The sequence below is a fragment of the Vitis vinifera genome, chromosome 13, assembly GCF_030704535.1.
Source record: "Vitis vinifera cultivar Pinot Noir 40024 chromosome 13, ASM3070453v1".
In the NCBI taxonomy this organism is placed as follows: domain Eukaryota; kingdom Viridiplantae; phylum Streptophyta; class Magnoliopsida; order Vitales; family Vitaceae; genus Vitis; species Vitis vinifera.
The window spans coordinates 29670471-29736258 of record NC_081817.1 but is presented as its reverse complement, the minus strand read 5'-3'; the positions used below and the strand labels follow the sequence as shown (position 1 = coordinate 29736258).

The 65788-nt window shown below is 34.7% G+C and overlaps 1 protein-coding gene across 4 annotated transcripts; it reads left to right on the top strand.

Annotated features, from left to right (window-relative positions):
* The first annotated feature begins 22960 nt into the window (after nucleotides 1-22960).
* Nucleotides 22961-50463, top strand: LOC100259677 (serine/arginine-rich SC35-like splicing factor SCL33). Of its 4 annotated transcripts, none has more exons than XM_002267194.5 (6): nucleotides 22961-23200; nucleotides 25069-25230; nucleotides 38867-38944; nucleotides 39626-39790; nucleotides 49861-49983; nucleotides 50059-50463. In XM_002267194.5, the coding sequence occupies exons 2-6, from the start codon at nucleotides 25088-25090 to the stop codon at nucleotides 50225-50227; spliced, it is 678 nt and encodes a 225-aa protein (XP_002267230.2). In that variant the 5' UTR covers nucleotides 22961-23200; nucleotides 25069-25087; the 3' UTR covers nucleotides 50228-50463. The 4 variants fall into 4 exon arrangements, with proteins under 4 accessions (XP_002267230.2, XP_059597518.1, XP_010659541.1 ...); XM_010661239.3 differs by having other exon boundaries at nucleotides 22962-23200; nucleotides 49849-49983; XM_059741535.1 differs by having other exon boundaries at nucleotides 49861-50463.
* The last annotated feature ends 15325 nt before the right edge of the window (nucleotides 50464-65788 follow it).

Here is a 65788-nt window from a genome sequence, read left to right as displayed (position 1 = left end):
TTAGGAAAACCCTTGGGCTAACGCTATCATTTTTTTTCCATTGTATATTATTATTTTCAAAGATCAATTCATTTTGTCTTATCGTAGACATCTAAATAAAAAATTATTATTATTATTTTTAAAAATAATTAAGTTGTTAGAGTTAATATTTATAATGTAGATCATCTTCTCCATCATTTTGTCTCGCATGTAATCTCATGCACATATGTGAAGAGATGCATAACACACTGCATATGCATTTGTGGTAAATAAACATGTGATGTTGGCAAAAGCTCTCAAATAAACTGTTGGAATATGTGCCCATAAACAAATGAGATGTTTTTTATTTTGCTGATTATGAATATTTTTTTAAGGAATTATTTCAATATTATTGTTGCATGCATGTTATAGATGCTTTATAAATATCGAAAACCCTAGATTATTTAATTGTAACTTTAAATATTGTATATAAGTGTTATATACAGGAGGATAATATTTAAAGTAAAATAATCTAATATGTTCATAATTAAAAATTAAAGTTGGGATCTTTAATTTAAAATTACTAGCGCGGTTCATTACATTCTGAATGAAATGATCTTATCCGGATTGTTAATAATGAGATTATTGGAATGAAAGCGCTTTATATAATTTGATTATATAGGACTGGAACACGATTAATTATGAATCTTTGATAAATTCCGTTATAATATAGAGCATTCAATATTAATCAATGATGGTCATATAGGCATTGATCTTAATTCTGAGTGATTAATAGACTCCTATTTATTGTATTGTATTTTTTGACATACCGGGTAATGACACAAATACATAGTGTCAAATTCTTGGTGTATTGGAAGTATAATAAAATAAATAGCCGGGAATATTAATATACAAGATGAAATCCATTCCTTCGTTAAGAAGTCAGATGGACGGTTCCCATAAGTATTGGTTCGGGCCTTGAATGATAAGAGCGCTCAATTTGTGATTAGACCATAAATATATTATTCATTAGAGAACCAATGGCACTTAAGGAGAAAGATATAATTAAAGAGGTTAACGGAAAAACCTAGCTTTAATTATGAACCGTTTATGGAGGATTGACTCATATGTAGTGACTATATCAATGGGCAATTCAAATCCTTTGAATATATTTAATTTTATAATTTTAAGAGTGCAATTCCAAATTTTTAGTGGAGTAATTTTGGAATTAATAATTTTGATTTTTTAATTAAGTTGTTAATTAATTGTCAAAATTATTGGAGCTTAAAATTATAATGTCCATAGTTCCTCTCAACGGCTCCATTAAAATTATATGAACATTTTTTTTATGTTGGGTTGATTTTATTAGTTTGGAATTTTGAATTCTAAATTAATTTCACACAATCTTGATTTGATTTATTTTATAATTTGATTATTTAAAATATTTTTTGATACAATGTGGTGAAGACCACACTTACTTGTATTCCGTAAGAAACATTTTTTAAGTGGGGATCATGGGGAGATATATTCTCTCCCATGTTTTTCAAAATTCAAAGAAACACTTTTTAAGTGGGGATCATGGGGAGAGATATTCTCTCCCATGTTTTTCAAAATTCAAAATATGTCAGTTATTTTATTCTTCGTGGTATTAAAAAGTTTTTTTTCTCAATGTTTTTCGGATGATGGGATGAGAATACAAGTTTTTCAATAAATTAAGATGTGTGATATAAAAACCCACAGAAGATAAAAAAAAAAAAAAGAACGCCCACTCGTTTTGAGTTCATCATAATTTGGAGAACGTTAGAGAAAGATCCATGGTGCTTTAGAGGATTTGGAATTCTAAGATCTTTTTGGTGGAGTTCAAATTTATCAGCCTAATCACAAGGTACAATTCTAATTTACCTATATTTGTTATTTCATTAAATTAATACAAGTATTGATCATTGAGAAAAAATTTTGAGAAAATTTTTCCGTCTTCCGTTTTTCTTTTATTTATCTGGTTTCAAAACCAACATAAACATCTCGTGCTCTCCAATAATACTAATCGGTTGTAATGATGTTAGGATATGGTGTTGTAATGTTTTTTTTTTTTTTCTAAGCAACTTTTATCAATCTCTAACTTTAATTAATTCTATCTTATCAGGATCCTATTCCACATTTATGTCAATGAACCCATGCCAAAGTTGTAAGTTGAGTCTTAAAATTTAAGAGGGAAAATATTCGGTAAAGAAATTAAAGAGGAAAAAAATAAAAAATAAATTATTTTTATAGATCGTTGAAACTTATTTTATTTATTTTAACTATTCTATATGTATGTAATAATTTTAAAATAAATAAGTTTTTAACTAATTTTAATTATATTTAATTTTCTTTCATAATAAATAAAATATAACAAATTATATTCTTTAATATTTTTTTTATTTCTTTGATATTTTCATAAAACTAAAATAGCATTCATTAAATAGGAGGATGCTATTGATTTTGTCACAGGTAGCTATGTTTGTGGGAAGACACCTTTTCACAAAATTTGAAAATAACGTCTAAACTTGATGAGATTTTTGTTTTAGTTTTAGGTCGATGGTTGGGATACTAAAGTTAACTTCAATCAAAATTTGAAAGTCCTTAGAAGCTTAGAATAGAAGCCTTAAGTCATCAACAGTACAAAAGGTGCAAGGATGAATAGGTCCATAATACGTGTCACATATCTTATTTATTTGATTGTTATTTAGTTGTGAACAATTAAATTAATTTTATTGAAATTCGAAGTTGTGTTAATAATACTTGGGATATCATTAAAGCATGACAAATAATTAATAAGAAAGGGCAAAAAGAATTATGCAATTTTCGTATGATTTCACATGCACGTTTGAAAATGTTTTTATGCAAAGCAATTTTTTTGAAAATTTATTTTGAGCATTGTTTTTTTTAGAGATGTTTTCCTGTACATTATTTTAAGGAATAATTGATAATGTGAATATTTGAAGTTGTAAATAAAAATTATTTTAAAAAGCTGATATTAAAAATTAGATTTTAAAAAGATCACCCGTAAATTCTCGATCTCTCACTATTGAGAAATTAAAAGGAAAAAATCTTTTCTAACTCCAAAGGTATCAAGAATTTAACTTTATGAGGAAAACTCATGCAACAGGTAAATGATTGCCCAGCTCATTCAGGAGGAATTAGTGGGATTTTTTTTATAAGAGTATGGTAATTTTAAAAAATAATTCTTAAATTACCATAATGAGAAAAATAATTACAAATCTACAGTAGTTTTTGTAAGGAAGGATATTTGTTTTTTTAAATCTTATGATTTATGAAGTTGGAAATCGTCTCTCCAAAATACGATTTCCACAAAAAATATATATACAATTAACCAATCAAAAATCGTTTCTTGAAGAGACGATTTCCACAAAAAATAAAAAAAAAAATTAAGTAATTGGAAATCGTCTCTTCACAAAAAAATATATATATAAAATTAAGCAATTGGAAATCATCTCTTCACCAAAAATTAAAAAAAAAATTAGTATATATTATAATACAATTTAATATAAAAATATATTATAAATCCAATTTTGAATTAAAAAATTAATTATACTCATACCATTATTATAAATATATATTATAAAATTAATTAATTTTATTTGCTAAATTTAATATAAGATAAATAATATTTATTTATTATTTTTTTCTTTCACTTTGCAATTAAAAAAAAACTATTATCAAGTGAAAAATGAGTTTAAAAAACCAAATTTGTTATTAATTTATTACATAATTATTTACAAAATAATTAATTTTGTTTTGTTTTAATTTTTAAATTAATTTTATTATATAAATTTTAAGATTAAAAATATTCATTTTTAAGTTAAAATTTCATTGGAGGAGAATTTAACTTTTGTATGGCCTCCACTACACGCTTCATATCCCCAATTCCAATGCATTAGACTCATAAGCCATATAAGAGAATCTTACCTATTAACCTATTACACTTCATTACTTACATTCAACCAACTTGAAGATTGTTTCCTATAGTCATAGCTAACCCATAAGAGAATCTTACCTATTGCATTTAACCAAGTTGAAGACGTGTTGTCATTTTGTGGACCCCGCATTTCAGCTCATAACCCATAGGAGAATCTTACCTATGGCGAGCTCGATTTTTATTTGAAAATGATTTTATTTATTAAAAAAAAAAAGACTTGAAGTCACCACTTATTTTTGTTTTATTTTTAAAAGTGTAAAGAAAATAAGAAAGAAAATCGTGTGACTCTTTATTTTGGAAAAGGTGATCTGTGAAAAACCGGATCGTGCTCGGGGGTCAGGTTGCTTGTCGGGAAGGTACGGTAAAAACCGTAGAACCCCTCTAAGTCCCTAAAGTCGGGTCTCTACTAATAAAATGAAGCTGACATGGCGATCAATAGGAAAATCAATGGATACTCAAATCGATGATGCACATATGAGAATCAAAATATGCATAGAGAATGACCAAAATGGGAGTGGGTGCGTACCTGGGCCACGAACGAGCAATGCGCTATCATAAAAGATGGGGTCAGTGTACAATAAAGAGCACGAAACATATCACATGCATCACCAAACAGAAATTAAAACAGTTTGAGAGAAAACTGGATTTTTGAAATTATTTGAAAATCGGATTTTTAGAAATTAAATGTAAGAATGAGAATTTTAGAAATTAAATTTGAAAGAGATTGGAATTTTAAAAATTATTTGAGAGTTCAAGATTTAAAAAAATAAAAATAAATTACGAAAATTGAGACCTTGGAAATTAAATTTTGAAAGAAATCAGAATTAAAAATTATTTGAGAAGTAGAAACTATGGAAATTGAATTATAAAAATTGGAAATCTTGGAAATCATTCGAAGGCAAAATTTTTAGAAATAAATGAATAAAATGATAATAATAATGAAAATAATAATGATTAGATAAATAATTGCAGATTGAATTTAAAGATTGAAAATTTGAGAAATTATTTAGAGATGAGATTTTAAATAAATAAATAAGTGAAGAAATAAATGAATGGAATAATAATAATGACGAAATAATAAAGATTTGATAAATAATTGCGAAAAATAGAATTTTAGAGATTGGAGATTGAATTTAGAGATTGAAATTTTGAGAAATTATTTAAAGATGAGATTTTAAATATATGAATAAGTGAATAAATAAATGAATGGGATAATAATAATAACGAAAATAATCATTAAACAACTTAATGTGAATAATAGAATTTTTGGGATTGGAAATTAAATTTGGAAAACGAAATTTTGAAAAATTGAACTTTAATTATTGGAATTTGTAAAATAAATGCATGGAATAATAATAATGATAATGAAAATAATATTTAAACGAATGAACGCGAATAATGGAATTTTTTAGATTGAAAATTAAATTCGGAAGTCAAATTTTTGAAGAATTGAACTTTAATGGTTTAAATTTTTAAAAGAAATAAATAAATAAATATGGAAGAATAATAATAATAACAAAAATAATGTTTAAACGAATTAACATGGATAGTGAAATTTTTTAAATTAAAAATTAAATGCGGAAGTCATATTTTTGAAGAATTGAACTTTAATGATTGGAATTTTTAAAAGAAATAAATAAATAAATATGGAATAATAATAATAATAACAAAAATAATGTTTAAACGAATGAATGTGAATAATGGAATTTTTTATATCGAAAATTAAATTCGGAAGTCAGATTTTTGAAGAATTGAACCTTAATGATTTGAATTTTTAAAAGAAATAAATAAATAAATATGGAATAATAATAATAATAACAAAATAATGTTTAAACGAATAAACGTGAATAGTATAATTTTTTATATTGAAAATTAAAAGTCAGATTTTTGAAGAATTGAACCTTAATGATTTGAATTTTTAAAAGAAATAAATAAATAAATATGGAATAATAATAATAATAATAATAACAAAATAATGTTTAAACGAATGAATGAGAATAACAGAATTTTTGAGATTGAAAATTAAATTCGGAAGTCAGATTTTTGAAGAATTGAACCTTAATGATTTGAATTTTTAAAAGAAATAAATAAATAAATATGGAATAATAATAATAATAACAAAATAATGTTTAAACGAATAAACGTGAATAGTATAATTTTTTATATTGAAAATTAAAAGTCAGATTTTTGAAGAATTGAACCTTAATAATTTGAATTTTTAAAAGAAATAAATAAATAAATATAAAATAATAATAATAATAACAAAATAATGTTTAAATGAATGAACGTGAATAGTGGAAGTTTTTAGATTGAAAATTAAATTGGAAAGCCAAATTTTTGAAGAATTGAACTTTAATTATTGGAAATTTTAAAATAAATAAATAAATATGGAATAATAATAACAATAACAAAAATAATGTTTAAACGAATGAACGTGAATAGTGGAATTTTTTAGATTGAAAATTAAATTCGGAAGTAGGATTTTTGAAAAATTGAACTTTAATGATTGGAATTTTTTAAAAGAAATAAATAAATAAATATGAGATAATAATAATAATAACAAAAATAATGTTTAAACAAATGAACGTGAATAGTGGAATTTTTGTAGATCGAAAATTAAATTCGGAAGTCAGATTGTTGACGAATTGAACTTTAATGACTGAAATTTTTAAAAGAGATAAATAAATAAATATGGAATAATAATAACAATAACAAAAATAATGTTTAAACGAATGAACGCGAATAGTGAAATTTTTTAGATTGAAAATTAAATTTGGAAGTCGGACTTTTAGAGAATTGAAACTTAATAATTTGAATTTTTAAAATAAATAAATAAATATGGAATAATAATAATAATAATAATAATAATAATAATGTTTAAACGAATGAACGTGGATAGTGAAATTTTTTAGATTGAAAATTAAATTTGAAAATAGGAATTTTGAAGAATTATTTAAAGGAGAAAATTTTAAAAATAAATAAATAAATAAATAAAATGATGAGTGATGATGATAGATTGCATGTTGAAATGGCCATGCCACGTGTGGCCCCGGTGCAAGAGTGATAGGTTTAGTTGGAAAATGACCAGTTGCATTATGAGAAGAATGAACTGGTGGGGCCTTATTTTAATTGTGCCTCTAAGTTGATATCTTTAGTGGGATATTCTCATTCCCACTATATCATAAATAGAACTCCTCATGAACTCCAAGAATGCATTTACAGTAGCATAAAATTTAAAAAAGTTATTCTTAAATTACTGTAGTGGAAGAAGTTATTACAAATATAGGGTAGTTTTTGCCACATAGGAGAGAGGAGAGAGGGTGAGAGAGAGGAGAGAGGAGAGAGGGTGAAGGAATAAAATTTTTAAAAAAAGCGAACTCGTCTCTTGAAGAGACGAGTTCCATGAAAGAGAATTATTCAAGGAAACTCGTCTCTTAAAGAGACGAGTTCCCTTTGGAATTGTGTTTTTTTTTTTTTTTTTTTTTAATATATATTTAAAAAAATATTTTTTTTTTTACATGGGAACTCGTCTCTTGAAGAGACGAGTTCCCTTTGGAATTGTTTTTTTTATTATTATTATTTAATTTGGGATTTTTTAAAATAAAAAATATATTTTTTTAAAAAAATATTTTTTTTGAACTCGTCTCTTGAAATTTTTTTTTATATATATATATATATTTTTAAAACAAAAATATTTTTTTTTACATGGGAACTCGTCTCTTGAAGAGACGAGTTCCCTTTAGGAATTTTGAGGAATTGTTTTTTTTTTTTTTTTTTAATATATATTTAAATTTTTTTTTTTTTTTTTACATGGGAACTCGTCTCTTCAAGAGACGAGTTCCCTTTGGAATTTTTATTTTTATTTCTTTTATTATTATTTTTTTTTTAAATTTGGGATTTTTTAAAATAAAAAATATATTTTTTTAAAAAAATATTTTTTTTGAACTCGTCTCTTGAAATTTTTTTTTATATATATATATATATTTAAAAAATATATATATATATATATTTTATATGGGAACTCGTCTCTTGAAGAGACGAGTTCCCTTTAGGAATTTTGAGGAATTGTTTTTTTTTTTTTTTAATATATATTTAAAAAAATATTTTTTTTGTTTACATGGGAACTCGTCTCTTCAAGAGACGAGTTCCCTTTGGAATTGTGTTTTATTTTTTTATTTTTATTATTATTTTTTTTTAATTTGGGATTTTTTAAAATAAAAAATATATTTTTTAAAAAAAATATTTTTTTTGAACTCGTCTCTTGAAATTTATATATATATATATATATATATATATATATATATTTAAAAAAAAATATTTTTTTTTACATGGGAACTCGTCTCTTGAAGAGACGAGTTCCTTTAGGAATTTTGAGGAATTGTTTTTTTTTTTTTTTTTAATATATATTTAAAAAAATATATATTTTTTTTACATGGAGACGAGTTCCTGGAATTGTGTTTTTTTTTTTTTTTTTTTTAAATTTGGGATTTTTTAAAATAAAAAATATTTTTTTTGAACTCGTCTCTTGAAATTTTTTTTTATATATATATATATATTTTTTTAAAAAAAATATTTTTTTTTACATGGGAACTCGTCTCTTGAAGAGACGAGTTCCCTTTAGAAATTTTGAGGAATTGTTTTTTTTTTTTTTTTTTTAATATATATTTAAAAAAATATTTTTTTTTTTACATGGGAACTCGTCTCTTCAAGAGACGAGTTCCCTTTGGAATTGTGTTTTATTTTTTTATTTTTATTATTATTTTTTTTTAATTTGGGATTTTTTAAAATAAAAAATATATTTTTTAAAAAAAATATTTTTTTGAACTCGTCTCTTGAAATTATTTATATATATATATATATATATATATATATATATATATATATATATATATTTAAAAATATATATATTTTTTTTACATGGAGACGAGTTCCTGGAATTGTGTTTTTTTTTTTTTTTTAAAAAAAATTTGGGATTTTATAAAATAAAAAATATATTTTTTTTAAAAAAATATTTTTTTTGAACTCGTCTCTTGAAATTTTATATATATATATATATATTTAAAAAAAATATATTTTTTTTTACATGGGAACTCGTCTCTTGAAGAGACGAGTTCCCTTTAGAAATTTTGAGGAATTGTTTTTTTTTTTTTTTTTTTTTTTTTTTTTTTTTTTAATATATATTTAAAAAAATTTTTTTTTTTTTTACATGGGAACTCGTCTCTTCAAGAGACGAGTTCCCCTTGGAATTGTGTTTTATTTTTTTTTTTTATTATTATTTTTTTTTAATTTGGGATTTTTTAAAATAAAAAATATATTTTTAAAAAAAAATATTTTTTTGAACTCGTCTCTTGAAATTATATATATATATATATATATATATATATATATATATATATTTTTTTTTAAATATATATATATATTTAAAAATATATATATTTTTTTTACATGGAGACGAGTTCCTGGAATTGTGTGTTTTTTTTTTTTTTTTTTTTTTTTTAAAATTTGGGATTTTTTTTGAACTCGTCTCTTGAAATTTTATATATATATATATATATATATTTAAAAAAAATATATTTTTTTTTACATGGGAACTCGTCTCTTGAAGAGACGAGTTCCCTTTAAAAATTTTGAGGAATTGTTTTTTTTTTTTTTTTTTTTTTTTTTTTTTTTTTTGTTTTTAATATATATTTAAAAAAATATTTTTTTTTTACATGGGAACTCGTCTCTTCAAGAGACGAGTTCCCTTTGGAATTGTGTTTTTTTTTTTTTTTTTTTTTTTTAATTTGGGATTTTTTAAAATAAAAAATATATTTTTTAAAAAAAATATTTTTTTTGAACTCATCTCTTGAAATTTTTTTTATATATATATATATTTTTTAAAAAAAATATTTTTTTTTACATGGGAACTCGTCTCTTCAAGAGACGAGTTCCCTTTAGGAATTTTGAGGAGTTGTTTTTTTTTTTTATTTTTTTATTTAATATATATATTTTAAAATATATATATATATATATATATATATATATATATATATATATATATATATATATATATATATATATATATTTACATGGTAATTGGAATTGCGTTTTTTTTTTTTTTTTAAATTTGGGATTTTTTAAAATAAAAAATATATATTTAAAAAAAATATTTTTTTCCCAAGGAACTCGTCTCTTCAAGAGATTAGTTCCTTTAGGATTTTTTTTTTTTTGGGATTTTTTTTAAATAAAAAATATATTTTAAAAAAATAATATATTTTTTTTCCCATGGGAACTCGTCTCTTCAGACGAGTTCCCTTTAGTTCCAAATTTTATTTTATTTTTTTTAATTTGTGAATTTTTTAAAAATATATATATATTTTTAATGGGAACTCGTCTCTTGAAGAGACGAGTTTCCTTGAATAATTCTCTTTCATGGAACTCGTCTCTTCAAGAGACGAGTTCGCTTTTTTAAAAAATTTTACCCGTTCACCCTTTCTCCTCTCTCCTATCTCCTCTCTCCTCTCTCCTCTCTCCTCTCTCCTATGTGGCAAAAACTACCCTATATTTGTAATAACTTCTTCCACTACAGTAATTTAAGAATAACTTTTTTAAATTACTGCACTATTGAGAAAAGTCCACGAAATCGGTCAAGCAACATCAAGTGGTTTATTAAAGTCGATAGGCTTTTAAAAACAGAGGCATCTCACCATTATCAACGTTTTTATGTAGATTTCCAAGTCTGAAACAACTGTAGCTGCACCAGAATCCGAGAGACCGAACGGGCGCTCGCATTACAAATTCTATAATAATGTGTCAACATCAAAAAAAATTTCTATGCGTAAATATTCAATCACACCAACCAAAAGAGAGAGATGTGAAGAATTCCATTCAGCTCAGCCAAAACATTTTCCTCCAATCCCCAGATCCAACACACTCTAGAAAGTTGATGTATCCTTGGAAACATAGCTAAGAAAATCGAACCATCATCATCAAATCCCCTCGTCCTTCCCAATTTTCAGATCTCAAACTACAAAAGAACAAGGACAACGGAGAGAAATGGAAGAGAGAAACTGGGAGCAGCGACAGAAGGGACTGAGCTAAGCTAATCTGAACTGCTGTTTCTTTTTTCCTTTGGTCAAAGCCCAGCCTTCACCTCACGAAGTTTTTGTTTTTTTTTTATGGGCTCAAAAACGGGTGGACTAAACCAGGAGAAATGCATGTATATATATATATATATATATATATATATATATATATATATATATATATATATAAATGAGATATGAGAAGATTTCCCAATATGAAATAAACAATTGAAGCACAGTTAGATCATCCATGAACGAAAATAGAGAAAAATGGGATGAAACTACAATACCAAGCCAAGGCAAACTCACAAACAACGCAGAAATAATCACATGGAAAATAAATGAGAAAAATATGATGATATAATGAAAGATGAATCCAAATAATCCTACCGGGCAACGCTTCTCTCAAACAAGAGTTTCCTTATCTCCAGACCAACTTCCTCTACCTGGTTCCGAATGGCGAACCCCTCCTCTGTTTTTTGCTAAAAAAATCTCTTCCTCTCGAAAACTTAAATATCCCCCTCCTCCCCAGTTGCAGCGCCTGCCCCTTCTCTCCCCCCTAGGCTATCACCTCAAGCTCTTTGGGCTGCCCAAGAACGGCCCACCTCATCAGTCCCATCTAGCCGTCCCCAAGCCGCTCGACGTCGGGGTGACCAACAGAAGAAGAAAAAAATGAGGAGGAAAGAGGAAAACGGGAAAAGAAAGAAAAATAAAAGAAAAAAACCGCCCCATATCTCGAGGGTCTACACATTTTTTCTTAAATGCTGAAATATTCTACGAATTTAATATTCCATCAATTTGAACGTTTGAAATTCAAACGTTCACCCCCTATTCTACACACTACATCCATCCTACCTTATTCCAACTTCTCTTACAATATAAATTACTTTCATATTTCTTTACTCTCATTTTTCTCATTTTCCCCACTTGAAACTTAGTTTTTTACTTATCAGTTTTTCACCTTCTATCACTTTTATCTATATCCCTCATTCTCTTTGGGAGACTTATTAGTAGGGGTCTCCAAAAAGCCCGCGGCCCGCGGCCCGCTTTAGGCCCGGCCCAAGCCCGTCGGGCCCAAGCCCGTCGGGCCCAAGCCCGGCCCGAGCCCGTTTATGGGCTGGCCGGGCCGCGGGCCGGCCCGTAGGCCCGCCTTTAATTTTTAAAAAAAAAATAATATGCTATATTTTTATATATATATATATATATAACTAACTCATTTAATAAGCACAAAAGAAATGTAGCTCAGTTGGTTAGAGCCTTGAAATTTAAGCTTGAGGGGAGGGGTTCGAATCCCCCCCCTCTTCCTTCCTTTATTTAAAAGCCATTTTGGCTTATTTAAAAAAGCTCGCGGCACGGCCCGCCTAGCCCGCCCCCCAGCCCGCCAGCCCACTAGCCCGTGGGCTCATAGGCCGGGCCGCGGGCCTAGCATTTGAGCTCGGCCCGGCCCGTTGACCAGTCAACGGGCCCATAGGCCCAGCCCGAGCTGGGCCGCGGGCCTCCTATTTATGGCCCGGCCCGTTGGAGACCCTTACTTATTAGCATATCTTCTCTATTTTTTTCGACACTCACGCTATTTATAAGGTAATATTTTTGCTTTATTTTTATTTCAAGTTATTTTGTAATGCATAGTTTTTATTATTGTATAAGTTTTCAAATTTATTTGGATTATGTAATATTTGTTTGAATAATATTTATTGGAAATTATTATTTTAAATAGATTAAATCATTAAAAAAAATAAAAGATATATTATTTTATTCCTAGGTTATATTTTTTTCTTTGTTTGATATTTTTTTCGTGTAATGCATGATATATATTTGTTGTTATATGTATTTTTTTTAAATTTATTTGATTTATGGTAATTTTGTTAGAATATTATTTGTTGTAAATTATCATTATATAAAGATAAATGAATTAAATCATTCAAAAAATAAAAATGATACTAGTTTATTTAATTAATATGAAATAATAGGATTATTATTTATGTTTATCAATCAAATAATACATTTGATAAAATATTAAAATTAAAAATTAAAAATAAAATAAAATAAAATATTAGTAAAATGAGAATGAAAAATAATAATAATAATAGAATAATTATATATCTATATATTTTGCATAATATATGATTTAAAAAATATTAAAATCTAAAAAATAGAAATACAACATTATCCGAAATTATGAATTTATCCTATATATTTTTAAAATTAACATTAATCTTCAATCATTGAAAAAATTATTGTAAAACAATGAGATGTAAAAATATATATATAAATAAAAGTAGAAATAAAACTAAAATGTTATTTGATTTATTTAAATGTCTATATATATATATATAAAGTAATTGTGTGTAGTATAAAATAGTAACAGTGAGTATTAAATGTATATAAAATATATTTAAATATTAAATATAATAATATATAAATTTACATTTAAAATGTATATTTAAATATCAATTTTAAAAATAAAAGAAAGATATAGTTGTAAAATGTTAGAATATATAATTAAAAAAATGAATTTAATAATGATTGTTAGTATTAAATTATTTGTTTGCATATAATATTATTTAAAAAATATTAAAATATAAGAAATATAAATAGAATATTATCCGAAACTATGAATTTATCTTATATATTTTTTAAAAATTAATATTAATCTTAAATTATTGAAAAAATTGCAAGATATTGAGAGCTAAAAATAAAAATAAAAATAAAAGTAGAAATAAAATTTTATTTAAATATATATATATATAGTAACTGTGAGGTCCGTGAGTATTAAAAGTATATAATATATATTTAAATATTAAAATATTATATATATTTAAATATCAATTTTAAAAAAGAAAAGAAATATATAGTTGTAAAATGTTAGAATATATAATAAAATAAAATAAAAAATTTAGTAACGGTTGTTAGTATTAAATTATTTTTTTATATATAATATTATTTAAAAAATATTAAAATATAAGTAGAACATTATCCGAAACTATGAATTTATCGTATATATTTTATAAAAATTAATATTAGTCTTAAATTGTTGAAAAAATTATTGTAAGATATCGAGAGCTAAAAATAAAAATAAAAATAAAACTAAAATATTATTTAATTTATTGAAATGGATATTTTAATGTATATGATCATGATATTTTATTTTAATTTTTTTTATTTTTATATTTTATTCATTTTACAGTGAATTTTGAAATTAAAGAATAATATTTTTAATTTTAAAATTTATATAATAAAATTAATTTAAAAATTAAAACAAAATAAGATTATTTATTTTATAAATTAATAACAAAATTGTTTTTTATAAAATCATTTTTCATATAAACAAAAAATAGATAGATATTATTTATCTTATAAATAAAAAAACAATATCAAACTAAATTAATTTTATTAGTTGTAATTAATTGAATTAATTTAAAGAAAAATTGAAGATTAAGAACAATTAAAATTATTTAACTTATTTTTTTTATATATTTTATTCATTTTATAGTGAAATTTGAAATTAAAGATTCATATTTTTAAATTTAAAATTTATATAATAAAATTAATTTAAAAATTAAAACAAAATAAGATTATTTATTTTATAAATAATTATTGAATAAATTAATAACAATTTTTTTTTTATAAAATCATTTTTCATATAAAAAAAATAGATAAATATTATTTATCTTATAAATAAAAAATAATATCAAATTAAATTAATTTTATTAGTTGTAATTAATTGAATTAATTTAAAGAAAAATTGAAGATTAAGAACAATTAAAATTATTTAACTTATTTTTTTTATATTTTATCATTTTATAGTGAAATTTTAACTTAAAGATTAAAATTTTTAATCTTAAAATTTATATAATAAAATTAAATTTAAAATTAAACAAAACAAAATTATTTATTTTGTAAATAATTATTTAATAAATTAATAACATTTTTTTTTAAAACTCTACAACAGTTCATGCGAGCAATAATTAATTCTACCTAACAGTTCATGCACGTAATAATTAATTCTGTCTAATGATCTCCAAGCATAAAAATGGAAATATTTAATGTCTAATTCTGTCTAATTTATTGCAGAAATTTAAACATAATAACGCAGAAATTTGAATCTGAAAATTTTGTTTATTGAAAGTATACCTTGATTACAGAGAGTTGATGATTACAGGCTGGTTGACAGCAGAGGGATGACTCAGGTTGATGAATACAACAAACTTAAAGAAGAAAATTACAAGAGAAAATTTTTTTGAACTCTCAAATTTTTGCACTCTCTAAGCTTTCTCAGCTCTGAGTTCTCTTCCGCCCTCTACCTGATGAAGAAAGTTGAGGCTCTATTTATAGGTGAGACTTCGAACTTGAAACTATCTTCAATCTTGAAAATTTTGAAATCCATCACGTGTAGAGACAATCTGCAGATGGAGAATATTTTTTCTTGTCTTTGTTAGAGACTTGAGAAGAGAAAATTTTCTCTTTGCTTTCCCATCCTCCACGTTGCTTGCAAAGTAGTAGAAAGTAGACAAATTCTACTATTCACTACTATTCATGTTTTTTTTTTTTTTTTTTTACTTTACAAACTTTTCACACTTTCAAATTTTTTTTCTCTTTTTTTTTTCTTTTTTACTAGATAATTACAAGGGAACAAATTTATAAAGATACAGACATACAAAAGATTCTTGAAATCTTTTATCTAAATTGACTCATAGGTCCTCCGTAAAGGATAAACTCAGGGTCTACGTATGAGTCATCTGATAAAACTGCATCTTCAGTTTCTTCTTGATCTCCAAACTGTTTGAGGGTTTGAATGAGTCCTTGATGATATTGCTCTAAATCAGTAGCGGCTGTTAATGAAGCTTGACATTTGCTTTTCAAAGTTAGGAATTCTTCTTGAGTCGGTCCTTGAGATGAACTAGTTGAATCTTTTGAATTTGATGATCTTGGCCTTATTGAAATTAATTGCAAAATCTTCTATTGAGATACAAAATCATGATTGAATTTGTCCCACCATTTGATGCTGAATTCTCTATAAAGAGATAATGGAAATGGAGGAGGTTGCTCTTGCTTCTTGATAATATTCCATGAGAGAATCCATGGAATTCTTAATCTCGAACAGAAAGTCAGGAGTCTAGGCTGAGTGATAGACTAAGATGAAGTCTTGCTCTTGTAGAAGTTTATTTTTTCTTGAATTTCAGGAGGAAATAAAGAGTCTAATAGACTAAAGAAAGTCCACCATTTTTTAAACAAAGCAGGAAATTTGGTATTGCAATTTCTTGAAAATTGGATGAACCAAGAATGTTGGTAGCTTTGTAAATAAAACATATTATACCAAGCATCCATATAATCTATATAATTGTAACTCATGGGATGAAAATGTTGACTAAAGGCCTTGCAAGTGAAGGGTTTTTTATTCCAATCAGCAATGGTCATGACTTTGAGAATTTGACATTTGGAAAAAGCAATCCTCTGAGGATTGTTTTTATCAGTGTTATGAGTAATTTCAACTGAATCGGTGTCCACCAAGATGAACTCATAAAATTGACGAGTTTTCAAAGGATCATTTGAATTGAAGTTGACTCCTTGAGGAAATATGTAAGGAAGAATGTTAGGAATCTCTTCATAATTGAACTTTGGCTCAATGAAAGCAATTTCTAAGATTTTGGATTTTTTTGACATATTGACTATAAGAAAAGAAAGAAGAAGGGGACTGAGAAGGAGAAGGTAATGTTGAAATAGTGTTAAGGCTAGATTGTCTCTGAACATCAATATTTTTAGGGGTTGATTTAGAAGCTTGAATAAAACTTTTTGAAGGTTGAAGAGGAGGAAAATCTGGACTCAAAACTTGAAAGGAATTTGATGTTTGTAAAGGAAAAGTAGGACGAACATTTGAAAAGTTTGAAATCATGGCATATGAAGCTTTGGTTTTCTTGGATGAGGAAGGAAGTTGAGGCCTAACGGGAGTACCCATTAGGATGGAGAAAGATCCTTACCCTGCAAAAACTCCCAAGTAAGGAAATTAGGAAGGGAATTCAACTCTCCTTTGATAAATTCAATTTCAAAATCAAAATTTGAAAGTAAAGCTTGCCATCTTGCAAAAATTTGTTTTGAAACTAAATTTTTAACATCTTTTTGTAAAATATCTTTTGCACATTTGCAATCAATTTTCAAAAGAAATTTTATATTTATCAAATCACTTTAAAATTTTGAAATACATAAAACTATGGATAAAACTTCTTTTTTGACAGTTGAATAATTTATTTGAGCGCCCAACCAGATCCCTGAATGATATCTAACTATATGCACTTTGATTGTTATATTCTTGTTTTAATATGCCTCCATAACCTAAATTAGATGCATCTGATTCTACAATGAGCAATGCATTTGGATGAGGGATACTGATGCATGGTAAACGTTTGACTCTTTGTTTAATTTCTTTGACCAAACTAGTATGATGCTCAATCCATGCAGGTGTATTTTTTCTAAGTCTTTTGTATAATGGTTCACAAATGATTCTCAAATCTTTGAAGTAATCAGAAACATAATTTAAACAACCTAGAAATCTTTGTAATTGTTTTTTGTCTTTTATTTCATCAGGAAATTTATCAGCAAATTCTATTGACCTTTGAATCGGTTTTGTTTTTCCTTGAAAAATTTCATGTCCTAAAAATCTAATTTTTGTTTGAAACAATTTCATTTTTGGAGCAGAACAAGCCATTCCATTTGCTTTAATGACATTGAAAAACTTTTTTAGATGAACAAAATGTTTTTCTAATGAATCAGAAAATACTAAGACATCATCAATGTATATAATTTTAAATTGAAAATGAGGATTGAAAATATCATTCATAATATTTTAAAATTCAGAAGAGGGATTTTTGAAACCAAAAGGCATGACATTCCATTCATAATGACCAAAATGGACAATAAAAGCAGTTTTATATCTATCTTCTTCTTTAATTTGAACTTGCAAGAATCTAGATTTCATATCAAATTTTGAATAGATTACAGAACTATGTAGTCTTTTGAGTAGATCTTGCTTATTAGGAATAGGGTATCTTATCCATTGTAATACTTTATTTAAAGGTTTATAATTAATGACTACTCTTAGTGCTCCTCTTTCTATCTCGACAACATTTTGTACATAAAAAGCAGCACAACTCCAAGAAGATTTTGAGGGTCTGATTAATTTATTCTTTAATAATGAATCAATTTCTTGTTTACAATATTCTAAAAGTTTTTCATTCATTTGAATAGTTCTAGCTTTAGTAGGAATTTTAGATTCATCAAAGTTTTGAACGTAAGGCAGACTTATCTCATGTTTCTTTCTAGACCAAAAAACATTTGGAAGATCATAACAAATTTCTTTTTGAAAAAGATCTTGGATTTCTTTTATTCTCTTTTGAACATTTTCTTCTACAAGTTGTTTTTCTATCTTTTTATATTGAATTTCTTTCGATAGATAATTTATATGAGCTTGTTTTCTTTGAATTAAATTTATTCTTTTATTTATTGAATCACTTTGAACTTGATGTATTTCTTTTTTAGTTAATGGATATATAAAAGGGAAAAATATGGTGTTTCCTAATATTGTAGTTTTGACACCTTCATCATTTACTTGAAAATGGTAAAGTAATGTAATAAAAGGAGTTCCTAAGATTAAAGGTTCAGTCATATTTTGTACTAATATAAATTGAGTTCTAAAACAATAATTATCTTGACATATATGAACATTTTAAAGTTTAAATTCTATTTCTAATTTTCCTTTATTTGTAGCAAAAAGTTCTTGTCCGATTTGTTCATAATATTTAACAGGAATTAATCCTTCTTGAATGCAATTCATATCAGCTCCTGAGTCTATTAATGCTACTATTTCCATTTCAAAATCTTCTACTATGAGTTTTATATTTGTATACCATCTTTGAAAATCTATTTTTGTTATTATATTTATAAATGATTCTATAGGAGTTTGTTTATTAGGTATTATTATTCCCGGATCTTGATTATCAGATGTTTTAGCAAAATCTTATTTATATTGTATTACATTTTTTATTTGTTCATTTTCTTGTTTTATTTGTTTATTTTCTTGTTTTATTATTTCGTTTCCGAGTTTTATTTGTTCATTTTCTAATTTTAATTGATTTATTTGAGTTTTTATTTCTTTTATTTCTTTTTCCAAGTCTTTAATAGTTATTGGCCTTTGAGTCTTTTTGAATCTATTATAAATTTCATCCATTGAATATTGTATATGTTTAATTTGAATTTTATTTGAATCTTCATTGAGAATTAAATTTAAAAATTTTTTTAAATAGTTTCTTTGTGTTTCTTCATCTTGAATTTTATCTACAACATCAAAAAATATTTGCTTATCTACTTTTGAAGATATTACATTTATTGTTTTTGTTTTTTCTTTATTTTCTATTTTTTGTACTTCATTAATTTCTTTTATGGTTTTTTCTTCTGTCTTTTTTTATTCCTCCACCTTTCCCGGGGCGGAAGAAAACAAAATTTGATTAAATTTTGTTTCACTTGACTCTTCTTGATTTGAGTTTTGTTGCTCTAACAACTTTTTATTATGTGAAGAATTTTCTATTGCTTTTCTTGAAGTTAATGTTGCAATTCTTTTAAGAGGTTTCCTATATTTGAAAAACCAAAGGAAAAAAGGAATAGTAATCCTAACTTGTTGCATATATTTTTCATATTGTTTTTTTAAAGCATTTCTAACTTGAGGAGGAAGTTGTTGAAAATAATTTCTTTTTGCAGTATTTTCAGGAGAAAAATAATTTGCTTTAATTAATTCTACTTCAGGAACAAAAGGATTTCTTTTAATATTTCTTTTTCTAATGATATTTATGTTTAAAGAAGGTTCATCATGAGAGAAAATAATTGACTCAGACTCTTCTTTAAAAAGAGGAATTTATGGAACAAAGTTTGACATAATTTTTAGTTGATTTTCTATTTGACTCATTTCTTTATCTAATTTTGAAATATTAAATTTTATGTGATGACTATACAATGATGCAGATGATGATGCAGCTAATGATGCAGGTGATGATGCAGTAAAACTGATTATCTTATATGAAGATCTTTCTAAATTATATGCAGAATTATTTAATGCAGATGCATGAACTGTTAGACAGAATTAATTATTGTTTGCATGAACTGTTGTATGTCCTGGGTGCAAATGGTATCAGAGCCATTTTCTGCTTGAAAACCGAGTGGTGTTACGAGTTGGAACAGTAATTAAACGCAGATTTAGTCCTAACTTAGTTCAGGTTGAATTTCTTGTGAACGGATTGGTCAGCCTGTGATAGCGGTGTTTAAGGGGAGAAGGAGCGTAAGTCTCGTGTTGATCCGCTTGTGGTGGTCCCTGTTCAGGAAATTATCTGAATTGATTAAGGATGAAATTGTGATTATTTTTTGTGACAATGAGTAATATTATTAGGGGATTAAGTAGAATTAGTTCTTCCAGATCTCTTAAGTCCCATGATAGTTCTGCATCTGTATTAAATAATTCTGCATATAATTTAGCAAGATCTTCATATAAGATAATCAGTTTTACTGCATCATCACCTGCATCATTAGCTGCATCATCATCTGCATCATTCTATAGTCATCATAAAAAATTTAATATTTCAAAATTAGATGAAGAAATTAGTCAAATAGAAAATCAACTAAAAATTATGTCAAACTTTGTTTCGGAAATTCCTCTTTTTAAAGATTTGTCTTTCACTATGACTCAAAAGTAAACTAGTGACTCAAATGCAATGTGATGAAAAAGAAAAGAAAAAAAGGAGACAAGAAGAATTTACCTTCTGCAAACCTCATGCTTCATACACGTGGAAGAGGATTCAAAAATTTTCAAAAGTGAAGACTCAAAAGTTCTCTTGAAGTCCGAAGCCTCATCTGTAAATAGAGCCTCAAATTTCTTCATCAGGCAGAGCTCAGAGCGGAGAAAGCTTAGAGAGTGCAAAAATTTGAGAGTTCAAAAAATTTTCTCTTGTAATTTTCTTCTTTCAGTCTGTTGTATTCATCAACCTGAGTCATCTCTGCTATCAACCAGCCTGTAATCATCAACTCTCTGTAATCAAGGTATATTTTCAATAAACAAAATTTTCAGATTCAAATTTATGCGTTATTATGTTTAAATTTCTGCATTAAATTATACAGAATTAGACATTACATATTTTCGTTTTTATGCTCGGAGATCATTAGACAAAATTAATTATTGCGTGCATGAACTATTAGACAGAATTAATTATTGTTTGCAAATAAATAAATTTAGTAATGGTTGTTAGTATTAAATTATTTTTTTGTATATAATATTATTTTAAAAAATTTTAAAATATAAGTAGAACATTATCCAAAACTATGAATTTATCGTATATATTTTATAAAAATTAATATTAGTTTTAAATTGTTGAAAAAATTATTGTAAGATATTGAGAGCTAAAAATAAAAATATAAATAAAAGTATAAATAAAACTAAAATATTATTTAATTTATTGAAATGGATATTTTAATGTATATAATCATGATATTTTATTTTAATTTTTTTTATTTTTATATTTTATTCATTTTACAGTGAAACTTGAAATTAAAGAATAATATTTTTAATTTTAAAATTTATATAATAAAATTAATTTATAAATTAAAACAAAATAAGATTATTTATTTAATAAATTAATAACAAATTTGTTTTTTATAAAATCATTTTTCATATAAACAAAAAATAGATAGATATTATTTATCTTATAAATAAAAAAACAATATCAAACTAAATTAATTTTATTAGTTGTAATTAATAGAATTAATTTAAAGAAAAATTGAAGATTAAGAACAATTAAAATTATTTAACTTATTTTTTTATATATTTTATTCATTTTATAGTGAAATTTGAAATTAAAGATTCATATTTTTAAATTTAAAATTTATATAATAAAATTATTAAAACAAAATAAGATTATTTATTTTATAAATAATTATTGAATAAATTAATAACAAATTTGTTTTTTATAAAATCATTTTTCATATAAACAAAAAATAGATAAATATTATTTATCTTATAAATCAAAAACAATATCAAATTAAATTAATTTTATTAGTTGTAATTAATTGAATTAATTTAAAGAAAAATTGAAGATTAAGAACAATTAAAATTATTTAACTTATTTTTTTTATAATTTATTCATTTTATAGTGAAATTTTAATTAAAGATTAATATTTTTAATCTTAAAATTTATATAATAAAATTAAATTTAAAATTAAACAAAACAAAATTATTTATTTTGTAAATAATTATTTAATAAATTAATAACATATTTTTTTTTAAACTCATTTTTCATATAAAATTGATAGTAATTTTTTTTATTTTTTTAATTCCAAAATGAAAGAAAAAATTAATAGATAAATATTATTTATCTTATATTAAATTTAGTATACTATTTATAAATTAAATTTAGGAAATAAAATTAATTAATTTTATAATATATATTATTAATAATTGTATTATTGTATAAGTATAATAGGGAATAAAAAAAATGAATTTGTAAAGTTTTTTTTTAAAATCGTTGTTGAAGACATAATTTCTAATACTTTTTTATTTTTTATTTAATAAATTAATAACAATTTTTTTTTAAACTCAATTTATAATAGTTTTTTTTTAAAAAAAATTCCAAAGTGAATGAAAAAACAATATATAAATATTATTTATCTTATATTAAATTTAGTATATTATTTATATATTTAATTTAGTAAATAAAATTAATTAATTTTATAATATATATTTTTTTTGTGGAAATTGTCTATTTTAAGAGACGTTTCCCACTTAGGTGTTTTTTTTAAAAAAAAATTTATCATGTGAAAATAGTCTCTTTAAGACATGATTTCTCACTTTTTTTTTTTAGTTTTTTTCGTGTGGAAAGTGATGATTTTTATGAATTATTTTTTAAAACTGTCGTCCACTTATAAAAAATGGGGAATTAGTGACTGCACTTTTAGCCCGAGTAGGGGATTGGACCGGGTTTTGGAACATAGCCTGGAACCCTCCAGCCGGCCACATGACTCGACCGGTTTCCATTTCGCGACTTGACTGGTATAGGTATAGCTTTTGCGCGAGCGATTGACCAAAGAGACTTGAGACACTCTCGACTACAAAAGTGAAAGAGAAGGACAAGAGCCGGGGGAGGAGCAAGTCAGATTCGTCGTCTCCAAGGTTAGTTTCAGTCTATTCTCTTTCAATAAATTTCAGATCTGTTGTCAAGTATTCACTTCTACCTCTGCTGAATACTAAATAAGCATTTCATTTGTTCAGAAATAATCGTTAAGGGCTTAGGAGGGTGTTCTTGCGTTTGTACTTTTAGGGTTTTTAGCTAGTTTGCTTTCTTCAAACTCTTGAAGTGTCTATAAGAAACTAGTTTTAGGATATTGCTTTGATACCAAAGTTGTTGCTGTTTACAATCTCGGAAGATTGTAGATTTTAGGGTATTTGGAAATGGGGGCCGGATGTTTGCGTTAAAGGCGATGTTTTTGGAGGTAATTGGTTGCTGGAGTTAACCGAAAATAGGTTTCCAGCATTTCTGGATGGCAACTCATTTTTCAATATTGTTATTTGCTGGGCATTTATCTACTTTGAAGCATTGGCATCGACTCTCTCCCATATGCTTTGGAGAAAGTCAAACTATTGTCATTCTGTAGTTATGGAATCAAACACTTAACAACTTCAATTTGCTATGGTAATAGTTTGACTTTTATTCTAAATGTAAATTTGAGATGGTTTCTTTGGAGACTAGTTCAAGGATACTTGAATTTGGTGAAAGAGGATTTTGGGTATATGATAAGGCTTATTATGGTAGGGTGCTGGGGTAAATCTTGATTTTGCTGGTAGCCTGGCAAAAACACTGGGAGATGAGTTAGGCATTGGCAGGCTATGTTTGGCCTCCAGAAAATTTGAGGGAAAATGCGAGGAATTGAAAATGAAGAGGAAAAGTAGAAGGAAAGAAAAAGTGAAAGAAAATGAAAAATAAATTTGAAGTTGATAAAATTATTTTTGTATGTTATTTCAAACTCATTTAACTTATTGTAACTCTTTTATATAAAGATTAAATAATTTAAAAATGAATAAGTTTTTAACTAATTTTAATTTTATTTGTTTTTTAAAAAATATTTTTTATAGTAAAACCAAATATGAGAAAACCATTTTCATTAGCTTTTCTTTCTTTCTTTCTTTCTTTAATGCTTTCCATAGCATTAGGGGATGAGGCCCCCCTCTGGCAGCTGAGCTGGCAAGAACTCCCTGTTAGGATTGGGGATCCTCAGGTTTGATCCCCTGCTTACCTGATACACGGCTCCTGGGAGGCTGGTTTTGCATCCTCCCTTGTTTTCCAAAGGGAGCCTAGTGCCCCCCCCCGCCTTCATATAAATGATCACATGTTCATTAACATGATAAGCTTTGTTATTTGTTTGACATGTGATATTGGCTTGGTTATTTACTGTGAAGTAGTCATAAAAACTTGAAAATAGAATGACTAGTTTAGGAAAAATGGGGGAAATGAAACTGGTCTCAGCTGGGATTTGCTAGACAAACAGTTGATTCAACACCTAAATATTGGGATATGTAAATTTAGGGCATTGTTGTCAAATTAAAGGCTAGAAGTACTTTAACAGCTATTATTACCAATGGAGCTAGAGCATATGTCAAAGTCCCTATGAAAATATAGTAGCCAAATGCTAGCTAATCTCATTATAGCGAAAATATTTGAGAAAGGACTTAATTAGATGCTATAGTATGCCAGATGTGTCCTATGTCTCTGAAGAAACTAATTTTCACATGATAGTAAATTAATTGATAAGAATCTTGTTTTATATTTTCTTTTTCTTCATTATGTCATCTTCTTTATTTGCTCAATTAAAACCTTCAGAGTTGTTTTTCCTAGTGATAGTAAGTTATAATGTTGGTTTCTCTATGTTTTCCAACTTTTTTCTTTTTATTTATAACCTCTTTCACAAACCCCACACCCCAATCCCCCTATCCCCCTCTTCCTCTCTTTCTCACAGCACTTTATCACTTTTTTAATTGGATAGGTTCAAATAGTGTCTGCAAATGAGGGGTAGAAGTTACAGTCCCTCACCACCAAGAGGTTACAGCAGAAGAGGTAGGAGCCCTAGTCCTAGAGGCCGCCATGGAGGTCGTGGTAGAGATCTTCCTACTAGTCTTTTGGTCAGGAATCTTCGCCATGATTGCAGGTTTGTTATAATCTTTTCCCGTTTTTCCCTTCCAGTATTTTGCTCTCTCTCTCTCCCCCCCTTTCTCTCTCTTCTAGTGTTATCATAGCTGTTAAACTGGGATGGTTCTCATTCTTATCAAAGTGGATGTCAATTCTGCTTTCTGAATTTTTGGACTTAAAATTTTAATGCATCCTTAGAAGAGTAGTATAATAAAAACACTCAAAAGCATATAAAAAGTAGATTATCCATTTGTTATAGCTACTAAATGAAGGAATTTGTATAATATTTATGTCTAGAGGGGAAAAAACTTGTTCCCGCTGGATTGGTTGTTCTTGTTAGATAGTTTTTTTTTTTTTTTGATAAGTAAAGGATATGCATTAAAAAAGGCAAAACGCCGCAAACCATACAGGAAGTATACAAGGCAGCTTAGGCCTCAAAAAACAAAAACAAAGAATCACCTCCCTTTAAGTGGAAGCTATCCACTCTAAGAAGCCTATAAGGGAGAACGCCTCCTCACCTACATACAATTTGGCCCAACTCCACAAATTACAAACAAAAGAATTCTTTAACTTTTGAACGTTCAAACCCCCCCCCCCCCCCCCCCCAAAAGCTAATCTATTCCTCTCCTTCCACAGCGTCCAAAAAATACACAACGGAATGACATCCCATATCTTTTTCCTTTTCTTTCCCACAAACGATCCCCTCCAACTAGCTAAAACCTCCTTTACAGTTCCTGGAAAAACCCATTTCACATCAACTAAACCAAAAACAATATCCCATAAAGCTCTAACCACTGTACAATATATAAGGATATGATTTACACTTTCTTTTTCACATCCACACAAGAAACAACGATTTGGAAGTTGAAGTCCTCTTCTTTGAAGTCTATCCAAAGTTAGCACCTTCCCCCATGACGCCTCCCACGCAAAAAAGGCAACTTTAGTTGGCACTCTTGCCACCCAAATGCTTCTTGAAGGAAAACCTATATCATCAGACTTCGTCAACAAACTATAAGCTTCCTTGACCCTAAACTGACCACTTCTTCCTTTCCTCCATAGAACTGAGTCTTCCTCCAAGGAGGGTTTGAAACCCCTCAATATGTGGAGAAAGTCCCCAACTAACTCCAACTCCCAATCATTGAAGTCCCTCAAAAAGTGTAGGTTCCAGTTTCCTTGACCCGAATTTTGATCCCACATTTCCTCAACCGTTGAATTTCGTTGCGCAGCCATACCAAAGAGATGAGGGAAACATTGAGACAATGAGGATTCTGAGCACCACACATCTGTCCAAAATCTGATCATGTTACCCTTCCCTACTCGGAATGTCATGTTATCCCAACACCATTCTGATTCTTTCCAAATCTCCTTCCAAACCCCTACTCCAACCGCCCCATTTGCCTTTTTGGGCCTCCAATCAAGACCCTCCTGCCCATACTTCACCTTGATCACTTGTCTCCACAAATTATCTTTGTCACAGGCATACCTCCATATCCACTTGCCAAGTACAGCTTTGTTCAACAAAGCTAGCTTTCTAAGTCCTAGCCCCCCTTTATCCTTGTCTGTACATACCACATTCCATTTAACCAGATGAACTTTTCTCTCCATATTTCCCCCTCCCCACAAAAAATCCCTTTGCACTTTCTCAATCCTTCTAACAACAACCTTGGGCATTCTGAAAATAGACATTTGATAGATTGACATGCTAGCCAAGGTACTTTTTATTAAGGTGACTCTTCCTCCTTTAGAAATATATTGCCGTTTCCAAAGAGCTAGACTCCTCCTTACTCTCTCCTCCACCCCATCCCATATATAAGGCGCTCTATTTGGGGCCCCTAAAGGAAGACCCAAGTACTGAGAAGGTAAAGTCCCCACCCTGCAGCCTAGCTCAACAGCCAACTCCTCCATCTCCATCACCTCTCCAACTGGAATGATTTCACTCTTGGCTAAATTAATCCTTAGGCCTGAAGCCGCTTCAAACCAGAATAAAATTCAACTTAAGTGAGTTAGATGATCCTTTCTGGCCTCACAGAAAATAATTGTGTCGTCAGCAAAAAACAAGTGAGAGATGTTCAAAGAGGGGCCACTTCCACCCCTTATGTTGCATCCTGATAAAAACCCCCTCTCCACAGCTCTCCTGATAAGAACATTTAACACTTCCATCCCCATAATGAAGAGGTAAGGAGACAAAGGATCCCCTTGTCTAAGGCCTTTAGTGCTAGGGAAGAAACCTGCAGGCACTCCATTAACCAACATTGAAAATTTAGCTGAGGATAGGCAACTCCACATCCACCCCACCCACTTAGACCCAAAGCCCATCTTTTGCAACACCTTCAACAAAAACTTTCAATTGATGCTGTCATAGACTTTCTCTATATCCAATTTGCATATAATGCCCTTTTCTTTTTGTTTCTGCCACGTGTCTATCACTTCATTTGCAATTAAAGAAGCGTCAAGAATTTGTCTTCCCCTCACAAAGGCATTCTGAGAAATGGAAACCACCTTACCAACTACTTTCTTCAGTCTATTAGCTAGCACTTTAGCCAATAACTTGTAAAGCCCCCCCAAGAGACTAATAGGTCTGAAGTCTCTAAGGTCCTCAACCCCACTTTTCTTGGGGATCAGCACTAAGAAGGTATTGTTGAGACTCTTGAGGAAAGAACTGTGATCGTAGAAGTCTTTGAACATTTCTAAAATCTCCTCTTTAATGAACTCCCAACAACTTTGCCAGAATGCCATAGTAAAGCCGTCCGGACCGGGGGCTTTATCCCCATTCATCTCCATCAAAGCCACATGGATTTCATCCTTTGTAAAGGGCCTCTCCAAGTTTTCAGCCTCTTGTAGGCTGATCTGATCAAACTGAAGGCTCCCTATGTCCGCCTTCCACCCCATATCTTCTGAAAACAAACTTTGAAACGCATTAGCAATTCCTTCCCTGATTTCCTGCTCCTCTATCAGTCACTCCCCATTGATCTTTATTCTCTCCAAAGAATTATTTCTACGGTGAGCGCTTGTCATGCGATGAAAGAAGCCCGTGTTTCTATCCCCCTCCTTTAGCCATATTTCCCTAGAGAGCTGTCTCCAATGAGTTTCCTCCATAATCACCCATTTTCTATAATTATCCTTTGCCTCTTTCTTAAGCTCTGTTTCCTCCACAGTCAGAATTCTTTCACTTTCCTCCCTATCCCAGAATTCCACCTGTTGCAAGGCTAAGGATTTATTGCTCTCCAGCTTTCCAAAGACTTCTCTATTCCAAACTTTCAATTTCTGTTTGATTTCCTTCATCTTAGTAGCCAATTTGTAACTAGCACTGCCCCTAACCTCAATTCCTTGCCACCAACTGTGCACAAGATCTTTGAAGCCCTCAACCTTAAGCCACATATTTTCAAATCTGAATGGAGTCGGGCCTCGTCTTATCCCCCCCCCACTAACGTAATTGGGAAGTGATCGGATACCGGACGGGGCAGCCTACACTGATTAATCCCATTGAATTGGTCTGTCCAACTAGGGGACACCAGGAACCTGTCCAATCTTGCCCATGCCTGATTGTTTTGTCCCCCATTCCAAGTAAATTCTCCCCCCTGAAGGGGAAGATCCATCAGCCCTAGATCATCCACAATTTCAGCAAATTTCCTCATTGCTGAATTCATTCTCCTCTGGCTACTCCTTTCCCTCGAAAACAAAGTAATGTTAAAATCCCCCCCTATACACCAAGGGTCTTCCCACAGCCCTCTAATCGCCCCCAACTCATCCCATAAAGCATCCCTTTCCACTTTGGAGAACAGACCATACACTCCCGTAAAAATCCATATAGCCCCATTTTCTACATTCCGGAATCTGCAAGATAACGTAAACTGACCCTCTTCCCAATCTAGAATATCCAAAGACCTTCTATCCCAGCAAATCAGAATCCCTCCCGAAACCCCTTCCGCATTCACAGCTTTCCAATCTAGGAATCTTCCGGAGCATATACTTCTCGCAATGCTATCCGACATAGCTTGAATTTTAGTTTCCTGAATACAGATTAAGTCCACCCTCTAGTTCCTTATGAACGTCTTAATAACTTTTCTTTTAGAACTATCATTTGCTCCCCTCACATTCCAACTCAGAATTTTCATCTTCATTGGACAATCACAATCTGGCGCCCTTTGCCCTGTACCGAGCCTTTCTGTTTAATTCCCCCCTCATAATTAATGGAGCATTCCAGTCTTTTTAACTCCCTTTCAAACTTAGATTTTTCCAGTAGCTCTTTACTATGGATTTTCTCCCTTCTTTTTCTGATTTTAGTCAGAAAATTCAGGATTTCCTTCTCCAATCCCTCCGTGTGGAATCCTAGGAATTGGCTGAATTTCGCCAAACCACTCTCCTCCCATTTGCCCTCCTGCTCACCTCTCTCTGTTTGGGTATCATATATGTCACCGACCCCAAACATCCCCTTGCCCTTATCACTGTTACTTTTATTTGCTCCCAATTCCTTACATCCATTGCTCCTTTCATTACAGCCCTCATACACCGTTAACCACATTGTATTGTCAGCCCGAGCTTCCCATTCCAGTCCCCAGAATGATCGAAAAACTCCCCTCCCGGAGTCCGATAAAAAATAATAGAATTGAGATGAGAGGTCCCTAAAACCCTTTTCCCCCAAGAGCACAACCCCATTCCATACCTCATTGACTCCTCTTCAAGCGCCTTATCCGTCTCTGATATCCTAGCCACACCATTTAACTTCCTCATGTCCTCAGTCTCCCGTGCAACAAAAGGCTCTGGCACATGAGTATTACCTGGAGCGAGACCCATCAACAGTAAGTCCTTCTTCTGAGAGTTATTATGGTCTTGGGCTGTTGAGGAAGATGGGCCCTCCCTTAGCTTTACAACTATATCAGACTGTTGGGTACATCCCTTTGAGTTTGGGCCTTTGTTTGATGGCGACTCTGGGCCTATAGTGGAACAACCCACCTCATCAAGCCTATGTGACGGGCCTGCTTCTGGACTAATCTCGCTTGCAACCACACCCTTCATCTTCAAGCCCATGACTCCACTCTGCAGACCAGGCCCACCAACCCCTCTTGACTCCTTTGGGTTCGCAGTTGGGCTTAAGAGATGCATTGCACCAGTTTGAGCCCAAGACTGGGTTATTGGGCTTCGGACTGCGCTGGATACAACCCGACCCGGTCCAATCTCCTGCTCACCCGTCCCATCATCTGACGGGTGCAGGGTCTCGAGCCTCACGCTCACCCACCCCTTCGTCACTCGCTTCTCCGCGTGTGAGATCTCCTCACCCCTAACCTCACTGCTATGACGACCATCTGCTTGTCTGCAACTCCTCCTTAGCACCGGACGACATTCCCACCATAAGGATACCGCGTAGACCTCCTCCTCCGCTTCGACTTCCAGGACACTCGGTCTAGCGTTACCTCTCCCTCTCACCAAGATTCTGGCCCACTGGAGCTCGCCCATCGTTTTCGTTTGTTCATCGATTGTGATAAAGCCGCCACATTCATCCCCCACTTTCTTCAAAATCTCTGGGCTCCAAAGCGAGACTGGAAGCCCAAATAATCTCACCCAAATTTCCTTTGTCTCTTCCTCCTCTATCCAACATCCACTCCTAGGACTCCAGAAATCCAGCCCTACCTGGACTCCTTCCATCGTGCGGTTTCCGGAGGATACAACACGACAAGCCTCTTCCAAATCTTCAAAGTCCAGTAGAACCCTTCCCTTTTCCAACTTAGCCAACCCTAAGCTACCTTTAAGCTCCCACGATTTTGCCCAAAGCTGTCCCAACTTCTCAAGATCATCTTCTCCCCCTAAGTTATCTTTCCTATTCGCCACGACACAATGTTCCAATTTCTTTAACAATCCTATTGATTCCTCCCTTTTCACCTTCACTACGATTGCGTTTGGATTGCCCGACAGAGTTCGTTTTGCTATTGATGCATACGATCTCCCCCTAACAGTCTTCCCCATGTTCTTTCCTTCCTGGGTTTCTGGTTTATTGCCATAAGAGCCTACCACCTGGTTAAGCTTCTCCGCCATGGTCATCCACCCCCTTTTATCCCTTCTGCCTCTCGGGATGAAGATGCGGAAACGTTTCCTCTCTAGATCGGAGACCCCTAGCCGAATAAACACCCCCCCCCCCCCCCCCCCCCCCCCCCCGCTTTGTTTATCCCTCATGACATAGAATATATTTGACCCTGCTCCTTCCATTCCCTTCCCCATCTTGCTTCTTTCTCATCCTTGATACAGAGATTCAGTCCTTCCAAGAAAAACCCTAGGCTGTCCGATCCCGATCGGACCCATGACGAAACCCCTCCCTTCTTCTCCACAATGAGGACTTGGATTTTTCCTTTTCTATCGTCCACAATAATCTCGAACGCCTTGGATTCCACTATGAAGCTGCACTCCTTCCTTCTGCTTCGCGGCGCCGACCCCTCCTCCCCCTCCTCACCATCACACTCACCTACACACTCTCTCTTGCCTTCTCTCGCTCTCTCTCTCTCTCTCCCATTTTTTTTTTCTTTTACACATTCTTCTTAGTGTTATTGTTCTTGTTAGATAGTTATTTATTCTTTGTTTAAATAATGGTTTTTGATTTTTTTAATAGTTTATTAAAGTCAACAATGTTTTTTTTTTTTTGATAAGTAAATCATAATTGTATTAAAACAAAGGCGAAAAGCCACAAAGCATACGGGGGTATACAAAGCAACTAACACCTCTCAAGCAAAAAAGAAAGCCAACAAAGCCTCACCACCCCTTAATTGGAAGCTAACCACTCCAAGAAGCCTATAAGGGATAGAGACTCCTCTCCAATATACAATCTAGCCCAGCTCCATAAATTACAAACAAAAAAATTCTTAAGTTTTTGAATATCTAACACACCTCCCCTAAAAGTTAATCTATTCCTCTCCTTCCAAACCGTCCAAAAAATACACAACGGTATGGATTTCCATATCTTTTTCCTTTTCTTCCCCACAAAAGGGCCTCTTCAGCTAGTTAAGACCTCCTTTACAGTTTCTGAAAAGACCCACTGCACACCTGATAACCCAAGGACAATATTCTATAGGACTCTGACCACTATATAGTGTATAAGAATATGATTTACAATTTCTTCTTCACACCCACACAAAAAACAACAATTAGGGAGCTGTCATCCTCTTTTCTGAAGCCTGTCAAGAGAAAGCACCCTCCCCCACGTAGCCTCCCAAGCAAAGAACGCATTCTTGGTTGGAACTTTATCCACCCAAATACAACTTGACGGAAAAGCAATGTCATTGGGATTGACCAACAAGTTGTACGCTTCTTTGACCTTAAACTGTCCATTTCTTCCTCCCTTCCAAAAAACTGAGTTTTCCTCCAAAGAGGGCCTGTGACCCCTCAAAACATAGAGCAAGTCCCCTACCATATCCAACTCCCAATCATTATTACCCTCAAAAATCTTAGATTCCAACTCCCTTGACCAAAATTCTGATCCCCCATCTCCTCCACTGTAGCATTCCTATGAGAAGCCAGAGCAAATAGATGAGGGAAGTTTTGGGATAGCGCTGTACCAGTGCACCAAACATCAGTCCAGAATCTGATTTTGGTGCCCTTCCCAGCTATGAGCACCATGTTATCCCAACACCAATCAGATGCCTTCAAAATTTCCTTCCAAACCCCTACTCCGAACGCCCCATTAGCCTTCTTTGTCCTCCAATTATGACCTTCTTGCCCATATTTCGCCATTATCACTTGTTTCCAAAGACTATCTTTATCAAAAGCAAACCTCCAAATCCATTTACCAAGCAAGGCTTTGTTCAAGAGCGCTAGCTTCCTTAAGCCTAGCCCACCCTTATTCTTGTCCGCACAAACCACCTCCCAATTAACTAGATGAGCTTTCCTTTCCAAGTTTCCCCCCTTCCCCAAAGAAAATCTCTTTGCACTTTTTCTAGCCTTCTAGCAACGGTCTTAGGCATCCAGAAGAGAGACATATGATAGATTGGCATGCTAGCCAAAGTGCTCTTTATGAGAGTGATTCTCCCACCTTTGGAAATATATTGCCGTTTCCACAGCGCAAGTCTCCTCCTCATTCTCCCTTCCACCCCATCCCACACAAAATGAGCCTTGTTAGGAGCCCCTAAAGGCAGACCCAGATACTGAGAAGGCAAAGAACCCACCCTATACCCTAACTCCGCTGCCAGCTTATCAATCTCCTCCACCACACCAACTGGGATGATTTCACTTTTGGCCAAATTAATCCTTAGACCTGAAGCAACTTCAAACCAGAATAAAATCCAGCTTAAGTGAGTTAGGTGCTTTTTATTAGCCTCACATAACACAACTGTGTCATCAACAAAGAATAAATGGGAAATGTTCAGGGTGGGCCTTCTACCACCCCGAATACTACACCTTGAAAGGAAACCCCCAGCAATAGCCCTCCTAATAAGAGCATCTAGCACTTCCATTCCCAATACAAAGAGGTATGGAGATATGGGATCTCCTTGGCGTAGCCCCTTAGTACTCGTGAAAAAGCCAGCTGGCACCCCATTAACCAGAACTGAGAACTTGGCTGAAGATGAACAACTCCACATCCAACTCAACCACTTTGATCCAAATCCCATTTTTTGTAAGGCCTTCAACAAAAACTGTCAGTTAATGCTGTCATACGCTTTCTCAATATCCAATTTGCATATGAGCCCTTTCTCTTTTCTTTTCTGCCACGAGTCTATCACCTCATTTGCAATTAATGAAGCATCAAGAATTTGTCTTCCCAACACAAAGGTATTCTGGGTTGGGGATACCACTTTACCTAACACTCTCTTGAGTCTGTTAGCTAACACTTTAGCCAGCAGTTTATACAGCCCCCCCAAAAGGCTAATGGGTCTAAAATCCCCAAGATCCTCAGCCCCACCTTTCTTAGGAATCAGAACCAAGAAAGTATTATTGAGACTCTTGAGAAAATAGCTTTGCTCATGGAACTCCTTAAACATTTCCAGAATCTCCTCTTTAACGAAATCCAAACAGCTTTGCCAAAACGCCATAGTAAAGCCATCCGGCCTAGGGGCTTTGTCCCCATTCATCTCCATCAAAGCCGAATGGACCTCAGTCTTAGAAAAAGGGATCTCCAAATTCTCTGCTTCTTGCTGGCTGTTTTGTTCTAATTGTAGCCTCCCAATATCCGTCTTCCAACCCGAATCTTTAGAAAGCATCTGCTGGTAGGCATTAGCAACCCCTTCCCTCACTTCCTGCTCCTCTGAAAGCCACATCCCATTAATTTTAATTCTGTCCAGGGAGTTATTTCTACGATGGGCGTTTGCCATATGATGGAAAAAACCCGTATTTTTATCCTCTTCTCTTAGCCATATCTCCCTTGAGAGTTGTCTTCAGTGGGTTTCTTCCATGAGTACCCATTTTTTATAACTTTCCTTTGCTTCCTTTATTTGGAGTGTCTTGGGTTTTGCCTTTTTCAGTTAGAGAGACCCTTCTAAGTTGGAATGGTTTTTTCCTGGGCAAAAATCGCAAGAAGGCGTGGAGAGCTGCTCCTCTTCACATTTTTTGGACGGTTTGGAAGGAGAGGAATAGATTGGCTTTCAAGGATGAATCGTTATCAATTCAGAGGCTGAAACACTCTTTTATTCTTACTTTCTGGGCTGAGGCTAAGTTGTTCATAGACGATCGCCCTCTAACTATAGCTAATTTTATTGATTGGTTGGGTTCTAAGTAGGTTTGTGGTATTCGGTTCTCTTTGTCTTTTGGCCTTTTTGAAGGCGGGTGTATAGGTATTGTATACTTAGAGTCGCTATTTTAACGTCTCTTTTTTAATGAAATTTATTAACTTATCAAAAAAAAAAAAATGACAGACTTCTCTCACTTTCCATCCGGTCCTAGAATTCCACCTGCTGCAGAGCTAAAACTTTATTGGACTCCAGACTCCCAAAAACCTCTCTATTCCAAACTTTTAGTTTCTGTTTGATCCCCTTCATCTTTGCAGCCAATCTAAAGCTAGCAGTGCCTCTAACCTCAATCCCCCTCCACCAACTTCGGATAAGATCTATAAAGCCTTCAACCTTAAGCCACATGTTTTCGAACCTAAAAAGAGAGGGACCTCTTCTTAGCTCGCCACCCTTTAGAAGGACAGGGAAGTGATCGGAGATAGGCCGAGACAATCTGCTTTGGAGCACACCACTGAAATGATCTAACCAACTAGGAGACACAAGAAACTTGTCCAATCTAGCCCAGGACTGATTGTTAAGACCCTTGCTCCAAGTAAACACTCCCCCTTGCAGTGGAAGATCCACTAGTCCTAACTCGTCGATAATTTGAGCAAACCTCCTCATCGTTGAGGTTATTGTCCCTTGTCTGCTTCTTTCTCTTTGGAAGAGGGTAATATTAAAATCACCCTCTAAGCACCAAGGATCTTCCCAAATTTCTCTAATGGCCCCAAACTCTTCCCACAAGCATTCCCTTTCCTCTTTGGTGAAAGGACCATAGACTCCCGTGAACACCCAGACAACCCCATCTTCCACATTCCTAAATTTGCAGGATAGAGAGAATTGGCCATCCTCCCAATCCAATATTTCCAACGACCTTTTATCCCAGCAAATCAAGAGGCCTCCCGCTACCCCATCCGCATCCAAAGCCCTCCAATCTAAGAATCTCCCCGACCCTAAGCTTCTCACCACACCCTCCAACATTGGTTGGTTTTTTGTCTCCTGGATACACAGTAAATCAATCTTTTGATTCCTTATGAAAGTCTTGATGATTTTCCTTTTGGAATTGTCATTTGCTCCCCTCACATTCCAACTTAACAACTTTAGCTTCATTGATCTACTGCAATCTGACACCCTTTGCCCTGTGATGGGCCTTTCTGCTTATTCCCCTTCTCATAATTAACTGAGCACTCCAACCTCTTTAACTCCCTTTCGAATTTTGACTTCTCCAACAACTCTTTGTTATGAATCCTCTCCCGTCTCTTTCTTATTTTGATCAGAAAGCTCAGAATTTCCTTTTCTAGACCCTCTGTCCAAAAACCTAAGAAGTGACTGAACTTTGCTAGGCTACTTTCCTCCCATTTGTCCTCTTTCTTGCTCCTGATATCTTGAGGCTCAGACATATCTAAGCCCCACTCCGCACCCCTAACCTTGTCACTGACACTAGTGAATTCTACCAAGTCCCAGCAGCCATTGCCATCCTCTCCGGGCCCAACTTCAGTTAACAATCCCAATGGATTCTCAATCCCGGTTACCTCCCCTAAAACCCCAGAACGATTGTAATACTCCCCCTCCGGAGCCCGATCAAAAGAATAAGGAATAAGATGAGGAGACCCATAGACCCATTTTCCCCTTGTTTTTAAAACAGAACCATACCTCAAAGATTTTCCCCTGCTCTTCCCTGCCATCTATTGTCTGCCTTGAAGGCAACCCTTCTTGACGTGGGTATAACCTATTCTACACCCAAAGAGAGAAACACCAAGATACTGACCATTAAACTATTCTAAATTGCAGCAGAAGTTTTTTTATTCTCTATCTCCATCCCTCTCTTACACGTAAAACTCTGGTTTGAGAGTTCACTCTCTTTCTTTAAAGTCATTAAGATTTATTTTTTAGACTACCAATATAAAGAACAGAGTTTAAAGGTGCCTAAGAATCCAATATCTCTATAAAAGCAAACACCCTCCTACCTAAATTGCCACCCATAACAACATTGTAGGATTTCATAGAGAAGACCTTGTTAGAAAGCTGCTCCTTTATCTTCCTCCAGAAGCAAATCCATCCTCTCCAACTCTTGAACTTTAGGATGAGCCCCTCAAGGTGTATTCAAGAAAAAGAAAAAAATAGTTTTATAATTTGGGATGTTTTTAAATTTTTCCTTAAAATGAAGTTTCTAAACTTTAAATAAAAAACACTCTTTTTCTAAACTTTCTAAAGTTTAAGTTTCTAATTTTGATAAGAAAGTTTTTATTTTTCTTTTTAATTCTATTCTTTAGAGGTTTTAGGAGCTCTAGAAAAGAAATAAAAGTTCTAATAAATTACTATATAGATTAGGTGTTTTTCCTATGGTTTTATTGAGATTTTAAATTTTTTCAAAAACTATAAATAAGACTAATTGTCCTGTTTACACTATCTTTTTTGCACATTTGCAATTTGCAAATGACACTATCTTTTTTTCTAAGTGTTAGTGCAGAAGAGTTGCAAAACCTTAAGCTTGTCCTATTGATTTTTGTGCACATTTCAAGTCTTAAGATTATTATTATTATTATTATTTTTTGATATGTAGATAGAGAATCAATTGAAAGAGTGCAAATAAAAGGGGGTGCAGCCTAAGTATACACAAAAAACAAAATAAAGAATACTAATAGGTATCTACAAAAAATTAGCCTCAATACCAAACTATCTGCAACTAAGGTTATCTATGAAGGCCAACAATGAGAAATTTCCCCTATCTAATGAGGCTTTGGACCAATCAAAGAGGGGATTAATGAAACTCTCCTTTAACCTTTGATTTACAAGTTCTTCTTTATTACAGATTTTGCGATTTCTCTCTTTCTAAATACACCAGAACAAGCATACAGGTGCCATTTTTCAAACATGATGGCTCTTCTTATCCGATCCCTTGAACTTCCATTCGAGAAGCAGATTCCTCACTGTAGCTGGAAACATCCAACTCTAACCAAAAATTGACATAAGGAACATTTGTAACACCCTTGTCTTTGCACAGTGAATCAAAATGTGATTAACAAAATCTTCTCATTCTTTGCAAAGATTACATCTATTAGCTATCGTCCACTCCCTCTTCATTAAAAAGTCTAGAGTTGAGGTTTTCCCCTAATTTAGACAAACACGTTGTTAGGAATCAACATGAGTCAATATCATATTACAAAATTGGCTTCGTTTCTAATACAATCTTGTTTGTCTCACATCCTTGGTTATTTCCTCTCTTTGTACAAAATCTCATTATCGATAGTAATTATGATTGAGACAATGTAGACGGATTTTCTTCGATCAAGGTTTGGGGAGGGCAAGAGACATCATCTTATTAGCTGGAACAAAGTGTGCAAGCCTAAGGAGGAAGGAGGGTTGGGGGTTAAGCAGATATCTTTGAGGAATAGGGCCCTTTTTGGGAAATGGCTTTGGAGGTTTCATAGGGAAAGAACAACTCTTTGGCATAAGGTTATATTGAGCATCTATGGGACACGCCTCAATTGTTAGTACGCAAACATTTCAGTTAGGTAGTCACGTTGTTGTCCTTGAAAAGCCATTGGTTAGGCATTTTAGGATTTCTACATATTACCTGTTTTTTGGTGGACAATGGGACAAAGATCCGTTTTTAGGAAGAATCGTGGTGGGGTGCCATCCTTATCAAAGAAAAATTCACTAGGAGTTCTTTGAAGGACTAGGGGTGCATCCTTGAAATCCTTTTCCTCTTTCCTTTCTAATCAAATTTTCATTTCTTATAAAAGAAAAAGGATAAAAGAAGAAACCTTTCTGGGGAACACACATCTCAAACTGCTCAAGAGCCCCAGATAGGCCAATACATAGGAAAAAAATTAATGCATTTCCTTTCACATATCAGGATCGTAGCCATCAAAGATTTAATGTTGTCAATTTAGGCTTCTTTTTCTTCTTGGGCTTTGACATTTCATTTTTGTTCTCTGCTAAACTATATTTGGTTTTGTTGTCCTACAGACCTGAAGACCTCCGCAGACCATTTGGCCAATTTGGTCCTCTCAAGGACATATACTTGCCACGAGATTACTACACTGGGTGAGCAAACTTAGTTAAAGTAAAATCGTTTGAAATTTTTGGAAGTTTTAAATTTACTTTGTAGTTTCAAATTTTGTTCCTCTTTATATTTAGTTTTGTTTATATTTTCTTTTTATGTAGGTTTTCATAGATATTGTTGAATCTGCATCTAGTTTGATTTGTGTGTCTTAGATGAACTTAATCTGTCCACCTTGGCACCTTACTCATTCTCTCTCTCTCTCTCTCTCATTTGCTTCAGCTCTTCCTTATACCAAAATTACTGTTTGGGTAATAGGTTTCTCTTTATGATATATTTATTATTTTAGCTATAGCTTTTTGTTAAAATTTTTTAGATTCAACAGAGAAAAAAACGTATTGAAGACATCAGTCAAGTAATAAGAGTTCTGTTGAAGATGATTCTAATGTTTGTGAAGATTGGAAGGAAGTTGGTTTGAATGTTTTGAAGATGTTCAAGTCTTGAAGAATTTCAAGTCATATTGAACCTTTGACATGCGCAAGGTCAGCAGCCATGTGCTTGCTTTTACTTGACCTGTGTGAATACCAATAGTATTTCTGTAATAATCATGACCTCCCTACCTGGAATAATTTTTTTGTTCATTGTCTTTAACATGCACAATCACTGTCATGGAATTGTCATTAACACAACCTCCTTTTGCAATGTTGAATCTGCTAACCCTGCAGGGAGCCTCGTGGCTTTGGTTTTGTCCAATATGTAGACCCTGCTGATGCTGCAGAAGCCAAATATCAAATGGATGGACAAGTTCTTCTTGGCCGAGAGCTGACTGTTGTATTTGCAGAGGAAAATAGGAAGCGGCCAGTTGACATGAGGGCTAGAGAGCGAACAAGGTAAACTGCTTATTATGTTTTCAGGGACATGCTTGCTTTGATTAGGCATTGTTTTTGGTGTCTCCTCTTTTCTTTTTATACGACGTTTCTTTACCTATCAAAAAAAAAAAAAAAGATTAGGCATTGACTTGCAGCTTCACCTCTTTATGGACTTTAGGGGATTATACCATATCAAGGCAATTAGAACCTACCAAAGACCAAATGCAATAGTCAGAATAAGTACAGGCATCAAAAAGTTAGATAGTGATAGACATGCTAGAAATTATGAGGCTTTTTATGTTTCCCTGACTAGAACATTATAAATGTTATAAACATCATAACTCTCAGTCTACACTAATAAATTCCAATCTATAAGTTGTATAGTGGAATTAAAAAAAGGTAATCCATAGTATCAAATATCATATCCAACATAAATTTTTTATTGGCAAACAGAAAATATATCAGAAAATACAAAGGGGTGTCACCCCAGTCTATACAATAAGTATATAAGCGGCATCTAATAATGTAAAGAAAAAAGCCTATCAATAATAATAATAATGTAAAGAAAAAAAAAAGAGACCAAATATAGAAATAAACAAGGACCACCAATAAAACAAAAGAAAGGAAAAAATGCAAAGGGCCCAAAGCAAGGGTCAAAAGAAAGGCTTTAGGCCATCCCCTACCTCTCAATAGTTATTAGCTCATTTCCCATAAAGATTCCCTCTATTTAAGGGATATGGTTTTCAATTCAGCCCACTACCTGAGACCTTAAAAAACTCTTAAATTTCATTCCACCAATGTAAACTCAATGGACCTATTCTTTCACTTCATTCTGTTATGCAGAGAACTGTGCCATCTTGTCAAAGAATCCTTTCACCAGTTTAGGCATCACATAGGAGACTCCAAAACATGAAATAGTGGAAGCCACATGTTTCAATCTATTCCACAAGAGGGTGATTAATGGATTTCTCATTTTCTTTGCACATCCAACACTTGTTATTATAACCAATGTTTTTAAAACTGGACCAATCACTGAAATAGAAAATTTACTAGGTCACAGTTTAACAGTTGGACTAATGGTTGAACCATAGCTGAGCCATAATGCTAGTGTGACATCATAAATATATAATTTTTACATATTATTAAAATTTAAAATAGTTATAAGTAGTTAAAACTATATAGAAATAATTAAAAGACTTAAAATATTTTATCTTTAATATTATTATATTAAATCGTGGTAAGGATCAAATTTAAATGTATTAAGATTTTTTATTTTATTAAATTGTAAAATTATAATATTTAATAAAATTATAATATTTAATTATTAAGAAGATATATCATTTATCAAAGAGTGAAATAAAATTTTATTATTATTTTATTCACATTTCATTAACTTTTTATTTTATCATTTTTTATTTGAATTTCATTAGCTTTACAATTTTATCATTTTATTATTTAGCTTGGTACAACTGCATGTCTAAATAGTGAATATATTTAGTGTATGCAAATACTAGAACAACAAGGGCATTTGCGTAGTGGTAACCGGCCACAATCCTCTGAAGGGATGGCTCAGATTCAAAACCTCTCTATGCCTTTCGTTGCATTTTTGGGGACAAGAAAAAAAAGAACAAAGGGGTCAAATTGATGGTCCAGTTAGCCAGTTTTCTAGTCTGACCGGCTGGTCCACTGGTTCAATGCTGTTCTAAAGCCAAAAAAGGCCCACTTAGTGAACCCAACTAGAGACATGACCCATCAGCTGTTCAACTGGTCTGGTCCAGCCAACTAGACACCTTCTTTGTGTGCTACAACCTGAACAAATCCAAAAGCAATCCTTTGGCATGATCTCCCCACACCTAAGATTATACCAGAACCTGGTCCTCAGTCCAATTGCCACAGATATCCTAGTTAGAGCATGACAGTTATCTCACCCCCATCCAATGGCCCTCCCTTTCCCTCCCTAGAACACCAACCACCTTCCTTCTTGTCAAACTTGTCCACACAACTTTCCTCTATGATCTATCTGAATCAGTTGCAACCTTCTACAACCATTTAATAAAGCTTTGTTAAGAAAAAACAAACTTCTATTCCTAACATCAGCACCAACCCAATTGCTTTCTTAGTTGGTAGTGGGTGGAGGGTGAAATTTTGGAAGGATGAGTGGTGTGATGATGTGGCACTGTGTACTTCTTACCTTGCTCTTTATGCTATTGCTGGTTCTAAGGAGGATCGGGTGGCAGATGTTTGGCACTCGACAATTGAAGAGGGGTGTTGGGCCCTTCGTTTTTCTAGGGCCCTTAATGATTAGGAGCTAGATTTGGTGGAACGGTTTCTCTTGAGTTTGCAAGAGAGGAGTGTGTGTAGGGAACAAAAGGATAAAGTGATTTGGACAGGATCGAAAAATGGGAAGTTTTCTATTAAAGCCCTATATTCGACCTTGGAGACAGAAAGTACAATGCCATTTCTTGTTAGTGTGATTTGGAATTCTTGGGTTCCCTCGAAGGTGGGTTTTTTTTTTTTTTTTTTCACTTAGGAGGCTTCTCGGGCTAAGGTGTTAACTTTGGATCATTTAAAGAGGAGAGGATGGTCTTTAGCATATAGATGTTTCTTTCGTATTGAAAACAATGTTTGAAATATCGGGATATATCGGAGATATATCACCGATTTTTCGATTATCAGAGGGCTCTGACACGATAAATAGCATAGATATACTGATCATCTGATTTTTAGGAATTCTCTCTTTTTCGTTGATTTGTCGGTGATATATCGAAATTTCAGTGTGGGCATTTTTTTCGAAGCCACATCAACACCTTTCAATGGGTTTCACCTAAAAATTCGATTTGTTCGTGCATTGGACTAGGAGAAGACGACCTAGTAAGTCCAAGCCCAACAACTCATAAGCACTACTGCTATAAGGGCGACGACCTTTAAATAGGGCTTTGTTGTCTTTCAAATTATTGATGTGGGACACTATACTTTACACTTAAAAAAAAAACTCATTTCACTACACATAGGACCAAGACTCGAACCGAGAACCTCACATTTGTGAGGAATGCCCTATGTCATTACACCATAACTTCATTTGTGTATGAATTCATATATATATATATATATATATATATATATATATATATAATATCTTTTATAAATATAAATAAATTTTATATTTTATATTATAAATTAATTAAAATAAAATTATTATAAATAAGTTGAATTTAATTATCTTATCATGTATTTTATACTAAGTATAAGATAAATATAAATTTATAAAAAAAAAATTATCAATATTTTTAAATAAAAAAAACTTGTCTAAGCATCATTATCAATTTCTTCAATAAAAAATTCAATACTTGTATTATTATATGTTTTATCATTTATTAGAAGTATTTTCCAATATTTTTATGAGTTTTAATCAATTTTCAGTTCATTGATATTTTATGTCAAAATATCCATCGATATTTTCCGATATAGCTTAATATATCTATGAAATCAAGTTACCAATATATTCGTTGAAACCGATATTTTTGTCCTTGATTGAAAAGGAAGAGACCATTGACCACATCCTTATCCATTGTATTAAGACAAGAGTGTTATAGAATCTTTTGTTCTCTCAGTTTAGAAGGCTTTGGATACTTCCTTCTTTTGTTAGAGACACACTTTTAGGATGTCATGGTTCTTTTGTTGGTAAAAGGCAAAAAAGGTATGGCGGCAGCTCCTCTTTGCTTATTTTGGACCATTTGAAAGGAAAGAAGCAGAAGAGCTTTCGAGAATGAGGAACAGTCTATTCAAGGGTTAAAACATGTTTTCCTTTGTAATCTATGGGATTGGTCAAGGTTGTTTTTAATTTTTGGTCCTTCTTCAATTGTAGATTTTGTGGATTAGGTGGGTTCTTTTTGCGGGGGGCGTAGTTTTTGTAGGTCCTTCTCCTTTTTTTGTGTTTTTAAGAGTTTGTTGTATACCGCCCTATGTACTTTGGAGCGTTAGCATTGTTTTGACATTTTTTGTTTATAATACACTATTGCTTTACTCATCAGAAAAAAAAAAAAAAAAAAACATCAGCACCAACTCATCCACATTTTCCACATTCCCTACCAAGAGAAGCTTACTCTTCCCAAGATCTACTTTTAAATCAATAACTACTCCTAAGCAAAAAATGATGCACCTAAGATACAATGACTTTAGTCTCATTGAATGATAGTGTCAATGACAAACATGAAACAAAAATCTAGAACCCTTATCACTATTTTCTTTTCAATGTTAAACCATCTGTGAAATATTTCTCCCCTACCCTACATTGAAAGAGCAACACAAGGCCTTTGTCAGCAATACAAAGAGATAGGTTGGAGGTTCCCTTGCTTTAAACGCCTTATGTTTTAGAAGAAACCTGTAAGTAACCAACCTAACAATTTAAACAGTTGGTATGTAAGATTTAATCCACCTAATCCATTTCAGATCTAGGTTGTCTCTCCTTTTTTAGGAACCAACACAGTGAAGGTTGCATTTCTTGCCTTTTTGCAAAATTGCCAAAGTCATGGACATCCCTCTAGAAAGCCTCAGACATCCTTTCTGTCTCCCAATTGTTTTGTTCAAATACCATAGTCAAACCATCAAAGCTGGGGGATTTATTCCCTCTAAGATCATATAATGCAGCTAAAACCTCATTGAGTTTCAAGGCTTTTTGTTCTTTTAATAGGCAAAAAGAGTGATTGTATTAAAAGCACTTGAAAAAGGTGCATCAAAGTACACATAGAGCATAAAAATAGCACCTTACAACAAGCAAAAGGAAAGTGCAACAACAACCTTAACCCCCAAACCAAGCCTAAAGCCCAAGAGACCTAGAAAAAATAGTGTGCCTCCGGATGACCTTCTTGCAGGCATACCAAAACGGGTTGTTGCAATCCAAACAAAGCCTAGATGAACTTCCTCTTGACATTGTCAGAAGCCCTCTAGCATTCCAAAGGGATGAAAAAGGTATCTTCTACCCACTGCTGTGATTTCCCACTCCCCCTTTCCACATCCTGATTGTCTACCTTATGGTACCTTATAACTCACAAAACACTCCAATTTCTTTAGTTCCCTTTCAAAATTTGAAGATGAGGAGCTCTTCTCTATTCCCTTTCAAAACTTTGTCCTAGCCTTCATTTTTCTGAGGAGAGCCAAGATCTCAGCCTCGAAGCCCACTGTCAGCATGCACAGCTAGTTGCTGAAAGCTGCCAAGTTGCTTGAGGACCAATCCTCCATAGGCACCTTTGCCCTTGGAACTAAACCAAGACATGCCCACTATTCCTTATCCTCCTTACCCACTGCAACTTCGATTGGCCTCACCCCAACCTCTTCAAACTCCACTGAAGTGTCGTCCACCAAAACCATTTTTAGGGGACTGCTACCCTCTCCTACTGGATCAATTGCAAAATCCACCTCAGATCCCTCTAGACCAAGGCCATTCCTAGAAAGAGAAGGAGAAGAAGTTGCCTGTGTCTCCAGGGAAGAAACAGAGAAAAAAATAGTACGAGGGTGTCTTATCGCTTCTGCCATGAGGGCCATGCCAGTGCTTGTGCGAAGAAACACCGGGGGAGAGAGCTCAGGATGATGGAAATCGTGCCCTCTAGAGGCAAAAGAAGCCCTAAAAAAGAACCAGCTCTCCATTGGGGTATTCTTAGAATCAGCACCATAGCGCAGGTTAACAGAGCCCTCACCACCACCTTGGGCCACACAAACAAGAGTATTATTGACCTTCTTAGAATGATGGCCCACTCTGCAAGTCTCCTTAGAAATTAAAACTTTTGACCCTTCCAATGGCCTATTAGATAGATGGGCAGCCACTTCACTTGAGAATACTTCAAAGACTTGGGCCTCTTTCAAGCCCTCAAGGCCCGCTCTTTCCAATCCACCAACAACCCCACATGGGGCACCCTTAAAAGATACCATACCCATGCAGCCCCCATTGCAAACAACTTTCCTCCCATCACCATCACCCTCTACAGCTTTTTGCAGCCCACTACCTACCATAGCCTTTTCAGAATTGCCAGCCATTACTAGACCTTTCCCCTCTTTCCCCCCCTACCATAGGGTGACAAGACATCTGCCTCCAATTGCAACAGCAGAACTTGCACACACATGCTCTCTTTAGCATGTGTGATGTAGTAAAACCCTAGGATGGTTGTCTACACTCAAAAATAGGTGGGCTAGGGTTTTGTTTTTAGGATGTAAGGAGATGAACAAGGAATAAAACTTATGGTAGAGAAAAATAAGATAAAAAAATAAAGAGAAAGAAGAAACGATGAAGAAAAGATGAAAAAACCTTAGAGTCTCACTAAGGTCTTCTAGGAATCTCACTTAGAAGAAAACCAATAGAGTCTCACCATTGAGGGTTGCAATAATTGCAATGAAAAAAATATAATATTATTAACATCAATCAATTCATTCTTTTGATTTACATCGATTAGCCTATATAGGCTTCTCTAAGAAATCCAAAGTCTACTAAGATTCTAATAACCTGTTATGACTCTAATTATTATTATAATGTCCAAAGTTTACTAGGTCTATAATAACCTATCATGACTCAAATTCTAATTATATTATAACTTAACTAGCTAATCTGAATTTGACTCCAACAAATACTAATCCTATTTCAATTGTAATTATTATTAATTCTATTTAAAGTTTATTTATGTCTTCACTTTCCTCCTTGAATAGACTTTAAAAGACTTTCCCCCATCAATGTGTCTCCCCTGTAACTTCACCCCTAATATCTAGACCAATCCCATTGCTCAGAACCTCTTGAGAAATATGTGGTGGTACTTCCCACCACAATTGAATGGCGAAGCAAGACAATCCCACCACCACCATCAACAACCCAGACTTCCTTCTCCTATCCAATCTCACCAAAACTCATGCCCTTTTCATGTGTTGGGGATGAGCTATGTCTTCATCCACTGCAACAAAACCACCACAACTATCCTCTAGCTTCTTGAACACCTCCCAACACCATAAGTGCAGAGGAAGCCCCACCTTTCTCACCCACACTTTCTTAGCATGCTTACCTTCCCTCACCTCTGGGGCCCATCTATCCAAATGCAAAACCTTTTCCTTATACCTTCTTAAACCCCTTGACAGCACCATCTTTGCATTAGGGCTACCCTCAAAATTGAACAAGAGAAGAGCACCCCCTAGCAATGAAATTCTCAATCCTCCTTTTAGAATCCAACTATGATGTCTCCATCTCCTTAATCCAAGCAATTTTGGAGTTAGGTCTAGATATTCTCCCCATTTCCCTACTAGACAGCTACTCAAATGCTTCTTAGGTTGAATCTCCTTCTCATCTGAATCTAGACTGCTTAACTCACCAAACCATGCTCTTTCTTAACCAATTCTACAAAAGACCCTTTCAACAGGTCCACTTAACTACTACCTCTCTCCATAGTTCTTAAGGCAGCCGGTGTCAGAAGCTTCCTTTCCTTCGAGGAGGAAACTACTTCGAGATAGTCAAAGCTTCGCAGCTAGGATAGACCACCACCCAGGGAGACCCCTTCCTTTATGGAAAATCATACCGAACCTCTTGGCCTCCAAAGACCAAACCAATTAAAGAATGAACTTCCCTCCCCCATTTGAAGGTAGTTCCAGCCTGAAGTTCCTCCTATCTTCAAGCCAAACTTTGTTGCACAACTTTCCATCCTCACCCCTACAAAGCTTCCACACCTTCCAACAAACAACACAAACTTCTTTCCCTAAACCTAATCCACGAGGACATGTCTTTGCATCTTACAAGAATTTTCCCTTTCAGTTTCCCTCCAACCACCTCTACGAAGATTTCAAATGACTTGGACTCCACTGCAAACTAGCACTTACCACCTCTCATCTCTCACCCATCTCTTGCTAGAGCTTAGAAGCTTGTTGGAGAGACATTTCTCAACATCATTGATTCTGCTATAATTTTATGGGGCAATGTATTAAGTTTCAAGGCTACCTTCATAGTCAGCAATACCTTTAATATTAAGCCCCTATATGTCAGGTCTTCTTACCCCTGGATCTAAATACAAGTTCAGGAAGCTCATTAATATTTTTTAAAATAGGGAAGAAAGAATTTATCAAACAAAAGACTAGTAAAAGGGGTGCAATATAAGTTCATGGGAGAAATACAAAGGTCACCAATAGGCAAAAGAAATGACAACACAAACACCCCTCTAAGACTCCTTTAGCAATTAATTTGAGCACTCCAAGCCTTTGAAAGTTCTACCATTGAGTTGTTGATGCCAAATAGGGAAGAAAGAAGTTATCAAACAAAAGCCTAGGAAAATGGAGTGCAATCTAAGTTCATGGGAAATATACAAAGGCCACCAATAGGCAAAATAAAAGACAACATAAACACCCTTTTACTAATTTGAACACTCCAAGCATTTGAAAGTTCTACCATTCAGCTGTTCATGCCAAATGGGCCAAAGCAAGCACAATAAGCCATTCTTGACATCTTCTTTTGCTTCTTACTTACAAAGCTCCTATTCCATCACAGTGGAACCTCTCTTCCTGATCACAAAAACACCCTAGAAAGGCTAAAAAGAGAGAATAACAAAGCCACTAACTTCTACCTTTATCACAATGGATTAACAAATGATCAACTGATTCTTCAACACACTTACAGAGGTGCATTTGATTAAGACCGCCGTCCTTTCCTAAGCTGGTCCATAATTAAAATCTTTTCAAGAACAACCTCCCATGCCAAAATGAAAAAGTCCACTTTTATGGGGACCTAAAAGCCCAAACTTTATTTAGCCTGGTAAAACCTCCAGAATTAGGTTCCAAAGTGCAATAAAATGATTTTTGCAAGAAATTTCCATCTTTAGCATACCTCACATGGTCACACCAACATATTATCCTGATCTGAGCACTCTCCCTGAAGTTGCTTAAGGAAAGATCCACAGTTTCTGACTCCCAATCATGAAAATGCCATAAAATCAAGGTTCCAATGCCCACATCTGCTGACTTCTTCCCAAACATTAGAGACACAAGCATCCTTAGAGAGGCAGTTATGGAGAACAAAGACGGTTGGAAGCACTTAACAAGAGTCACCACATTATGCAAAAACCTAACCGTTCTACCATTTCCCGCTAAAAAGTTCATTCTTGGAAAGACCTCCACCCATCAACTGTCTAGACCCCACTTTCTGGCCCATTATCTTTAAGATCATATCCCACTTCATCCAGACCATCAAATCTGCTCTCATATAAATTCATATTGCCCATGTCCCAAATAAGGAGCTTTTAAATTGGACAAAAAAGGAAAATTAAAAGCCTTGAGTAGCTCTTGACATAATAATTATTGAAATTCCAATTGAGTCACTCCACCAAGACTGGGTTGATAAGCCTCTATCTCTGAATTGCCTTCCTCTTCAACATCTAGTAGCCAAGTTGAAGTCATTGAACTTGGCCTTTGATTATGCCTAGCAGCTAGTGTAATCCCTTGCATCTTCAACCAACTGGACTTGCACTGTGCTAATATCTCTATCTACCTTTGTCAAATGTCAAATCATTTTCTGCATCTATCAATAGATCATCGCTCCTTTTCCTTATCAATCATTGGTTATCATAAGAATTTTCTAGTGTGATGGGCCAATAAGACCATACATACCATAACATGGTTTAAGAGTTTGACTATATTATATATAGTTTTATTTTGTGCGAGTTTATAAGCATTTGTAATATTGAGGTCAAGTGGCTGTAATTTACTATTCTGTGTACATTAAAAAGAAATTAAATCTAGAATATACAATTAGTGGGATTATAGAGCAGGATAGAGCTAAAATTCCTCTCCAAAGGTTGAAGGGGAAGATCTAGTCTCCAGGATCGGTGAAGGCAAGAGAGTTAGCTGGGGGCTTGCTGAGTTCCTAGGTCTTTAGGGTTTCGGCTTTGTTTGGTGGTGGTTTGTTGCCCTTTCCTTTCGCTGCCTTTCGATGTTATTTGTATATTTTGTGTGTACTTGGTGTGCCTTTTCTAAGCACTTTTAATATAATTATTTTTTTTCCTATAAAAAAAAATAGTGCAGTCTCTTCTTATTTTTCTGGTATTAAGATTTCTGATATTACGTAGTGTTGTTGGTAGGGGTCGACCATCTGACCGCAGGAGGTCTCCTCCTCGCTATTCACGCTCACCTAGATATGCTAGATCACGGTCCCGAAGCCCTAACCACTATCCCCCTTCTCCTAGGAGGAGGCATTACTCAAGGTATTTGATAAAAATTCCCATTTCAATCATGGTTTTGTTTTTCATATTTTCCATAATTGTTTTTCATTGGGACAGATCTGTTTCACCCCAAGATAAAAGGAGGTACAGCGGAGAACAGCCTTACTCTGCTTCTCCTCCTGTTAAAGGTTCAAAGAGCCAAAGTCGCAGCCCAAGCAGGAGCAGGAGCCAGACCCCCGTGGACTACTCAAGGGGCCTGGACAGGGAAAGGTCTCTAAGTCAGTGAGCATCTAATGGATGAAAAGTGTTATGCCCTCTAGTACTCGTGGATTATCCGATGTTGTCTGGAACTTTGACTATTACATAAATCTTACTCTATTTTCAAACTATTGGTTGGGATTTTCCAGATTTGACATTTATATTTGGAAACGCTTAGCATTTTCTGCCCACTAGCTTGACAAAGATTGTAGTTTAAAACGTTAGGATGCTTTATAATACAGATCCTGTTGAAATTGTATGTCATTGCAGGTCTTGGGTTATATTCTATTTTGTGGAATTTTCATATAGCTCCATTTGTGTGGGATACGAAGCCCGATTTTATTGTTAATGACATGCACTTCCTGCTGCCATCCCTATGAATTGATGGCACTTAGGTACCGGCCCATCCTCTGATGTTGAGTTCGCCTGGTTCCTTGTAGAGAGTGGCTCCCATTGGTTGGCTCATCAATTTGGGTGATATTTACCTGTTTGGTAAAATTTGGTTTCCCCAAAAACTAATTACTAGGGGAATTGGTGAACCAGAAAAATGGTTATCAGTCGAGAAAAATCCAACAGAACAAGGATACCTTGGCCCCATTGCCTTCAACTGGAGCCACACCAGAAGCAGGTCGATTTGTAGGGGATTTGTTCTAATTGATTAAGAGATTTCACTGGGTAGCAGAAACAAGAAAGGGAAAGAAGACAATGTTTGCATGTTTGCAAAAATGCCTTATCATTTCTATGGATGCAGCATACATGACATGATGGGTCCATTGGCACACACGAAGATATCCATCAAAGGGTGGCCGAAAATGGGATTGATGTATGTGTTTGGTACCACCTGCTCGATCAAGATCTAATTGTAGGGAGGGACGTTGGTCTTTCAGTTTGAGTGATAGACAATTGGAAAGCAGACCTTCTACCTCATAGAAAAGCCATGGAACTTCCCTTTCAATTGTTCACTAAGCAAATGCCTCTTAACCATGACAAGCAATGTCCACTTTTTATTCTTATGGCTGTGCCTCCCTCATTTCTCATTGTAACACCACCAAAACACAATGGGAAATGACGTGCGCAGAAATTCCGGTAAACGCCACTATGATATTACCATGTCCAGGAGAACGAGGAAGGCATTGAATCTTGAAGAATCCAAGAAAGAAATCCCTCTGAAAGGTGATGGTCATGAAGGAGAAAAGAGGAACACTACAGAAAAAGGAGGAGAGCACGATAATGACCACAAGAAGAGCTTGAAGCAACTTATTCATGGTGATGGAAACTTGAAGGTGATCCTGGGTGAAGAGAACAAATGCAGGAGTTCATTAGGCCAACACTTCACAGAAGACAAGCAGCTTCAGCTGGTGGTAAAACAGCAAGAAGAGGTCATGGTAGGAGTGAAGCCCAAAGGGTCGGTGAGTCATTATATCAAAGTTCTGAGCCATTTGATCAAGGTGAAGCAGGACTCACGTTTACCTTCCCGGAAAAAACCCATTATTGCCTTAACGATGTAGAATTTAATCAGACAGCTGGGATGGTATTCCAGTGCCTGAACATCTATATCATGGACGCTTCATAGACATACATATGCTTGCTAGTTTTTTTTTTTCATTTCATAGCTAAAAGCCTTGATGCATATTGCCATATGTTTTTGTGGTCTCCCCTTCCCACAAAACAGAGACACAAAAATGAAGAGAGTGTATGCTTTTGTTATTGAATTATGCACACAATTGGAGTAGTGTACGTCTCAGTATTAAATCCATGAACTTGTATAACATACTAGAAATTGTGTGTTCCAAAATAAGCAGAAAAATACTGCAACTATTATTATTATTTAAAAAAAAATGCAGAACATAGCGCTACTTTTGTTTGAATGGCAAGCTCACAGGAAGTAGGGTTGGTTCTTTTCCAAAAAGTAACTTTTCCCCTCATATCCTCCATTTATTTCCAATGATTTCTGTTCTTCCCATACTTTTACATCAGCATAGACAGGCACCTTGTATTTGCTGAGATGCCTACTTTTGTGCCAAAAATCCTGAGAACATAGCTAAAAGGTGCATGAGATTTAGAGGCAAATTGCTGCCTAATTTCTCCTTTGCATACATGGGGAGGGTGAAATTTGATATATATATATATATAGCATATTCTAGAGTACCATCTCATGGATAAATACAAATACCTACAGTTACTAATTATATTATTATTATTATTATTATTATTATCAATACTAATAATAGTAACTTTGAAGCTTCATAATTAAATGAGATCTCAGTCTCGTCGTGGATGAAACGGTTGAAACACATTACATATTTACCAAGTCTACATGGGAGTGACTTGGAGGGGTTAAAATGTCAGTTACATGGGTACAATCATAGAGTTTTCCTAATCTGTAAGAACAAGAGAGAATTAGCCTTTAGGGTAGGTTGGAAAACATATGACCGAGAAGGGTGAGTATATATAATAATTCTTCTGAAGGGTAGGGTGAAATTATGATAATTCTTCCAAAGGCCTTAATTTATTTAAATGCTAAGACTACCCTTAATAAGTGAAAAGCAACAGCAAAAAAAAAAAATCTTCTTTAACCCAGCTGCAGCTTGGCCCCACAAGGACTTGTACCCATATGGGCCGTCAGAAACGCCGGAATGATGATCCCACCCAACGCTGTCACAACTAGCACGTTCTGGATGATCCCACCGACCACAACCCCCGTCGCGGGATCCCCAAACCAGCCAGAACTCAACCTAGATAGCTAAAGCTCCTGTGCAAAAATTTGCAGACTGCATCTCTAAATTCTTTGTTCCTTTGGTAAATATTAAAATGTCTTCTAGTCTCATTGGTTTCCTTATGTCGATATTAAAGAAGAAAAAAGGTAAAAAAGAAAAAACTCCAGCACTTCAGGTTATGATCTGAAACCATCTCCATAAAGCTTGTATTTTTGTGTGAATCTAGCAAGAAATCCATTAAAAGTATGATTTTTTTTTTTAAAATGACATATAAAAAAATAAAAATACGTCAGTTTATGCAAATAAATAAATAATTTAAAATTTGGATTGAATGAACGAAATGTTAATAATTTTTACAATGTAAATCTAAAATATTAGATATGAAATATTGAAGGAGGTTTTGAGAAAAAAAAATTACATTTTTGTGTAAAATGTTATTTAATTTTTTTTTATTTATTATTTTGGTCATATTGAAAATGTGTTTTTATTTTTAATTTATTTTCCGGGTGGGTTGTTTGATATAATTATTATTGATTTCCATTGAAAATGTTCGCACTTTAGTTTTGTTGTTGAGACTTGTTTGACATGGCAAAAGAAAAAATTTTCTTAGTTGTTTCATGTTTGTTTGAAACCACTTTATTTGGGTATTTATGAACATATTTGGATTTTCATTTAAAATTAAAAATTATAATCAATTGAGACATATTTTAGATAATAAAAAATAATATTTGTTGTATATTAGACATGTATATGCCAAAAAACCCACAACTGTCCAGTTTCATAAGAAATTTGAAATTTTTAAAATTTTACCTTATCGTAATGTATCATAATGCTATTATATTTATATTGTAATTGTAGTGTATTTTTATTGTACATTTATATTTTTATATAAAAAAAACCCACAACTGTCCAGTTTCATAAGAAATTTGAAATTTTCAAAATTTTACCTTATCGTAATGTATCGTAATGTTATTGTATTTATATTGTAATTATAGTGTATTTTTATTGTATATTTATATTTTTATATAAAAAAACCCACAACTGTTCAATTTCATAAGAAATTTGAAATTTTCAAAATTTTACTTTATCGTAATGTTATTATATTTATATTGTAATTGTAGTGTATTTTTATTGTACGTTTATATTTTTATATAAAAAAAACCCACAATTGCCCAGTTTTATAAGAAATTTGAAATTTTCAAAATTTTACCTTATCGTAATGTTATTGTATTTATGTTGTAATTGTAGTGTATTTTTATTGTACGTTTATACTTTTATATAAAAAAAACCCACAACTGCCCAGTTTCATAAGAAATTTGAAATTTTCAAAATTTTACCTTATCATAATGTTATTGTATTTATATTGTAATTATAGTGTATTTTTATTGTACGTTTATATTTTTATATAAAAAAATTAATTTTATAGAATTTTTTTTATACATCATTGGATTACCATTAACAACTTCATGTATTGAAATTATAATAGTGTATTTTTGTTGTCTTTTTATAATTTTGGCTTACAAGGATGCTTTATGATAGGAATACAACATGATAGCCTAGAAATGCTAGTTCAATAAAAAACAAATTCAATATTTTGTCATTTTGGTATATTGTAATATATCGTAATGTTAATATTTTTTCATTGTAATTATATTGCGTTTGTATTGTATTTATAATTTATAATTGTTAGGAAAGATGTACTTCTCAATTGGTAAATGGACTTGAGAAATTCAGGATAAATTGGTCTAATAAAAATATTAGGTCTTCATAAGAACTATCAAATCTACCCACCATTTTCAGTAATTTTTTTTCCCAGCCTACCCTTAATGGTAATTCTCCCTAAGAACAATAATATCCTTCATCATCATACTGTGAAAAGGGTTTACTGAGTTGAGTAATATTTTAATAACTAGGGAGATATATAGGTACATTTCGGCAGGCTCTGGTTTATGTGTAATTTTTTTAACAGTTTCATACCCTTCTTCCCTTTGGCCTAAATTTCCTTCAAATGGGAAAACAAAAAGGGTCAAAATACCTCAGAAATTAAAAGCATTGGCAAGGGAGATCCACAGAATCTTTAATGATATCCATACGTGCCCACCTTATACATGACTTAATGGATTATATCAACATTCTTATTGTTGCCATTGGTTACAATAGAGACATGCATACAAATTGTTTCCCCTCCACATGCAAATTTTCAGTTCTCTACAACAAAGAGGTATGTAATGCCGTTGCAGATGCCCCTGCCCAAGTAAAAGACAAGGGCTCCCAAGGGCTAGCCTCATCTTTTAACATTTGGTTACGACTCTGATAGTTGTTTGATCACTTCAAAAGAGGAAAAAAAAAATCAATCTGTAAGTCACTACTCTTGTCCTTCAATGAAAAAGAACGCATTTATCTAGGTTTACGTGTCCTACATGTTCATTTCATTCAACATACCAGACATCGCCATCAATCTACGAGTTATAGATTCGTTTTATTAGATTTGGCCACATTTACCTGAGAAGCAATGGGTCTGTATGCGTATATGTGTGAAAATAAAAGGGTTAGTTTGAAAGGTTTACAACGAATAAATTAACTAATGCAATGGTTAACTAGAGAGTCCTGTATATTTATGGATTCTCCTTGTATTTTATAGGTAAAAAATGGCAAAATTGGCTTGTGAGGAGGAAACAACTTTTTAAATTTCCCATCTTTTTTTTTTCAAGGAATTAGAATATAGGTTACTTGAGGAATATCACAAAAACTAACTATTTCAGCAAGAGAGAGCCAAAGCAGACTTCTTATTATGGTTCCTTGGCATACAATTTTCTTCTGATTTAAGGGATCATGTGTCAGTCTCACAGAAACTGGACAACCAATAATGAAGTTTAGTGGGAAAAAAATACTGATAAAGACTTCAGTGCTCTGAAGTTCCTTAACAGATCACCATATTAGAACATCTATTATGCATCATTTTCAAGTATATTATAAAGTGTGAAGCATGTTTTGAAAAATTATACAACCTCTGGTAGATACATATAAAGGGGTCTCTTTGACACCCTTAGGTGTAGGGCAGCCATTTTCCTTAAGGTCATTGCTACTTGCTAAAGGCAACCTTTGAATTGTGTACATAGCAACAATGAGGCCTCTCTGTCTCAGCTCCCACAGTCCCTGTTACATTGATGCCCACCCTCATACAAAGAATAATGGACTTTGCACCACATCCACCATTAGCTACTTCAACCACCCTTGGGGGTGCAAGAGTACGACTAGCAGCACTTTTTGTTGCCAAAACATTGAAACTATGAGAGGCTATTGTTGATGCCTTGCGTCCCAATGATCCACGTAGCTGCCAAGTGGACGCACGCTTTCAACCAAGATTGAGTTCCGGTTCAGTCTTCCCTGCAAAAGATGTCCGGACAGGATGTCCGGACACACCCTCCGATGGTTTTGTTAGCCATGGCTCAAGAGATTAAGCTATCAGGCTTTTTCAGGGATAGTCAGCTTACCTTTCTCCTTGTGTGAAGGCCCTTTTATATAGTGTCAGAAGCTCTGCCTACCTCTTTAATGATGGGAAGACTTTTTGGCTCGTCATGATGCCTCTAGGTGGTGGCAGGGCCATCATCACCCTACGGACGGCTGTCAGAGATCGTGGGAGGCGACTTGCCATCGCTCCTATCCTTTCGCTCTGCAGGCGGCGGAACGTGGGTTGTGGCAGGCTGTCGGAATGACGTAGCAAGGCTTGCTCACTTCAGTCAATGATCCGGACAACATATCCGGATAGGATATGCTATCGTTCGAGTGTGATGTTCGCGAGTGTCGTGTGCTTCTCCCTGAGGGAGTCCGGATAGGGGAGCGCGCCACATGTCCTCTTGGGGAGTCCGGATGGAGTTGCTCCAGATAGCGATGCACGCCACGTGTCATCAAGGGGAGGGGTCCCTACAATGCCCCCCTTTTAACCTGCCGATTTTGCCCGGGCAGAATGGGCGGGTTAAAAATGATTGTTTTTTAAACTTAGGTTACTTTTTGCGCTCATTAGGCTATGTGGTGCGCGGAGGCGAAAAGGAAGAAGAGCATTTATGACGAGCCGTCGTCCCTGGGAATTCTCAGGCAGCGTGTCTTTTCAATAACGGCACGACTGGGCGTTTGGAATACCGAGGGGCTGTCTCTCTTTAAATAGTAGACCGAGCCCCCTATGCCTGTATTTTTTCTCTTCTGCATTTCTGCTGGTAGTGCTCTCTCTTCGACTCTCTACGTATCTTCGTCTGCAAGTGAAGTTCTAGGGTTTCTGCCATCAATACTCTTGTCGTGACGGTGCTGTATCGCGGACTTCATCTCCATTTTGCCAGTTTACGCTCGGTACGTTCTCTATTCCTGCTTTCTCCTCATTGTGTTTGTTTTGCGGTTGTTTCTAGCTTGTTGGGCAAGTTACTTGTGACTGGGGGTCGGTATTGGTTTTTAGGGCTTTTTCGGGGGATTCTGGTTGTGTTTCGGCTATGTTAGGGCTCCTATTGCCCCCCTGCACCTTTTGTGGGTTACCGATCCTTCTTTGGGGTAGAGCCAAGACGTTAGGTTTTCTGGGCGTTTTTTCCATTAGGGTTGTGTGGTGGGTCTTTGTTTTTTACTGTTGGCATCCTGCCATGCAGGTTCCGTTTCAGCCCCACTCTTAAAAATGCTTGAGAAAAAAAACGTTGTTTTGTCTAGCGTGGCCGAGTAGAGCGACAAAGGTGCGTCTGAAATGGTCTATGCTGAAAAATCCGTGGACAAACTGAACGTGAGGCAATTTTGTGAATGCTTCTGCATTCCGAATGGCGTGTCCGTTCAGCTTGTGGACGGAGAGGCCGTATCCATTGAGAAATCCGCGAACAACGCTATCTATTTCACCAAGGAGCAATTCAATGCTGGGCTCCGGTTCCCCCTCCCATCGTTGTTCAAATAATTTCTTCACTTCACCCAAATCCCCCCAGCCTACATCCATCCCAACATAGTCCAGGTGCTGATGGGGTGCAGCATTCTGAGCATGTTGTTCAACCTGGACCTTTCATTGTGGAGGTCATTTTCATCTACTCCATCAAGAAGGGGAAAACTGACCTCTTCAGCCTGGCTGCCCACCTGTCTTCCCTCCAATTGATGACTCATCTTCCGGATTCAACGAAGGGTGGAGCCAAGGGGCATGTATTAGTCCGGGGTGTCTGGGCTGGGCTACTGGAGCATCCGGAGAGACCATTTTCCCCAAACCGCTCGCTGGTGCTCCCGGGTAGGGCATCTTGTGGGGTTTGTCCCGCGCTCGCCTGTTGTTTTCTTATTTCAGGGTTATCAGATGGCTAACATCTTTGGTTGCTGATAATGCAGGTACGGACAAGAGGGGTCACGTAGTTGAGTGGGTAGAAAAAGCGTCCTTCGACCGTTTGAACAAGTTATTCGAGATCACTACAGCTGAGAGACATCATCAGACGCTGCTTACTGCACGTAACATGTTGACGGTTGTCCGGGAGCCCCAGTCGTACATCACCAATATTCTCCCTAGGAAGTTGCCAAAAAAAGTAGTGTCTGTGGAACATTTCGTACTAAAAGACTTGCCCTTCTACAAGAGGGCCCGCAAGGCTGACGCAAAGGCGCGCCAGAAGCTCCTTGACGAGCAAGAAGAGAAGAGGCAGGAGGAGACGTTGAGGAAAACATGTGGTGAGAAGGGGTGCGACTCTCCTCCAGCGGCTCGTCCCCCGGCCAGGAAGGAAAAGAAGAAAACGAAGAAGACACTTTCTCAAGTGTTCCGTATTTCGGCCCCCAATCTTGAGGCTTCGTCTTCGTCTTGTAGGTCCGGATCCAACCGGCCTGACCATACTATTCCAGAGTCTGAGGAGGAACCTGAGGCCATTTCCAGTTCCCTCCAGCTTGTAGTCTTCCACCCGGGGCCTAACTCTCCCCAACTTGAGCCGGAGTCTATTAGTTTGCAAGTTACGGACAAGCCAGATGAGATGAGAAGCCCAAGTGAGCTTAGAGAGAGGCTAATGCAAAGACATGGTAAAAGGCTGCATGTCCCCATCGATCTCGGGCCTCCCCCAGCTAAGAAAGTTTTTTTGGATCGGGGCGGAGAGGACCCGAAGCCGAATGTTCCGGCTCCAGCTGCGACTTGTTCGGATGGGGATGGTGTCGGCGCAAGTGCCTCGATTCCTCCGGATGCTGTAGGGTCCAGCACAGCGGCTATGGTTCAGGCCGATGCTCCGGGGCGTAGCTCCCCTGCTGTGGTGGGGACCCCTATGGCAGAGGGGGTTCCGGGGGCACCGAACGATGAGGAGGCTCCAGTGGAGAGGAACAGTCATGCTGCAGTAGTTCCTCCAAGCTGGGAGGAATTGATGGAAATGCTGAAGGGGGTGCCATGTTTCACAAACGTCGAAGCGCGGCATCCTCTTGGTGTTTCTGAGTCCGCTGTGCCCCCCATTCAACACCTGCGGGAATGGACGATGCCAGAGGCCGCAAAAGTGGTAAATACTTTGCTATTTTCCTCTTATTTCTTTAGCAGTTATCACTTCTCCTTGTAACTTTGTATGCTGCTTTGTTGTTGTTTTACCCAGGTTACGTCCGGCATCCGCTACATGATGCGCTTGCGTGAGCAGCTTTTCGAGCGACTCAGGGTGGCGGAGGCCATGCGTGCCTTTATCTCCCAGCATCCGGGTGGCATTGATAAGCTACGCATCCAGTTGGAGAAGATTGAAGCCGAGCTGGCCTCTGCGCGGAAAGCGGCATCGGATGGGGCGGAGCGGCTATGCCAGGTGGAGGAGGAGAGGGAGGCTATCTGGGCTGAGGCTGATAGTCTAAGAAAATAGAAAGAAGCCTTGGAGGGCCAAGTCAATGAAGCTGGGCAGAAAAACCTCCAATTGAGAAGAGAGATGGAAGAACTCCGAGCTAGCCTCGCCGCCCAAAAAAAGGAGTCAGAAGATTTGCGGGTGAGTATGGCGGCTCAAAAGGAGGAGACGGAGGCTAGCTTTGCCGCACAGAAGAAAGAGGTGGAAGAGGAATACCAGCAGCAGGCGGACGAGATGTACTTCTTTGGTTACCGCTGCTGTATGAAGAAGAACGGAATCATGCATGATACTCCCTCCTTCCCTTCTGATGAGGATGACGAAGCGCCCGGGGGCCCGTCCAGCTGAGATTACTTCTTTGGACAGACTTTATACTTTTTCTTTGCTTTGCTGTGTATAAGGCGGCTTTTTGTAAAGACCCTTTGTTCTTGATTTTATAAATACATTACATTCTCTTCTGTCTTTCTGACTTACTCTTCATTTGCTTTCATTGATAATATTGCTTAAGATTGGATACATTCCATGGTCGGAGCAATGGGGTTTCGTCTAGCTTCTGTAGATGATAGGATCCACTTTCACTTGTCTTGGTCACTACATAGGGGTCTTCCCAATTGGCTTGAAACTTTCCTGTTCCTGTCTCAACAGTGTTTTCGAAAACCTTCCTAAAGACCAGCGTTCCACTTTTGAAGCTCCTGGGCCTTGCCTTGCGATTGTAGTGAGTGGCTGCCCTTTGTTGATAGTCGGCCATCCGGATGGATGCGGTATCTCTTACTTCATTTGCCCAGTCCAAATTTCTTCCTAATTCCGCATTTGCATCATCCTGTCGTCCTGCCTCGGTCCGGATAGTGGGTAACCCTATTTCTGTAGGAATGACTGCCTTCATACCGTATGCGAGGGTGAAAGGAGTGTTTCCTGTCGAACGTCCGGGTGTGGTTCGATAAGCCCACAGGACGCCGGGTAGCTCCTCCACCCACTTTCCTTTGGCTTGCTCAAGCCTCTTCTTTAAGGCAGTTATTAGGGTCTTGTTTGTGGTCTCTGCTTGTCCATTGCTTTGAGGATAACGCGGTGTGGAGTATGAATTCCAGATGTTTAGTTCTGAACAGAAATTCCGGAAAGTGGTGTTATCAAACTGTGGACCGTTGTTAGCTATAATGGTTTGGGGGATTCCAAAGCGGCAGATAATGTTCTTCCATACGAACTTGGTGACATCTTTATCTTTGATGCTAGCGTATGCTTCAGCTTCCACCCATTTACTGAAGTAATCTGTGGCGACGAGCAGAAATTTCTTCTAGGCAGCTGCGGCTGGTAGGGGTCCTACTATGTCCATGCCCCACTGCGCGAAGGGTCAGGGGCCTGAAATTGGTTTTAACGTCTCCGACGGCACATGTGGTATGAAGGCATGCCTTTAACACTTGTCACATTTTTTGACATAGGCTGTCACATCCTTTTTCATCGTGGATCAGTAATACCCTTGCGAATGGGACCGGTGCACTAGAGATCGACCTTCGGAATGGTTTCCACACACCCCCTCATGTAATTCAGCCAAGACATACAGAGCCTCTGAGTGGTTTAGGCACCTGAGGTAGGGGCCTGTAAAGGACCGCTTGTACAAGTGCTCCCCGATCATGGTGAAACGGGCAGCTTGTACCCGAGTCTTGTGTGTCTACTTGGGCTCTTCGGGCAAAGTGCCTGTTTGGAGATACCTTATAATGTCTCTCGCTCACTTTTGGTCGTCTGTTTGGTTTGCCTCAATGGTATTGCAAATAGAGGTTTCCGTGACGAAGGGGTTGGTCTGCACATGTACAAGCAATAGTATGGCTTCCTTGATGGGAAGGGAAGCGGCTATGCCTGCCAGGACGTCGGCACGTCCATTTTCAGTTCGTTTAATTTTTTCGATCGTCCATTCGGTGAACCGTTGTAAGGTGTCCCTTACTTTAGTCAGATATCGCGCCATGCGCTCATCCTTAGCTTCGTATTCCTTCTGAACGTGCCTTACCACGAGTTGAGAATCACTATAGACCCGGAGCCTGGAGACAAATAGAGTCAGGGCGAGGTCCAACCCGGATAGGATGGCCCCATACTCATCTTCATTGTTAGACGCGGGGAACCCCATTCGGATGGCTTGCTCCAGATGTTCTCCTGTTGGGGATTGCAGCAGGAGTTCTGATTACTACTCAAAAAGTGCTATTTGATAGCTTGTAATTAACTCTTTTAAACACTTTTGAGTAGTAGTTATTGCCTTTTAACCCAATTAACATATTAAGGACCTTTGCAATCAATTCTAATCAAATTGTGTTAAGTTTTGATGTTTTGATAGCTTTTTGATCACCAAAGCAATCCAAGAATGAGGGAGAGCTGTATATAGTTCATGGCAAAGCTTTTAGAAGCTCAAATTCATGAAGAACCAAAGCTTTGAAGTCCTTTTCCATAAGCAAATCTGGAATGCAAGGAGGGAAAGCAAAGAGAAATCTGCCATAAAGCATTCTTGATGACAGTCATGTTAGCCACTTTTGGAGCACTTCCCGAAGTCCATTTTGTGCATGCTATATACCATTTTAAAGCTCAGGAAGTCAACAATCCAATTCTTCAAACGGTGTGCAATTTGGAGTTGAAATGAAGAAGTTACAGCCATTGCAAGCCAATCACTCCAAGCTGAAGGAAGCATTTTGCAAAGTGTTGCGGAATCACCCTTTTGTTGCGAAGTGATTTCGCAGCATTTTTGTACAGTGTTGTGGATTCCCTCCTGATGTTGCCCGATATATGCCGCAAGTTGGAAGCCGAACACCACAAGTTGAAAGACCACTTCGCAGCCCTACGAGATCAGTCGTTTGCTGCGAAGTAATTTCGCAGCCCTTTGTGTGCGTCTACGAAATCTCGCAGACCTCGTTTTCACCTGCGAAATGGTCCTTAGTGCTTCCCGATATTTACAACCGACACTTTGGGATATTTTTCTTCAGATATTTTTGTATGAATTTCCATTCTTCTCCTTGTAATCCACCAACCATAAGATTTCTTAGTTAGGAAGGTTGGAAAAACGTCTCTATATATATTCCCTTGCATCCATTGTAATAGATTCATGTAATATCGATCAATATATAGATATTTCATATATAGAATCAACGAACAGAGCACTTGCTCTGTTTTTCATATATATTCTTGTTTTCTCGTTAGTTTTCTTGCTATCCAAACAAACTCTGAGGATTTTTCCTCAGAGGATGAGAGGCTAGGCTTTTTGTCTCTTGGAGTGAGGAAAGCCGGGTAAGTTTCCACATGCATAATTTGGAAGTTTTGTTGTTTTAGTTTTTAATGAAGAGAAAGTGTGACCCGTTAATGGTTTTTATCTTTTTAGTTAACTTAAAACGCCTTTAAATCACCTGGGCCAACACTTGGTAAGGCAAGTGATCTCCGTCCATGGAGATGCACTAGTTTACCCCTTGCGAGCCTTTGGGAGATGGTTTGAAGGTAGGATTTTCTAGAATAGCCAACACTTGGTAAGCTTTTGGACTCCAAGAAGACATCCATTAGTTATCTCTTGCGAGCTTTTGACGGGTAATCCAAGGTTAAAGATCACCTTGAATGGCAAGTGCTAGGTGAGAAGTATGAGCCATTGCAAGGTGCATCAGTGAGAGGGATTTAGTGTTTGAACCCATTAATGGGAAGCATCTGTACAGCACCGGTTAGAGAATTAACTATATGTTAATTCTCTAATGTGAGGAAAAGAAACAAGTGACCGGAACTCCCTTTTTGTATGAAGAATCTGAGCCTAGTGATCTGAAACTCCAAGAAACATTTTTCTTTGTAAGTAAAATCAGTTACTATTTTTTGTTAGCTTAAAACCAATCCTTGTTCATTCAAACATCTTTATGTTTTCTTTTAAAGCTAACCTTGAAATGAAAAGGCACCAATCCAATTTTGAATTAACATCATTTGTGAAGTGAAAACCCATCCCAGTGAACGATCCTAGAGCCACTATGCTATAGTAGTTTTGTCTTTGCTACCCTAGTATTTGGTGTAATAGGTTATAAATTTTGTTGATTACTCCCTCAATCAAGGAGCAGCAGCTGGACATGAATCAGCTCACCAATTGGGCACGAATCAAATGGCGCCGTTGCCGGGGATGGTGCCACTTTACAGTGATATCACCTTTTCAGAGTACTTGTAATCTTCATCACAAGTTTGGTGACTTTTCTTTTCCTTTTACTAACTCTTTTTATTTTTTTATTGTTCATATTTTAGTATACCTTTCATTTAGTTTTTAGTTTACCTTAATTTTCTTTCTTTGAATTGTTTTTCTTTTGTTTTCTTTTGTGTTCTCTGTTTTTAATTCACAATTTGCTAGTTGTGCATGCCATATTGAAAAAGAGATAGCAGAGGAAGCCATGAACTCCATGAGTTATGTGGCTGAAGTCTCAAGAGGATGGGATGAACCAAATGCTCGAGATATGGGGAGAATGAAGTCTCAACCTAAAGCTCAGGGTGAGATGTATATTTTGAATGATGGTATGAACATGAAGGCAAAGATTGCAGCTATGGAAAGGAGATTGGAAGAGCTAGAAATGAACCAGATGCAAGAAGTGCAAGCCATCTCTCAAACACCATTGCAAGCTATGCCTTGTGCCATTTGTCGATCATATGAGCACTTGGTGGATGAGTGTCCTACCATTCCAGCCGAGAGGGAAATGTTTGGTGATTGCAACACCTACAATTCCAATTGGAGGGACCATCCAAATTTCTCTTGGAAACCACAGCCGCCTCAGTACAAGCAACATGTTCAAGCACTTCCGCAAGCCTCAAGCCTTGAACAAGCTATGGTGAATCTTAGCAAGTTCGTGGGAGACTTTGTTGGAAACCAAGAAGCCATCAATGCTCAAATCAATCAAAGAATTGACAGAGTAGAGAGTTCATTGATTAAAAGGATGGATGAAGTGCAAAATGATCTATCTCAGAAGTTAGATATTCTCCAAGATTCAATCTCAAGGCTTGCCAACCTCAACACAGTGCAAGAGAAAGAAAACTCTCCTTCTCAATCTTATCAAAATTCCATGAGTATCCATGAAATGGAGGCTAAGGAGGGAGAATCTTCACAAAAGAGGGAAGTCAAAGAAGAGATCACTCTAAGGAGTGGTAAAGAGGTTGATCTGCCCACATGCAAGCTAGAGCATAAGGTAGAGAGTGAAACAGAGAAAGAAATTATGGAAGAAATCAAAGGAAAGAAAAAGGAGAAAAGCATAGAGAAAGATGGCTATGATGTTAATGTACAAAGAGAACCACAGAGGATAGTCATCAAGGAAGAAATGATGAAACACATGCCTCCACCTTTTCTCCAAGCTTTGTATGGGAAAGTCATACAAATCAAGTCTCAAGTAAAGGATGCAAACTTCATATGGGATCCGAGCAAGCTAAATCAGGAGCAAATTTTTTGATGGACTTAGTCTTTTTAAAGACTATCTAGTCCATATCTTTTTGTTTTGTTAATTTCTTGTTTTAATTTTGATTTCAATGCTTTAATTCTAGTTTTTTTTATGTAATATAGGTTTTTGGATGATCAAAATCAAGAGGAATTGCAAAGAAATTGAAGGAAGTCTTTCGGAGCGAAATCGGAGTGAAAACAGAGCAAAAACAGGGCAAAAACAGGGGCCTGCGAGATTTCGCAGCCTCTGCGAAATCAGCACTTTGCTGCAAAACCAGTTCGCAGCCTCAGACCCCTCTCTGCGAAAATTTTCGCAGCTACAAAACCAATTTTGGCACACGAGTGCCACTTCGCAGCACAAGAGCCCCCATTTCGCAGCTGCGAAACAACTGCAAAGCTCCAAAGCGTGAAAATTCCCAATTTCGCAGCCAAAGCTCCATTCCGCAGGGTATTTCGCGGCTGCGAAGCACATTTTGGCACACGAGTGCCATTTCGCAGCACAGTGAACCTCATTTCGCAGTTGGGAAATGACTGCGAAGTCCCAAAACGTGAAAAATCCCAATTTCGCAATCAAAGCTCCATTTTGAAGAGTATTTCGCAGCTGCAAAACCACTTTTTGGCACATGAGTGCCATTTGGAAGCCTCGTACACTCATTTCGCAGCTGCGAAATGGCTGC

Excerpts from the sequence above, each read along its gene's own strand:
- LOC100259677 (XM_059741534.1), top strand. The coding sequence starts at position 25,088 with ATGAGGGGTAGAAGTTACAGTCCCTCACCACCAAGAGGTTACAGCAGA. Across the intron at positions 25,231-38,866 it reads AATCTTCGCCATGATTGCAG|ACCTGAAGACCTCCGCAGAC; the intron begins GTTTGTTATAAT and ends GTTGTCCTACAG. Across the intron at positions 38,945-39,625 it reads CCACGAGATTACTACACTGG|GGAGCCTCGTGGCTTTGGTT; the intron begins GTGAGCAAACTT and ends CTAACCCTGCAG.